General features: G+C 36.2%; 4 protein-coding genes across 5 annotated transcripts; 1 reads left to right on the top strand and 3 right to left on the bottom strand.

The window, feature by feature from the left end:
• Positions 1 to 10495: 10495 nt before the first annotated feature.
• LOC104221806 (uncharacterized) lies at positions 10496 to 10831 on the bottom strand. The gene has a single exon (XM_009772943.2). The coding sequence runs from the start codon at positions 10829 to 10831 to the stop codon at positions 10496 to 10498; it is 336 nt and encodes a 111-aa protein (XP_009771245.2).
• A 15824-nt stretch (positions 10832 to 26655) lies between these two features.
• LOC104221746 (annexin D4-like) lies at positions 26656 to 28904 on the bottom strand. The gene is made up of 6 exons (XM_009772874.2): positions 28781 to 28904; positions 28477 to 28649; positions 28163 to 28381; positions 27507 to 27728; positions 27140 to 27211; positions 26656 to 27033 (listed from the first exon to the last, which is right to left on the bottom strand). The coding sequence occupies exons 1-6, from the start codon at positions 28824 to 28826 to the stop codon at positions 26824 to 26826; spliced, it is 942 nt and encodes a 313-aa protein (XP_009771176.1). The 5' UTR covers positions 28827 to 28904; the 3' UTR covers positions 26656 to 26823.
• An 11467-nt stretch (positions 28905 to 40371) lies between these two features.
• On the top strand, positions 40372 to 43833 carry LOC104221754 (annexin D3-like). 2 transcript variants are annotated; one of them, XM_009772885.2, is made up of 6 exons: positions 40372 to 40485; positions 40773 to 40918; positions 41715 to 41942; positions 42215 to 42427; positions 42539 to 42628; positions 43485 to 43833. In XM_009772885.2, the coding sequence occupies exons 1-6, from the start codon at positions 40410 to 40412 to the stop codon at positions 43686 to 43688; spliced, it is 957 nt and encodes a 318-aa protein (XP_009771187.1). In that variant the 5' UTR covers positions 40372 to 40409; the 3' UTR covers positions 43689 to 43833. The 2 variants fall into 2 exon arrangements, with proteins under 2 accessions (XP_009771187.1, XP_070024838.1); XM_070168737.1 differs by having other exon boundaries at positions 42539 to 42583; positions 43485 to 43782.
• Positions 43834 to 47650: 3817 nt separating this feature from the next.
• On the bottom strand, positions 47651 to 50504 carry LOC104221761 (annexin D4-like). The gene is made up of 6 exons (XM_009772893.2): positions 50365 to 50504; positions 50059 to 50231; positions 49336 to 49554; positions 48461 to 48682; positions 48193 to 48264; positions 47651 to 48073 (listed from the first exon to the last, which is right to left on the bottom strand). Exons 1-6 carry the CDS (start codon positions 50408 to 50410, stop codon positions 47864 to 47866), a joined length of 942 nt encoding a protein of 313 aa, XP_009771195.1. The 5' UTR covers positions 50411 to 50504; the 3' UTR covers positions 47651 to 47863.
• Positions 50505 to 72089: the final 21585 nt, after the last annotated feature.

Raw genomic sequence — 72089 nt, forward strand, 5'->3', positions numbered from 1 at the left:
CCTATAATGATGTTATCTAGTGGAAAGGTCATGGGTAATGTGAATGTTACAGCAAAAGAGCAATGGAAGGAAGTGAAGGACAACAGAGTTAGAAATGTAGTAAATCAAAATACTAGTATCACTAATAATGGAATGGAGATGGCACCAGCTAAGCAGTTTGAAAACAATAAGAACAAGAAGAGTACAAGCACTGTAGGGAGACAAGTAGAAGCACATAGCAACAATGGTAAGGATTTGGTGGCAGCAGACAATGAAGATAATGATCATGTTCAAGTAGCTAACAAGTTTGCAATATTACAAGGGATGGATGAAGAGGAAGAACCTATTAATCAATTGGCACTGGTGGCAGCTAATGTAGCAACAAACAGTTCAGCACTTCATAACCAAACATCTACAAAGCAAAAAACAAAAAATATGGTCAATAATGAGGGAAAGTTAAATCCAGCAGCACAAGCTTTTATCTTAACTCATCGGGGATTAGTTCGACTAATGGTCTAGTCAATGGAAAGGAGGCATCAAAAGCAAAAAACAATACCGCACAATGGGTAGAAAGAAGCTTCAAGGATAAAACATGAGAAGGAATAGTGAAGATCAATAAACCATGCAAAAAAATCCCATCACAAGATACATTAGTGAACAAGGTACTTAATAAAAAGCCAAATTCTAAAGCAGAAGGGTCAAAATCGTCTACATTTAAAGAAAGAGTGCAAGAATATGGAGGCAGGCTATGGGAGGCACAAATGGAATACGATTCAGAGGAGAACGAAGTACCACTAGGAGCACAAGATGATGAGGAACCAAATGAGAATGACAAAGAAGAAGATGAGCAAAGTGTAAATGGAGAGATCCATGCCAATGACAACAATACAACTGGTAATTATTTAATAAAGGAAGGATCAGAAAATGTTGAGCACATCAATAATTTTCAGACGGCATAAGTCACAGAAATTAGTAACTATGAAGGAAGATGCCCAGAGGTAAATGATCCTGGAGGAACAGACGATGATCAACTTCAGAAATCACAAGAAAACCCACAAGGACACAACATAACAGAGAAGTTGAAACAACCAAAACAAAAAATATAAATAGTAAATATTACTGTTACATTAGAGAAAAACCAGTTGCAGCTGTTAAAAAGAGGAGAAGAGAAAGCCTTGGTCCCTAAAAAGAATGCATTTGGAGCTACATCAGGTTGGAAGGAAGACAATGAAGAAGGAGAAGAACCTGGTAAATCAGGATACGACATGGATCAAGAATCAACTACCCAACACCTTATGATTGCTGCAAGGAAAGGTGACTTATCACCTACGCAAGTGGAAAAGGCAAAATCAGCAGCAAAAGGTAAGAAGAAGCAACAAAAAGATAATTTTGCAGCACCAAAAGCTGGGGTGCACACAAGGAGAACGCTGACTAAATCCAGCAATCAGTGATAAATGATCTCATTTGGAATATAAGGTCAGTCAACACACAGCAGGCCTTTGAAAGGTTGACAAAAATGCATAGGCAAAATCACTTTTATTTTGTAGGATTAATGGAGCCAAAGCAACAAGCAAAAAAACTGGAAAGGTACAGAAACAAGATAGGACTTGCACAGGCAATTTCAAATGTTTCCAACAAGATCTGGGCTTTTATAGATGAGATATTTGAGGTAACTGTTATGTACAATATGGTGCAACAATTAACACTAAGATTGTTTCATACTGAATCGCATGTGGAGTTTGTCCTAACATTGATATACGCAAAATGTGATGCAATCGAGAGGATAGAATTATGGGATTCATTATATGCAATGGCAAGGGATATGGATGCACCATGGCTTGTAGGAGGTGATTTCAATGTAATATGGGATGAAGAAGAAAAATTTGGTGGGTTACCTGTGTCATTGAATGAAATTGATGATTTTCGACACTGCATCAACACTTGCAATCTATTCGACCTTGGATTTAAAGGCAGCATATTCACATGGTGGAATGGGAGAGAAGAGGAAGACTGTATATTCAAAAGACTAGACAGATGTTTGGCCAATGTTGAGTTCCAACAAAAATTTCCAAGAATAGAGGTGCAACATTTGTCAAAGACTGGATCTGATCATAGTCCAATATTTTTGAAGTGTGATATTGAGACTCCACCTATAAAAAACATTTTAAGTTCTTGAATTTTTGGGTGGAACATGCAACTTTTAAAGATGTGGTGAAAGAGAATTGGTCTGCTGATTTCAGTGCAAATCCTTTTATTCTTTTTAATCACAAGTTAAAAAAATTAAAGAAGGCCCTTTCATTGTGGAGTAAGGTTACATTTGGAGATATTTTCCAAAAGATAGCAAGTATGGAAGAGGTAGTGATGGTTCATGAAGTAGAATTTGAAGCAAATCCTACAGGAATGAACAGGGAAAGACTACAAAAGGTTCAGGCAGAATTGATCAAATGTCTTGCACTAGAGGAGAAATATTGGCAACAAAAGGCAGGCATGACTTGGTTCAAGGAAGGGGATAGGAACACTAAGTTCTTCCATGCACAAGTGAGAGGTAGAAGGAAGAGACTTCAGCTTAACAGAATTCAAAACAGTGGAGGAACCTGGATTGAAGAAGAACAACAAATTGCAGAAGAGGCTATCAAATTCTACGAGGAACAGTTCACAGAAGAAGCTACTCCTTCATCATTTGATATCGTAGAGCATGTTCCTAATCTGATTAACACTGAGCAGAATGCAGAATTGATTAAGCAACCAACAAAAGAGGAGGTTAAAGTGGCAGTACTTGGACTTAATGGTGATAGTGCTGGGGGGCCAGATGGTATGTCAGGAAAATTTTATCATTCTTGTTGGGACTTAATAGGGGATGACCTGTACGACATGGTGAGGGATTTTTTCAATGGCCATGAGCTACCCAAGTGTGTAACACACACAAACCTAGTTCTGCTACCAAAGAAAAAAGAAGTTACCACCTTTTCTGATTTAAGACCAATAAGCCTCAGTAATTTTTCTAATAAGGTTATATCAAGGGTGGTTCATGAAAGGCTAGTGAAATTTCTCTCAAGTCTGATATCGGAGGAACAAGCAGGTTTTGTTAAGGGAAGGAATATAGTAGAAAACATCCTTTTAACTCAGGAGATAGTGACTGACATTAGGCTTAGAACTAAGGTTGGACCTAATGTCATCCTGAAGCTAGATATGACCAAAGCTTATGATAGAATATCTTGGCTATTCCTAACCAAGGTACTGAGAAAGATGAGATTCACAGAAAGGTTGATAAGGGTTATCTTTGGATTAGTTTCAAACAATTGGTATTCTATTCTAATAAATGGTCAAGCTCATGGGTTCTTTAAGTCCTCAAGGGGAATAAAATAAGGTGATCCTGTATCTCCAACTTTGTTTATATTGGCAGCAGAAGCATTATCTAGGGGTCTCAATGCACTACACACTAACCTATATTTTTGTGGATTTGGGATGCCAAAGTGGAGTCCAAAGATCAATCATTTGTCATATGCAGATGACATGATTATCTTCTCATCCTCAGATGAAACATCTCTGATGCTGATTATGCAAGTGCTGAAGGCATATGAAAATGCATCTGGGCAGCTTGTTAACAAGACCAAATCAGTTGTGTACCTGCATCATTTAACAGACATGGAAGTGGTCAGCAAGGTAGAAAGGATCACAAGCATTCATAGGAATGATTTCCCTATCATATATCTAGGTTGTCCGATATTTTATGCAAGGAGAAAGCTGGAATTCTATCAGCCCCTAATTACTAAGGTAATGGACAAACTGCAATCATGGAAGGACAAGTTATTATCAGTAGGAGCAGGGCAATTCTCATATCCCATGTGTTGCAAAGCATGCCTATGCATCTACTATCAGCTGTAAACCCTCAAAAGTATGTGATAAATAGGTTGCACAAATTGTTTGCTCAGTTTTTTTGGAGCAGCACTGTAGGAGGAACTAGTAGGCATTGGGCTTCATGGAATACCTTATGCATGCCAATTGAGGAAGGAGGAATAGGTTTCAGGTCACTGCATGATGTAGCAAAGGCATTATTCAGCAAGTTGTGGTGGAATTTCAGAACAAAACCGAGCCTATGGAGCTCTTTCGTATGTCAGAAATACTGTAAAAAATTAAATCTTGTAATTGTTCCATGGAAAAGGGGGTCCCACATCTGGAGAAAAATGTTGGAATGCAGAGATCTGATTGAACATCAAATCCTTTGGCAAACAAAAATGGGATCCTCACTATTTTGGTATGAAAACTGGACAGGTCTTGAGGCACTATATTTTTTAGTTCCTCAGGACTTTGGCATTGATAAAAATGTACATAATGTAAATGATGTTACCTTAGATGGTGAGTGGGATGTGGACAGGCTATATGAAATACTTCCTGAAGACTTAGCAGTACACATTATGGAGAAAATCAAACCACCTTCACCGACGCAGGTTCTTGACAGGCCTTGTTGGATGCTGGAAACAAGAGGATATTTCAGTGTTAAGTCAACATGGGAGTATACGAGAAGAAGAGACGAACCAAGAACAGCTTATAGAATGATTTGGGTAAAGGGACTGCCTTTTAAAATATCATTTTTCATGTGGAAAGTGTGGAAAGCAAAGCTACCTTTAGATGATTTCTTGAAAAGGATAAGCTACTGCATGCCATCAAAATGTTGGTGTTGTGTACAGCCTGATGAGGAATCTCTTCAGCACTTGTTTTTTAGATCAGAAACGGCAAAGACAACTTGGAAGTATTTTCTATCGAGGGCAGGAATAGATGTGGAGGGACTTACAATGCACCAAGCAATCACAAAATGTTGGACTGCAAATGTGTGCTTAAGGCTAAAACCAATAATGCAAGCACTCCCCTCATGCATAGTCTGAGAACTTTGGAAAAGAATAAATAGTATGAAGTATGGTGATGGAGTGACAACAAGCAGGGTGATTTATCAAGTTTCATCAAATCTTCAGGCTTTGGTGAAAGTGAGAAAGCCTGGGATGATTATGGTACCTCACAAATGGCAAGATCTATTAGCTGTGATGGAAAATTTCACTCCTAAACTTAAGGTTACAAAAGTCATGTGGGAATTTCCAAGTGCAGGATGGCTAAAAGTTAATACGGATGGTGCATCGAGGTGAAATCCAGGCAGGAGCTCAATAGGTTTTTGTATAAGAAATGAAAATGGTGACATAGTCAAGTCAGTAGGGAAAGAGATTGAGGAGACAACAAATACAGTAGCTGAAGCGAAGGCCATGGTAGAAGCACTAAGGTTCTGCAGATTTAAACAATACTCTCATGTATGGCTTCAAACTGACTCAATGTTATTAAAAAAGATAATGGATGGGATCTGGAAACCACCATGGATCATATATGAGCAAGTAGAGGAAATGATGCAACTAATGAATGGGGGCAATTACACAGTTACTCATATTCATAGGGAGGGCAACAAGCTGGCAGATCACTTGGCTAATTATGCTTTAGATCATGGAGAAATAGAATGCCAACAATTCTGGCATCTAGATGCACAAGGAAGGAGGTTGGTTAATGAAGATAAGCTGCAATGTACAAATCTAAGGGTGAAGGTGAACAGGAGATAGGAAGCAAAGAGAAAAGGAAGAGCAGGAGGCATATCAACTTAACCGACCAATATATTCAAATCCTAAGGGAGGAGGATATAATGGTTGGTATTTCTAACTATATTTTCTCTACTGCAGGTGACACTAAGATGCTTAAGGCACTCCATGAGGCAACTTTCGAGATAATTGATGCTAAGGAACAAAAACAGATAAATAAGCGAGCACAACAACAGAGACAAATGGCATTGGCAACCCAACCAGCATGGGGTGAAAGCGTGCTTTCAGTTCATTGGATATACAACCAGCATGGGGCAGAAGTGTTTAATATCACACGCATGGTTCGGTTACAAGCAGGATATTGGAATATAAAAATGATTCCTACTCATTTCGAGCACAACATGAAGCAAATGGCATTGAAAACACAACTAGCATGTGCAACAAATATTTTTTCGAGTAAAGCAGGCAACAAAGGCCAATGTGTTTTATTTAGCATGCTTCAATCCACTTTCGGATTAAATAATCTTTTAATATGCACACAAGGTTTAATGGGGAAGGCCTGGCAGACAACACATGCTGCTGTAGGTGGAGCTCACGTGCTTTCCAACACAAAGCTGTCTCCTTTAAGACGAAGAAATAGGAACGCAGCAAGGGGAAAGAAGGTGCAGCTGCCATGCACGATAACGTTTGTCAAACTTCACGAGATCAATATATGGGAGAGATTCAAATATTATGCTGAATTTGTGCGAGAGACGTACACTTTTTGGAGTGGAATTTACAGCAAGAACAACAAGCATATGGCGACAGAAGATCGACATTAACAACATTAATGCACGCGCGAAAGTAATTAAACACAACAACTGAAAATGCCAAGGGACAAAGAGCACGCAATTCTGAATATTTTAATGTGCACACATGGTTTAATGTGAAAGGCATGGCAGACAACACATGTTGTTGAGCAAAGGGATCTTCACTCTTCGGCTTCAGCGCTGTCATGCAACAAGAACGAAGCAGATGTCTGCTACTTCAAGAACAGACGTCGAGCACAAAACAGATGGCGTGCAAGATTAATGCTGTGCACTGGTTTCTCAACAGCATGTGGAACCTCAAGAACGTATGCTGGAAACGTATTAAAACATGGAGGAACGCAAATGACATACAAAAGTACATCGGAGGATACAAAATGACAGTTGCAAATGGATTGCACGCAATTAATAGAAGGAACGTTGCATTATGCTTTTCAAATGCACATTCGGGGATGCTGAATTATAGTACAAAGTTTAATAGCATTAATGTGATATCAATGTTGAGTGCATTACTCAATTTTGATAATAGGATATTTGTTAAGTTCAAACTCTATTTCAATCAGTTCGTAGGATATCATGACATTGTATTTCGTATTTTTAATGATTATATATAAAACTAACCCTAGGCAATTGCCTAGCGGAATAAAAAAAATAAATTAATGAGAATATAACTCAAATGAAGTAAGTAATGAAGAGTCACACCTGGGGTAAAACTTGACCTACCCACTTTTCCTTAAGTACATTGTTCTAACTCATTCACTAAATTTAAAACTAATTTTATTTTTATGAAAGTTTAATCGATTTAAGTTTAATATTGTAGAAAGCTATATCAATATATTGTAAGTTGCTTTGAGAAATCAAGAAAGTATTAGTTAGTTTTTTCAAATCTATCCTTGATCCAGTAAATAATATGAAAAAAAATGAGGATATATAAAGAGTAATTTGAGAAAATATAAAGGATAAATCGATTAAAATTCTTATATTAATGCTATTAAATGATTTTCTTAATAGATCTGCTTAAACCTTAAATTTGAATGGGAGAGGAAAATAATGTAACCTGAGAACCTATTTATAATTATTTATTTTTGATAAATCTACTAAGCAGAGTTCTTAGGGCTAATTTTTATATGTTTTAAATAACTTGATATTGTATGTAAAAAATTATACATATAAATTAGACAAAAAAATTAATCATGAAATAAGCTCCTTTCAAAATTTATATGCTCCATTGTTTAGCAGTGTTATTGGGCCCGTGCTCAACAGCCTGTCCGTACTAGTCATGTGAATATCACATGATATTCATGCTTTATTCTAGTTTTTAAACAACAAAACGATATGTATGAGTTTAGAAAGTATTTTATGTGATAAATATTTATACTAATAAATAGACAGAAAACGACTAGTAAAATGTAAACTTATTTTTAATAGGTAAACTACATAGTTTACCCATCGACCTTATACCCAAATTCCTCTTACACACCTGTTCATTACAGGGATAATATTACACACTCAAACATTTTAAAAGTGTGTTAATAACACATCACTTTAACTACGTGGCACCTGCGTGTTCTTCACATAGCATAGGCACGTAATGCTAAGAATTTCATGTCAGAAGATTTATAAAGAATCCACGTGTCTAATTTTTAAGTTTTTTTCTTTTTACGCCAATTAACAAATTTTAAAAAATAAAAAATAACCCCTCCCATTCTTGTCTTCTTCCCCGCCCCAACCCCCCACCCCGCGTCTTCTTCCTAGTTCCCCACCCCCAAATTTCGTTTCCCCTCCTCCTATTTCGTCTTCTTCCTCGATTCAACCTTCTCTTATTCTATTTTCTTTTGGTTGCTCGAGATTCGGAATTTCTTCGAAAATTTCTTGGTGGTAGTTATGTCACTGAGAAGGGCAGAATTGTTGAAGAAATTAAGTTTTCAATTTCTTGTTTTGGAATTTTGTTGACAAAGTGGTCGTATTGCCAAATAAAGAACTGAAAATTTTCCTTTTCGTTATTTTCTTCTGGCTCACCATTATTGAGGTTTGTGAAAAGAAGAGATAATATCAAAATGAAGGGTTGGTCGGAGATGGAGTTTCAGGCGAAATTCCGGCCAGTGAAGTTTTTTTGGATATGTTATTTGTGTGTATCTGTTTGGGTGTTACAACTAATATTTTTGTGGTAACTATGGCAGAATATTTTTTTTTACAAAGAAGAAGGGTTTGCAACCTTTGGAAACAGCCTCCCTACCCCAGGGTAGGGGTAAGGTCTGCGTACACACTACCCTCCCCAGACCCCACTAAGTGGGATTATACTGGATTGTTGTTGTTGTTGTTGTAAAGAAGAAGGGTTTGCAATGGTGGAGAAGGTGGTGCAGTGGTGGGGAAGGTGGTGCACTGATTGTTGAGTTTTTTATTTGAGTGGGTCGGATCTTTAAACGGGTTGGGTGATTAAAAGAGTCCTTTTAATTTAGAGACGCGCGTATGATGCACAACATAGACTATTACTTGGACCGATCAAAAGTGGTGTGTTATTGACACACTTTTAAAAGATTGAGTGTGTAATATTATCCCCGTAATGAACAGGTGTGTAAGAGAAATTTGGGTATAAGGTCAATGGGTAAACTATATATTTTGCCTTTTTAATAGGTGTTCCTAACATATTTGAAGTGGGAAGTGAAAGAATGTAAAAAGAACAATATTTTCTGAAAAATAAAGGTATTTGAAAAGTCATATTGTAATTACACTATATAATTATCACCACTTCTTATTTAATTATACCTAACTCCAATAGCTAGCAAATTAGAAATAACATTTGTGATAGGTTTACCTTTTTGAAGTATGTTTGAGGTGAACAAGGACATTAAACTACTTGTTTCAAGATCAAGTCAATCAAGATCCTGAGAAAACGATTGAGACTAATTAGTATCCAGTATATTTATCAGATTCATCCATCCAATATTTGAGGTGAGTCCTATTGATGTAGTACAAGGATCAAAGCTAGCTAATTATTTCTTCCTTTTTGTGCAAGTTGCATTTCATAAGTCTCTGCGGGACGTTTGGTACGAGGGATAAGAAGGGATAAGATGTGAGGTTAAAATTTATACTGTGTTTGGTTGACGGTATAAATTTATCCTAGAATAAATTTATACCACCAATCAAACAAGGTATAAATTTAATCCCAGACTTAATCCAGAATATCCCATTTTATTCCATCAAATGTTGGATTATTTTATTCCATCTCTTATGTGGTATAAATTAGTCCTGGAATTATAGATTATAACCCCAAGATAATTTAGTCCGACTCCTGAATGAGTTACCAATTCTGAGCTAGCTACAAAGAAAACCTTGGCTTTCAAGTGGTTAACTCTACTAAGTACCATGTAGGGCTGTCATGGCCTAAGCCCAAATAACCCGCCCCATCCTTCCAAGGTTGTTGATCCTCCAGTTTATTGAACTCAGTCCATTTTGATCTAACTCATCTTAACTTATTTAAAGTTGGGCCGAATGATCCATGAGTATTTTGCCAAAATATTTTAGAAATATATATATTTTTTAAATTTGATATGTTAAATATGACCATAATAAAAAAAGTCTTATTTAATAATTATACCATTTATAAGAAAATAACACATATTTATTAAAGCTTGGTAGAGTTGGGTGAGTTGGGCTATGACCCAAATTTTAGTCCATCTTGACCCAGCCCATCTCAGCTCATGTAACTTTTGGGAGGGTCGTTTGACTCACCCATTTATTGTCTCTAACCTATTTTGACCCACCCAGCTTTTATGGTGAGATTGTTTTCATTTTGTAATGGTTGCCACGATTTTACGTAGTACATGTTTTATAGGATTGAAATTCGTGCAGACACTCATAGAAATCATGATTCTTTATATCCACAAACTCAACTGGAATGTCTCTATACATTTTTTGAAGTTGCTCTATATTGTTTTGAGTTTTAATTAACTCTATGCACTGAAATTGTAAGAAATATTTACAATACTTATGTTACAAATAAATTTCCCTCTATCAATGTAATATAACAACAATTCATCTTTCCAATCGATCTCATGATACACTACAAGAGTACAAGTAGCCACAGCAGAAGCCAGACAAAGAAGACAATTTTAACTCTTTTTAATCTCTAGAGTCTCAACATCCACCACCACCGCCACCACAACCACCACCTCCACCGCCACAGCCACCACCTCCACCCCAACTGCTGCTGCTAATCCCTCCACCGCCACCACCACCACCATTACTACTGTAAGTACTAGTGATAACAACAGCTCCTGTTGTGTTCTTGCGTGTAATTCCACCCTTTTCAGCATCACGGTTCACTTGTAAATGAGGAGGAGGAGGAGGCGAAGAACCAGCAGTTATCTGGTGGCTTGTTATCTTTCTGAATAAGTTGCAAAGCCAAATCATAAGAAAAAATAAAGCTATATTAGAGCCAAAGAGTATGAGAGCAATAGCATATGGTTTCATGTTGTGACAACTAATTCTCAATTGGTACTCAGCTGAAAACTCTTTGTGATCATGCTTTTATAGCATCAGATTTCTATAGAGGTTTGTTGAATAAGTTTATTAGATTGTACTTACCAGATATGAGATTGGAAATAAGATGGAAATTCTCCACACTAGACATTTGGCACATTTAACAGTTCTAAAAGTATATAATTATATTTTCTTATTGCACTATATATACATATATAAAATTACATGAGTAAGCCATTTCATTTGCGGTAGACCAAGACTAGTCATCACAATCATGATATTGTAGTTGAGTGGGAGAGAAGAAATGTGGCAGTTTCTTTGAATCTTTCTCTTGCTTAATATATTCCATACTTAGTATACTTAATTATTCTAGGTAAAAAATTTTAATTGATGCGCAGAGATTTGACATATTGATTCTTCTAGCCTTTCATAAAAATGTTTATATATTTAGGTGTGGGCATGTAAAGAGGAGAGGCACTGACGCTCCGGTGAGGAGGTATGAAAGGCTGGCGTTGGAGGGCCAACGAAGAGGTAGAGGCAGACCGAAGAAGTATATATTGGGGTGAGGTGATTAGGCGAGATATGGCGTTGCTCCAGCTGACTGAGAACATGACCATAGATAGGAAGGTATGGAGGTTGAGAATAAAGGTAGAGGGTTAGGTAGCCGAGCGTTGTCCTTATTTGTCACAGTTGCTTTGATACATCTCTTAGTGTCCTTTGGGTACTTCTTTTTATTCCTAGATTGCTGTTACTGCCTTGTGTCGGTTTTCTGTTTGCATTACTTAGTTTTGTATTTTCGTTTTGATTGTCAGATTGATTTGCTTGTGATTGCCCATTCCTTTTTCCTCCCTGAGCCGAGGGTCTTATGGAAACAGTCTTTCTACCTTTTTTAATGTAGGGGTAAGGTCTACGTACACTCTACCCTCTCCATATCCCACTTGTAGGACTACACTGGGTTTGTTTTTGTCGTTGTTGTTGTTGTGGTTGATAGAGCATTTAAATCAATTGAAAACACTCTGCTTTTCTGAAAACAGACTTGAACGACGCTATTGTTGTTCGAATAATATATGTCAACTATTTTAAAACTGATCCATGTAAATATTTTAGATTGATTTAGAAAATCTAGCACGTTATGAGATCTGAGACTTTTTATTGAAACTACGTAGTAGTTAGAGTTCTGAAATTAGTCATCGTCCATAATTTACTAAGTATACCTTGCTATAATAATCTCAGCCTTAGTATTGTTTCTACGACGAAATGTATTAACTTTGTTGCATCTCAAAGGAGAAATATTGTAAGTTTAACCTCTCTTATCATAGAGCTCCATATTTTTATTCTACAAACCAATGCAACATTAAAAAATACAAAGATAAGTTGAATCCGGAAGCTGAAATATATAATATTGAAATTGTTCATTTGAACGGAAACATTGAAATCATACATAAATTAAGCAAAGGATTTCAAAAGAAAAGCAAAGTGGAAACAAGAATATATTTAGAAACATAGAACAACGTACTGATGGAAAATCTGGATATGCCGATTTCTGGCGCAAATTACTCAGATAAGCAAGAAATCCTTACAGTTTCTATTAGCAACTTCGTCAATCTTTGATTTGCAGGTAAGGTGGTTTCATATTTGTTGTGCAATTTGATTTGCTTCATATTGTCGTCTGCTCTTATAATTATCCACATTTAATTCCAAGGACACTATTAAAAACTAGTAAGGAATAAGAAATTAAAAAAGAGAAAGAAGTATTAAATGGATAACGAAAGTAGTTTAAACTAAGCTGGAGAGGTACAAGAATATATAACATATCTATTAGTTTTGTGATCGCTTTTTACCTTGGTGAAGTGTGTTACGTTTGATCTAGGTGAACAAATTAAGGCATTAAACTAGGTTTCATGAATTCTCAGGCATGGTAGTCTTTATACATTCCTTTTTGGTACAAGATGAGGGGCCAAGAAAGAGATGGGAGAATGAATGAGAATAAACCCTCGTACATAAATCTTGCATTCTCTCTAACTCAAGTGAAATTACAATGTCTCAATACATTTTTGAAGTTAGCCTTTGCATAATTGGTAAAATTATTGTTGTGTGACTAGAAGATTACGGATTCGAGCGGTAAAAATAGTCTCTTGCAAAAATACAGGCTAAAGTTGTGACCCTTCCCCAAACCCGGCACTGTCTATTGAGTTTTAACATTCACGGAAATTGTAAAAAATATTTACAATACTAATGGTACAAAATATTTTCACACATTACAATACTAATGATACAAAATATTTCACACAATTAATGTATATAACACAAATTTATTTACGACATATATATCCTTGTTATAGATTAAAAGTACGTAGCCAGAATAGACACAGAAGTCGACTTTAACTCGTTTTAATCTCCACGCCGCCTCAAAATCCACGGACACCTGCGCCGGCAGCGCAACCACCTCCACCCCAAAACATCCCGGCCCTCCACCAAGACAACGAATGCCCGCATCTACAGGGGCATGCATTGAAATTATAAAATATATTTACAACCCTGATGTTACAAAAAAAATTCACTGGTATATCACACAAATTCATTTTTCCAATCTCATGATACACTAAAAGTAGCCACAGCAGAAGACAGACAAAGAAGACATTAAACTATTTTTAATCTCTATAGTCTCAACATCCACCACCACCGCCACCGCCACATCCACCACCACCGCCACTGCCACCACAGCCACCACCTCCACCACCTCCACCCCAACTGCTGCTGCTAATCCCCCATCCACCACCACAACGAATACCCGCATCTACAGGGGCACCAGTGTAAGGATATAAAGCACTACTGGCAAAAGCAGTCGTGTTTTTCTTGGGTGTAATAATTTCACCCTTCTCAACATCACGTTTCTCTTGTAAAGGAGGAGCACCGCCAGAGATCGGGTGGCTCTTTTTCTTTCGGCCACCGCAATACAAAACCAAAACAACAGCTGCTACACAGCCACATGCTATGAGCGCAATAGCATATCCTTTCATCTTGTAATATAACTTCTTAATATTGGTACTCTGCTAAGAACTATTTATCATCCTTTTATAGCATCAGATTGCGTAACCAACGCAGTGCAACTTCAATTTTCTATTCAAGTTCGTTGAACAATTCTTTATAAGATTGTACTAGATATGAGTTTTGAAACTATATGCAAATTCCTTACAATAGACTTTTGCCAACCTTAAAATTTACAAAGTATATATTTATATTTTCTTATTGCAGCATAAATATAAAAAGAGGGATAAGCTATTTTATTGCGCAGACTAAGAATTTATATAAGTCGATAGTCACAATTGTGACGTTGCCGTTGAGTGGAAGAGAAGAAACGTGGACAGTTTCTTTGAATCTTTCTCTTGCTTAATTCCGTATATGGTTCGTACTCAGTAGATGCATTAAATTTTTATTTACTATAAACTACTAGCTAGTTAGATTGTTATAAGAGTTCTGAAATTAGTAGAGTCATCATAATTTACTAAGTATATACACCTTGCTTTAATCTCAACTTAAGTACTGTTTCTGCAACACAATATGTTAACTTTGTTGCATGTCAAAGGAAAAACGCTGTAAGTGATCGCAGTGCTCCATTAATGCAACACTAACTAAAAAGTATACTAAAAGATAAATTGAATCAGGAAGCTAAAATTATACTAGTATAAGATGAGCATACTAAAAAGGTATGCTCCTCTCTTGACACACTTTGTTTTATACTTTGAGCTTATAGGCTTTGGCGAATCTTTGACAGACTGTTGAAGAGATTTGCAGTCCCAAGGAAATTGATTCTCAGAATTGAATCTGTTGAGATTCATTCCAAGATTAGATACAGGGCTTCCATAGACGATCGTCAGTCATGAATCGTTTATGAAAGCCTTGTACAGATTCAATTCTGAGAATCTAATTCCCTTGGGTCTGCAAATAGTTGGCACGAGGCCCAAATATTGCATTCAGCCCAAAACATGATGATAGCAAATAATTTTCAATCAAATACGCGGTAAAACAGTCAGTCGGGATGGATTAAGTCACAATCCCCAACGGTGCACGGCCCCATGCTCGTCATCTAGCGTGTATGTTACCTCAATATAGCACAACGAAGTGAAATCCAGAGTTTTATACCCTCAGGACAACATTTACAATCATTACTCACCTCAATCCGGTCCAAACTCTAGCCCGCGACGCCTTTGTCCCTCGAATCGGCTCAACTCGCGTCAAATCTATCCAAAATCAGAATCACGACATCAAAATATGCCAAGGGAACGAAGCCCATGCAAAAATAATCAATTTACAACATAAATCCCGAAATTAACCAAAACTCGACCCCCGGGCCCACGTTTCGGAATTCGATAAAATTTATATCAATAGATTCCTTATCTCCCCGCGAGTTCATACATATCAAAAGTCCCAAAATCCGACCACAAATGGCCCCTCAAATCTTCAAGTCAAGGTCTCCAATACCAAGCCCTAGTTTCCCATTTTTTAACCCTTAATTTCCGTAATTACAACTCTAATCCGTAAAATAATACCATAGAAACAAGTTTTTGGTTCAACAATCTTACCTCCAGACGTTATCCCTTGAATCCATCTTCAAAATCTCCCAAAAAGCTCCAAAACCGACTTGAAATGGTAAAGAACAACTCAAAAATCGCAAAGGAATTCTTTTATACCTTCTGGCCCAGGCTTTTCGCACCTGTGGCCCTTTTACCGCTTCTGCGGTCTTGACCACCGCACCTGCGGTTTCCACTAAAATGCCCAAAGTCGCATCTGCGACCATATAACCGCACCTGCGCCATCGCAGGTGCGCTCAACACTCTGCATCTGCGGCTCCTGCCCTTCGCATCCTTGACCGCATCTGCGGTCCTCTCTTCGCATATGTGGTGTCGCACATGCGGTCTCCAAATCCGCAGGTGCTGAAACAACAGAAGCAGAAAATTTTGGAGCTTCACCAAAACTCCAAACTCTCCGTCAACCATCTGAAATCACCCCGAGGCCCCCAGGACCTCAACCAAAAACACCAACAAGCCACATACCACCATCCAAATTTATACCAATCTTCGAAACACCTCAAACAACATCGAATCAACCGAAACACATCGGATTCAAGCTTAAGATTCTCAAAATCTTCCGAATTACATTTTTGATCAAAAAGTCTACCAAACCACGTCCGAATTGACATGAAATTTTGCACGCACATCCCAAATGACACAACGGACCTACTGCAACTTCCGGAATTCTATTCCGACCCCTATATCAAAATCTAACCTATCAACCGGAAAACGTCAAAATTCCAATTTCGCCAATTCAAGCCTAAATCTACTCCGGACCTTCAAAACATATTCCGATCACGCTCCTAAGTCCCAAATCATCTTCCGAAGCTATCCGAACCATCAGAACTCACATCCGAGCCTTTTAACACATAAGTCAACATCTGATTGACTTTTCCGACTTAAGCTTACTCAAAAGAGACTAAGTGTCTCAAACCTTACCAAAACCTCTCCGAACCCAAGCCAACCAATCCGATCACACATAGAACCGATAAACAAGACAACAAGAAGCAGAAATGGAAGAAACGGAACGGTAACTCATGAAACAACCGGCCGGATCGTTATAGTATGATGCTAAGTACTTATTTATCTGAACAAAATACCACTACTGGTTGTCTCTATGTTATGGTGCCATCGAATATTTCATATCTTATTATGAGATTTATTTACTTTTATAATTAAGTGAACAAACACAATTTCTCAACTTTGTTTTCCCCATCGTTATAATTGACTTCAAAGTACGGGACTATTGAGATGACGATATGCCATTTTTGTTTCCAAAATGCCCTTCTAATACTACCAATTTTATCTTTTTATCGGTACTACCAATTACTCAGCTTTTTTTGAATTTTTATTGTTACCATGTTGTAATTATCAGCATTGCCACGATCTTAAATACATGTTTCATAGGATGGAGATAAATGCAGACATTTATTATAGAAATGTCGTTTATAACCGCAATATGACATGAATTTTCGGGCATGATAGTCTTTATACATTTCCTTTTGGTACAAGATGTAGTATTTGAGAGCAAAAATTTCAATAACACTGTTTCAATATTTTTTGTAAGCAGATACACGAATTATCTTGAGTCGTGCTTGCCACACCTCCTTTTTTCGCCCGCGCCACCTTAAAAGGGCGCGGAAGGGAGTTTTTTCTAATTAAAGGACAATCGAAACGAGATTTATTTATTTATTCAGAGTCGCCACTCGGAAGATTTAGGGTGTCCCAAGTCACCAATTTAATCCCGAATCGAGGAAAATATTCGACTTTCCAAATGAAGTCTGCGAACCAGAAATTCTAAGTAAGGAATTCTGTTGACTCGAGGGAAGGTGTTAGGCACCCCCGAATCCCGTGGTTCTAGCGCAGTCGCTTAAACTGTTGTAATGGCTAAAATATCTGATTTTTATACCTGTTCAAAAACTATAGTGCAATTTCAACTTTTAACCGCTTTATTGTTATTATTATTTTTATAGAGAATTGCAACATCGTGAAAATATATCTCGAACCACGTCACATCAATGTACCCATGGTTATCGACATATTTCGACTCTGTTGAGATTTGGATTTGGGTCACATAAATGTGCACCCGAGTTTTAAGAAAATTAAATTATTAAAGGCGCGCCTAAAGCGCCTAGCGTATCAATTACTTTGGGTAAGGCCGGGACAGTTTGCTAAACGGTCCATTCCGAAGTCTAAGCAATTTTTAAAGTAAATATTTACCGAGGGCCCCACAATTTTTATATTTTTACTCGGCGAGGCTCATCTCATTCTTTTTAAAAGAACGGTCCCAAAGCGACTACATTTCTATTTAGGTTGTTCTCTAAAATAAAAGAAAATGATCCTAGTTAATTACATGCTAAAAAAACGTGACATATTAATTGCTAGATTAAGACATATGTTATTGGAAGAGAAGATTACTAAAATTGAAATTATAAATAAAATGCAACATCGACAAATAACATATTCAAAAAAAAAACTAATTAACCTATAGCTAGATTAAACTCGCATGGTTAGACGAATTGATTCATTGGGACTAAATGCTTTTCAACTATTTGAAACTGAACCCACCTTAATTACTGATGCTTACAAAAGTTTGTTGAAGCTAACTCGTTAACTTGGATAACCTATTGGATTAAGGTTCTTATCCTTTCTACATTGAATCGCGCTTCAAATATGTCAAGCCTACAGATTCTATAAAATTAATGGCCTTTTTATTTCTGCCTAAAACTGACAGAACTAAACCTATTCAAACAATTATCCCTTTAAACCAAACAAATCCCCTTTTTAAACAAACGAGCTGCCTGAACCAAACATTAATACCTAATTCACACAATTAGTCCAAATTTATGCCTTAACTAGGTTTATCAGCAGGTTCACGATTAACTTGTTATTTCAGACTGATGCCGGCTCCAATTAGGATTTCCTAAACTTGTTTAATTCTAATAACTCAATATACTTAATTCGAAATGAAATAGAATTCTAACTAACATACACTGGAAAACTATTAATAGTTTACAAATTACAGTTTATAATCAAAAGAAAATAGTTCTAGCCAAATATGAATTCCATCGTCCATGTTCTTAATTTGAATTACAAAGATAGATTATACATCTGCCTACCATTTGACTATTAAACATGCAAATACAAATTAAATACTTGAATATTTCTTTTCACTATAACAGCCGCGTCACAATGATTTGAAAGTGTACCTGATAGTAAAAACAGAAGAAGAAAGTGAAGATCAGTAGACCAGTAGCTACAACAGCGACAATCAGCACCAAGCAGTACAACAACAACCAGTAAACCCAGCTCAAACGAAACTGAAAACCCCAACAATACCAAAATGAAATACAGACAGATGCAAGGAAACAATAGTTTCTGATTTTCAAATACTCAAGAAAAGCAGCCTGACAACTCTTAGTGCAAAAGTTCAAACTCAACACTCTAAATCTTAATGTAAAAGTTCTGATTTTTACTTTCTAAATTTTTCCCTCTCTTTTCCAGTATCTTTTTCCATATCTCTTCTTTCTTTTTTTTTTAGTCCAGTTTTTTTCTCTCTTATTCAGTCTGCTTTTTTTCTTCTAAAATCTGTTGTCGTTTTTTTTTTCTGTCCAGACACTCCCCTCTCTTTATACAAGTCTGTCCCCTCTCACTAAGTGCTGCCCGACCCCTCTTCTTTTCAACAAAATCAGAATTCCCACTAAAAATCTGCTCTTTTTACTTTAAATCCCACTAAGGAAGTCTTTTCCCTGATTTTCAGCTCCCCATTACCTTTTGTTCCCTATTAATGCATTAGTTAATACCCCCATTAACAAAGCACTAATACTAAAGTATGGACTTAACTGTTTCAATCCCAAATTGCCCCTGAAAACCCTTAAACTGCAGCTATAACCAATTCTCCTAAGTTCTGGACTGAATTTCAACTAAAATGCAACCTTCTAACTCAATACTATCCAATTAACACTTGTAAAACTGAATTCAAACCAATGTCATATCCACATCAGTCCCTAGTCTTCAACAAGAAACATTATGATTCAAATCATTAATCCTATCAAACAATTCTGACCTTACATTGGATCACACAACATTACAATATAGATGAAGGATTCAGGGAACAGACTGACTAAAACAAAACAAAGGAACAATTTCAATACACTGAACGAAACCAAACTGAATTTAAACCAAAACATCACATTAACACCATACAGAACTTGACAAAACAGTGAAGCTAAAGTTGAACCAACAATCACATTAATACTGCACATCAAACTTCAATGATAGTTCGTACTCACATCCCAAACCAAATGGAACAGTCATTGAAACCAAGATAAATGGCTGAAGTGAGATAGTACACAGGGAACTAGGCTGAAATGAAAGGCTAACTACACAGGGAACGCCTTAAGCTTCAATAAATTCAAAAATAGAAGAGGTGTGGCATTGAATTCGCATATGTAAAACTAACACATAATGTAGAGCAACCTTAGCAAAATGATCATTTTGAACAAAATAAAAGAAAAGAACAAAGGAAATAAATAATCGAAACAACACTGAATACACAAACTTAGACAGACAAAATAATAAAACAAAAACTCACCGGATGAACGGGAACTCAAAACCTGGTGCCCTTAACTTGCATTCAGACTCCCATTTTGGCTTTTGAGATCGAAATGAACCTTAATCGAATGTTCTCGGCTGAGAACATTCGACTAAGGTCGATTATGACCTTAATTTCTTCTAATTTTCCTTAACCCCAGAATTAGGGTTTCTTAGTCGATTTTTCTGATCGAAAGTCCGACCCATTTGGTACTGATTCGAGGAAAACTGTTAGGATAGTGGGAATGGGGTGGCTTAGGTGGTCAAATGGTGTTAGTTTGGGACCGGTTGGAATGGAGCCGCCACCAGGGAATCTCATGGCGGCGTTAGGGTTCTTGGCTTCGATTCGATATTCGAGAGGTTCCAGGTCGATTCGAAGGAAACCAATGAGGTTCTAGTGGTGAGAGGGGTCCATGGGTTAAAAGGTGTGAGTTTGGTGGTCGTCAGATGAACTAGGGTTTCTGGCTGCATCTTCGATCGAAAATTCGAAGACGTTGGCTGGTATTTGGAGGATAAGGTTCAGAGATTTAGGATAGAGAGGTTGAAGTAAGTTCAAGGTGTGAAAATGGAGAGGTTTGGCCACTGTCCGCCGCCGTGGGCGACTTCCGGTGGGCGCAGGGCGGTGGCTCGAGGTCTGGTCTCTGAAAACTTGGGGAAGAAGAGAGGAGAGGGGGGTCTGGCCTGGGGGTGTGGGGTGAAGCTTTAGGCTTATATGTTGGGGTAGAGAATGGATCCTGGCCGTTAGATCAAATGAGATCCACGGCTTGGATCGCTTACTTAAGTGAAACGACATCGTTTCATTTTCTTTAAGACCGGATCGGTCTCTTACGGGAACGGGTCGGGTAAAGGGGAATGTTTTTGGACCGTTGATCAATTCAAATCAATGGCCCTTATCAAAGCTTCCCCAAAACGACATCGTTTGGGGTGTCTTTGAGACGGACTGGACCTGGGGTCGTTTGGGCCTGTTTGAACGGGCAACAGTGGCAGGTTTAAGGTATATTTCGTTTGGGCCTTGAAGCTTTTGGCCCAAATCAGGATATTCTAATTTTGAACTCTTTTCCTTTTTCTTCTTTAATTCCTAATTTTACACAATTCCTAATTAAATTGTAAAATCAAAAATACAACTAACCAAATATTAATTAACACTTGACAATAAATATCACACAAGTTAAACATTTAATTAAAAATAAAATCACACAAAGGCATACTTAAATGACAAAATTACAACACTTACATATTTTTTGTGATTTTCCCTCTTTTAAAACCAACTATGGTTTATTTAATTCCTAAATATATTTTTATTTTATTTTATCCTTTTATATAAACCAATGATTAATTAATTATGAAAATGCAACATTAATTCCTAAATGCACATGTACCTATATTACTATTTTTCTGTATTTTTCTTTAAGTAGAATAAAATAAACATGTACAGATAAAATGCCACGAAAAATTCAAAATCATATACAAAGAAAAATTATTTATGATTTCTTTTGGAGTAATTCTTGTGAGGAAAAAATCACGTACTCACAGTGCTGGGCACTGTCCTTAGAAACTATTTCAGCAGTGTGAAATATTTTTCCAGGATTAAACAAGCTTACCTCTATTTTATTTAGAGGATACAAAAATCAGCAAAATTAAATATTACAAACTCAGTTAGCAAGTAGGAAAAGTAAATAAGAAAGGAAACACCTAATGTTTAATATTGGACAACAAAAGAAGAAAGAAGGCGTGAAAGCAAAGGAGATGAATGATGTTTTTGTTGATGGTCATTTTCTTGTCAAGTGAGAGCCTATTTATAGTTGTAATTACATGAACTTGGCTTTTGCATGGCAAAAATGTGGCTGAACATTTACCACTTTTTAGACTTCTTTTGCCACTAATCATAACCTTCTAGAAGGGCTAAAACACTTGTCCAAAGGGCATTAAAATATTGCCACAGTCCCCCACTATTTTAAAGACCTTTTGAAATAAACTTGCTAGATTTGTATGGTCTAAATGTAACAGGTTTGGTGTCTTCTGGACGATGAACCAAACTTAGATCAATAAAAATTTAACTCACAAAATTACTAGTGAAATATAATATTTCAATGAACCAATAACTTTCATTGTAAGTCAGAGATTTTATCAATCACACTTCGACCTCACAATTTTGATGTTCAACGCGGTTTTGCGCCACTAGGCCATGCACATGGTGATTCATGAGAGCTCTAGAGACGAGGACAAAATCTCATAGGAGCGGCCCACTCCACTCTCATATAGGTGAATTCATCAAGTGTATACTGCTTTTAAATACACCATTCATAAGGACTATAAAATTTATTAAGAGTTATAACTCAGCCTCTCAATTAGTAGCAGTCAAGCGTTCTCTTTTAGTGCTTCAGTGCCAATATCGACTTGTTATTACCCATATGAACCTACTTCATGGGATCTCCAATCACATAGGTTGGGTTATCATCTCTATTGACAACATGTCGGCCTTAACCCCATCTCTTTTGAGGTTTGAAGAATTAATTTTCTTCCCACGGGTTTAGTCAGAGGATCGGCCAAATTTATCTCCGAGTTCACAAAGTCATTGGAAATTATTCCATCTCTCAACAGCTGTTTTATGACATCATGTCTCAATTTCATGTGTCTACTTTTACAATTATAAGATTTATTCTTTGCAATAGCTATTGCCGCTTGACAATCACAATGCATAGTCACATGAGGCAATACGTCCTTTATTAAAGGGATATTAGCTAAGAAGTTTCTTAGCCACTCTGCCTCAGAACCAGCTAACTCCAGAGCTACAAACTCTGATTTCATAGTCGATCTAGCAATGATCGTTTGTTTAGCTGATTTCCATGATATTGTACCACCACCAAGGGTGAATACATAACCACTAGTGGATTTTATCTCATCTGAATCAGAGATCCAATTTGCATCACTGTATCCTTCTAAAGTAGAAGAAAATTCACTATATAGGATACCATAATTCATGGTTCCTCTCAAATATTTCATTAGTCTAGCTAATGCAGATCAATACTCTATGCTGGGATTATGAGTATTCTACTCAGTCTACACACTGCATAGGCTATATCAGGCCTTGTAAAATTCATTAAATGCATCAGACTACCAATAATCTGAGCATATTTAGACTGAGCAACTGAGTCACCATTATTCTTTTTCAACTTAGAGTTAGCATCAAAAGGAGTGCTCATAGATGCGACATTAAAATATTCAAACTTCTTAAGAAGTTTCTCAATATAATGTTCTTGTGACAACATTATTCCATCTTCGCTCCTTATAACTTTAACTCCCAATATTGTATATACTTCACTCAGATCTTTCATATCAAAATTAGCAGACAAAAATAATTTTGTACTTTGCACAATATTTAAATTTGTACCAAATATAAGCATGTCATCAACATACAGACATATTATCACATAATCATTGTCTACCACTTTAGTATAAACACATTTATCCGCCTCAACTGAAAAAAATCGTCTCTCAGTAAGACTTGTTCAAATTTCTCATACCACTGCTTAGGAGCTTGTTTAAGGCCATAAAGAGATTTAATTAATTTATAAACTTTATTTTCTTATCTAGGAATAACACAGCCTTCAGGTTGAACTATATAAATCTCGTCTTTTAAATCACCATTTAGAAAAACAGTTTTTACATTCATTTGGTGAATAAAAAGGTTATGGATTGAAGCTAAGGCAATTAAAATTCGAATAGAAGGAATTCTAGTCACTGGTACAAATGTATCAAAATAATCTATATTTTGTTTTTGAGAAAAACCTTTTGCTACTAACTGAGCTTTATATTTATCTAAAGATCCATCAGGATTAAATTTCTTTTTGAAAATTCATTTACAACCAATAGGTTTTGCACCAGGAGGTAAATCAGTTAAAATTCATGTATTATTTTTCTTAATAGAATCAATTTCAATTTTTATTGCCTCTTTCCAATATTTAGCATCTGAAGAAGATATAGCTTCAAAATAATTTGATGGTTCATTATCGACAAGAAAAGTTTGAAAATTATTTCCCTATGAAAAATATTTTTTTGTAGGCCTTTTACTCCTTCTCAATTCCTCATTAGAGGTAATTTCATTATTTGTTTTAACAGGCGTATGGGAAATTTTATAAGATAGTGGAAAAATATGTTCAAAGTATTCTACATTCTTTGTCTCAATTATAGTATTGCAATCAAGCACATCACTTTTTAAAACAAAAATCTATATGCAACACTATGTTCAGCATATCCAATAAGCATGTAATCGGCAGTTTTAGAACCTATTTTTCTCTTTTTAGGTTCAGGCAAAAGAACTTTAGCAAGGGACCCCCGCACTTTTAAATATTCCAAGTTAGTTTTATAGCCCCTCCACAATTCATACGGGGTTTTGTCATTTCTTCTATGTGGTATTCTATTTTGTAAGTGACATGCAGATAAAATAGCTTCACCCCACAAGTTATCAGGAGTATTAGAACTAACTAACATAGAGTTCATCATCTCTTTCAATGTTCTATTTTTTCTTTCAGCTACTCCATTTGACTCAGGTGAATAAGGTGGAGTTACTTCATGAATTATTCCATTCTTTTCACAAAAATCATTTAAATATAAATATTCTCCACCTCTATCTGATCTAATTCTTTTGATTTTTCTACTAAGTTGATTTTTAACCTCAGTTTTATAAGAAATAAAAGCATTAAATGCATTATCTATATTTCTAAGCAAGTACAACTTAGTGTATCTAAAAAAATCATCAATAAAAGTCACATAATATCTTTTACCACCTCTAGTCATAGTGTGCTTCAAGTCACCTAAATCAGTGTAAATTAAAGACAACAATTCAGTTTCTCTATTTACGGAAAAATAGGGTTTTCTAGTACTTTTGGCTTCAATACATATTTAACACTTGTCAATATTATTTGAGTCTAAATCAGATATTAATCCGAGTGACTACATTTTCTTTATATATGCGATATTAATATGTCCTAATCTAGCATGTCATAAAGAGATAGACTCAACCATATAAGCAGAAGCAGATACATTTCCATTGATAGCATTAGAAACATTAAGTACAAAGAGTCCTTGGTTACAATAGTCTTTTCCCCCAAACACATTATTTTTGGTCATTATGATCTTATCAGATTCAAATGACACTTTGACTCCGGCTCTTCCCAATAAGGATACAGAGATCAAGTTTGCCCTGTTTTTCCCGAAGTGAGTTTCAGGAGAACTTTACCCTTACCTAAGACTTTGGTGGTACTTGAGTCTCTAAGGCAGAGGCGGATCTAGGATTTGATGGTTACGGGTGCCACTCTGGGGCAAATGCACATTTATCGAAGCAGTGTCAGGCGATACCGCTTCATGAATTCTTTTGCTAAATATATGTATTAATACTGCGAGGAAGCTGATAAGTAGGAAAAAATGATATCACTTGACATAATTTGTCTATTGGTGTATTGATTATGTGCTTGATTTTGCTCTAAGAGGTCAAAGGTTCGAGCCTCAACTAGCACATCCTTTTTTTTTTTTGCAAATATTTGAGAGAATCTATGCGGTTAAAATTATGATGAAGTATAATTTGATTCAAGACTTTTTCGGACATAAGACTCAAAAAAAAACTAATAGATTAAAGTTATTTCTTGTCTAGAAGTATGATAATTAAAGTTATTATTCCCGTTCCTCTTAATGCAAACCGACCATAGTGAAGAGAATGAACTTTGGTGTACATTTAGTCGGTTTGATTCATTTTTGATTAATTTGGTTCGGTTCTGTCCATTTTAAATTAATTCAATTCAATTTAAAAGATTGTTTTATGCATAAATGAATATGTGATCACAAAATCGAATAAGTTCTGTCCAATTCGGTATGTTCTGTCTAATTCGATCTAATTCTCTGGGTTCAAATTCGATTAATATGATTAAAAAATATAAAGAAAATAAAATTTTAAATTAGAAAATACACCAGTTCAATTTATATATAGCTCGATTAATATTATGTCTTTGATGCATCACTCTAATTTCTAAAATTAATAAAATAACATGAGACGGATAAAAAGAAGAAATAATTAAAATTACATTCAAATAAAATGAAGATCTAGAAAAAGAAAAAGGAAGCAAATATACAATTTAAATAAATAATAAAAAGGAGATTGTGCAAAATAGAGTAAATAAGAGAGGTGAAGAAATTAAAAGAATGAGCACAAGAAAGAGGATAACAGCAAAACAGCTAGGACCACAGCAGAATCTCGATCTTGGGCATTTTATGTAGAGTTTCAGTTTTTTAACCATGGCACCTGCAGTCATTTTGTGACTTGGGGTGCCACTCATTATATATGTCAATATTTTGAGGAAAATACTAGTATATATATATATATGACTTTACTCGAGTGACCGGGTGGCGTCACCCCAAATCCCTACATAGATCCGCCCCTGATCTTTCTCCACGCTTAGAACGTACTTAGTATATGCATGAAATTGTTTATTGAAACAACTAGTTAGAGTTCTGAAATGAGTCATCGTCCATAATTTACTAAGTATACCTCATGACTTCAATCTCAACTTTAGTAGTGTTTCTGTGACGCAATTTATTATTCCATAAATAAAAGCAACATTGAAAAATATACTACAAAGATAAGTTGAATCAGGAAACTGAAAGTTTTGACATTGAAATTGTTTATTTGAAATGGAAATATTGAGATCATACATAAATAGAGCAAATTACTGCAAAACAAATTAAAGCAAAGGGGAAACAAGCATTTGAGAACATGCAACAATTGAGATGGAAAATTTGGATATGTCAAAATCTGGCCAAAATTAATTAGTCAGATTTAGAAATTATAGTAAGCAAGAAATCCTTGTAGCTTCCATTAGCAACTTCTTCAATCTTTGCAGGTAAGGTGGTTCCATATTTGCTGTGGAATTCTTCTTTGATTTGCTTCATATCAACGTCTGCTCTTGTAACTATGACTCGAGTCGCTGAGTCTTTAGCAGATTCATCCACATCCAATCTTAAGGACGCGATCAAAATCTATGGAATAAGAAGTTGAAAATGAGAAGAAAAATTCGAATGGAATACCAAAATAGTTCAAGCAAAAGGAGAGAAATACAAGATCAGTTTTGTGATAGCTACTTACGTTGCTGAAGTAGGATTGAGGTGAGCAAAGGCATTGAACTACTTGTTTCAAGGTCAATTCACCATTGAGATCCTGAAGAAAAAAATTGAGACTAGTCATACATCTAATCTTCACATTGATGGAAAAGTCACAAATTAATTCTTCTCCAAATGATTTATGTATTAGATATTACATCCTTTTAACACCTACATATATACGTCGTCATAGGTCAATACATTATATCTATATTGTATTATTTGTCCTTTTATAGCATATCAAATTAAGACAACTATAACATCTACCTATTATTATAGGTCATCTTAATTTGATAGTATAACATATGCTGTCAATGCATAGAAGTTAAGTTTCTTTAATTTTGTATTCTTACCTCGTCCAGGTAGTTGCCAGTCATTTCCTTGTAGTGATTATAGAGGGCCTTAAGATGAAGCTTGCTTCTGTGTGAAAGGATCCTCACAATCTCATCATCCTCAATGAGATTCTTCTTAGCATCTTTTAGTGCATTCACAAATATCTTAGTCTCAGATTTTGCAAGATCGTCGTTTACTCTTGGCCCTTCATAACGGTGAGAACTCACTAGAGCTACTAGAAGCTGTTTGTCATTAGAAAAAAGGTACATTATTAATGAAACATACATATGATAATAATAATAGTATTAACAATGACAATTGTTTAAAGACACGTAAGAACAATGAGAAGGAGAAGAATAGAAACTTTAGGCCAAAAAATAAATGGATCTAGATCTACTATAGCTGAAATATTATAGGTCCAACAATTTTAAATAGATGGAGTTATCACATAAAATTATTTTCTTGTCAAATAAGTATTACACCACTTTACTTATTTTTTTATGGACAATATGAAATCTTATTTTTAATGTAGGCTAAGGATCCACATCTCAAGCCCAATTAACAATATTATTGACTAGCTCTCATTCTCGAATTCAAAAGTAGACACGAAATCATGAACACATGTTATGAGAAAATGGGCAAATTCTTTTTGTACGTATTAAAGTTAAATTAAGACCTTTCTTTCAGGATTTTGGAGACGATGGGCAATGTCTTCCTCAATTGAGTGGTCAAAAAGGGAATGATAGGCTCTTCTTGCTCCCAAAAGCTCTTCAGAAGATCTAGTACAAGCAGTCTCAATTAGAACATTAAGTTGAGGTACTTTCAATAATAATGCCTCCTTAAACAAACGACCATCTCTTTCCCATGGGTGCATTGTATATATTACCACTGCATCCTACAAAATTGAAATTACAAATATTTCAGCATATCATGTTATTTTATTTTTACATAGGATTTCACAAGCTCATTAAAATAAAAATAAAAATGTACCTTAAGACGCAAAAATTCTTGGCGAAGCTGAAGGATATGGTGATCATCCCATCTCTGGAATTGACGTTCATCTTCTTTGAAGAATCCTGGAGTGCTTACCCTATAGATTTCCCTCTGATGCCGATTCCATTTTCCCAGTGTTGAGATGAATAAATTTTCATCCACACCAAGTCCTACAAATTTTGTGTAAACAAAATATTATATTGAAGGAAGGTAAAAATTAAATTTAGTGGTAAAAACTTCTACTATTTAACTCTTATAAACTGTAACAATCCCAGTTTTAGTAGAAGAAATGGAAAATAACCTGAGAAAGCCTTGGTGAGAGCTGCGTATGCATTAGCCTCTGACATTTTCTTGTGTAATTTGTCTTTCTGTTTTGAGTTTTTCTGTGTCTGTGTGAGAGAGAAATAGATAGAGAGAAGAGAGAGTTGAGTGGTGGGACTTATGATTCAATTCGAACAGCTTTTATACGGGTTATTAAGGGTACTTCAGTCATTTAAGCTATTGCAGCCGGTTATACAAGTTTGACCAAATTCGAAAAGACTGAAGTAGCCCTCCGTACAATAATTAATAAAGTAATGAATATAAAATTATAAAGACGTGGCCGTTCAATTCGTGCACCTTCCCCTGTTCATCAAACTACAGCTTGTAACGCCTCGTGCTATTAATCAAATAAAAGTCAAATGTCGTTAAGTACTTGTTTAATTAAATTAAATCTTTTTGATATCTTCTTAATTTAATGTTTAATAAATGCTCGACGATCTTTTAATTCTTTATGTACCATGAGCCTTGCACGTCCTAATTTATTTTTCCTAGTAATTAATGAAGATGTCTAACATAACTTGTCATTTGTGTAGTTAGGCATCTACTTACCAATGCCAGTGGTTTATATCTAATCAAAGCAATATCTAGGTTGTAACTTACTTTAGCGGGTATAATTTTTTTTGATAAAATAAGAAATGTTTCTTTTTTGTTATTTTCCCATTATAAAATATTATTTTTTGATCATGTTATATCAATTTTATTTCTTTCTCCGTTACGATGTATTTTGTGATCTCAATGAATTTATCAACAAAACGCACAAGCAAAATCTGCAGTAACATATAATTTAGAGCAATTGATCTAGAATATGTTGTTTTTTCTTAAAATCTACATACGCACACACGCTTTATGTCTCTAAAAAGATGAGAATACGGTAACGGTTTTTAATTTGTATGTTTGAGCTCAATGAATATTTAATTAGACAAAAAGTCTTTCTACTTTTTTAATTTGAAAATCTCATATCATATTTATTCACATCCACATTATGCCAACCGTTATCAAAATATCCATGTCTCAACGAAATCATGTACCTATTTAATATGGTTGTTTTTCCCTATATGCCATGTTTTAAAAATGGAAATTAAACCATGTCCAAGTCAGCTTCCGGAGATCTGTTGTAAAACTAAAGATAAAGGAAAAAAAATTGGGAAAATGACATTGTAGCATTAATAGAGTATTTTTTTTCCTCCGTGATAGTATAATACCAAGACCAGAAAGAGAGAATGTAGCCGCTCTCAAAATAACAACCGAAATATATATATATTTTTGTATATATACATTCTGTATGTTATACAAAAATTTTATAAATTTTATATACTTTTTCAACTACCAAATATAAATAGTTTCTGACACAGACTAAAAGTAAAAAAAAGTCCAAAAAGAATTAGTATGGCGTGAGATTTTGAGGAGGGACGGGGAGGGTCGGGGGAGGGTAGGCCACTAATTAATTGAATATTACAATTACAAATATGAACAGCAAGACAGTAATCGACACGTACGTCAAATCTTTGGATCACTCAAGTTAGAAAATTTACATTAAAAATGAAAGAGGAAATATTATAAAATGAGACAGGTGTGAAATAATCAGATTGAGCATATCTTGTGGTGCTCAATGCCATGTGAAAAGATTTAGTATGCAACAGCTAAGCTACGTTTTCATTTGTATGTATCTAAAAAAAAAAATTAACGCAAAGAGAGAAAAGAAACAAATATTTATTGTTGGTTTCCATTTTTATTTACGACCTACGTTTCCTCTTTGAATATTACAGTAAGTTTCCTATAATGATAAACTATTCCATGAGAAAAAGGTGTACCAACAATTAAATTTAGCTTTTTTTCGTTTATAAAAAACTATATATTGTTTTATACAACCAAGGTATGTAGTGGATAGACGAGATTCCTCCATTTTTAACCACAATGCGGGTATTTTGGTTTGTAGGTAATAAAACTTACTATTCCGCTATGAGGGAAATGAGTGAAAAGCTATGTGAAGTAAAAGAGGAAAGACTCTCCGACTCAAAAAAATAGTGTACATTATGATTTATTCTATCGTTTATAAAGCTAAAAGCAAGTTAGCAGTTTCGAATTTGGCAATTGAATTTCTTTTTTTTCAATTTTTCTTTTTTGATAGGAGCATTTTTCCCCATCTTGGATTAGTTGGGTCATGGCTGAGAAAACAAAACTAAATTGTCTTACTATTATCATGGTTTTTGTTATTCTCGGTTTATTGACCTATTTTCCCTTATTTAGTAGGTATATAATATAATAAGTCAAAGTTACATTTAACTATGTGGTTTCTGGTTGCTAGTAGCTTCATGTAATTCTTGAACTCAGAGATTTTTATTCATTAAAAACTTCTAAGAATTTTCCAAGGTTAGTCTAGAAATTATTCAATTAAAATTATAAGAGACTAACAGATCGAAAATATTAGGTATATATTTCCATGATTCTATACAGCTAAGCTTGATTTGCCCTCTCCCAACACTCAATTATCTATTTGTCTGCTCATGTGTACAAGTGATACGTAATCTATTCAATTGCTTGCTCCCTCGTTAAAAATTATTATTAATGTGTATGGTGCTTTGAAGTCAACTAGAGGGATTTTACTCAATGTGTTGTTAACTGTTAAGCACGTAAATGTGTTCAGATTAGTATTGTAATTATTGTCTATTCTAACATTAATCAAAGTCGTGTTAGGTGTAATCCACTGTGGCACAACAATGCATTTTATTATTCATTAATATTATATTTGTTGCTAGACACGTTCCTTTTAATTAGCAAAAAGAACGCGTTGGGCGAGATAATGTACATTTTTTTTCCCATTAATATTTGTCTACATCTTAGCTTTGACCCGATATTATGTGTAGTCTGTTTAAGTAAAACTTGGTATTGATTATTGATGATAGGCTATAATTGTGTATTTTAGTCGCTTATTACATTCTAATTAGGGTTGTTCACGGTTTGACGAAAAATCGATCCAAACCAAAAATCAAACCAAATCGATTAAGTAAATTGATTTATTTTTTGATTTGGATTGGTTTTGGTTTTAAATTTTAAAAACCGATAATATTTGGTTTGGTTTTGGTTCTATTATAAAAAACCGAAAATTAAACCGAACCAAACCGATTAATTATATACAAAATTTAATAATTATTTATATACAATATAATATCTTTTTTAAAATAATTTTAAATATTTTATGCAATTTAATTGTTATTTTAAATTTTGGTTTATCCTACTTATATCTTAAAAGATTGCCTAAGCCCAAAACAATAGGAATCGGCTAATTTTTTTTTCCTTAAGAGACTTTAATTCTCTAACCCTCCGCACATATTTTTGCCTAATAGAAGAGTTAAAAAAAATCCTACCATAAGAGTAAAGAAAGCAAACTCAAATTGCAGGACCGCAGTGGCTAAAGCTTGAGAAAGCAAACTTTTAGTTATTTTTTTGTTCATCCTTTTCATATAAAGAGGTAAATAAACTTTCAGTTCCGAAAGAAATATATAAAAAAGTATAAATTTAGCAAATTATTTTCAGATTATTGTCTAGTGTTGTTTCACTATTATCGACTTATTATTAGCTTACTACAAACCAAAAAACCGAACCAAACTGAACCAAACCAATGACAACCAAACTGATGGTTTGTATTTAATTTGGTTTGGTTTTTGTTTTAAAATTTTAAAAACCGATTAAATTGGTTTGGTTTTGGTTTTAATCAAAAACCGATCAAACCGAACCGTGAACACCCCTAACTCTAATTTACTGCACTTTAATTGAGTTTGAGCTTTAATCGCTAGTGTTTTGCACTAAATATGTGTTTTATGCCTTGTAGGAGTGATTCCGATCTATGTAGGCGCTATGGAATGAATTCAAGTGATTTGGAGCTTTGAAGTCTGAGTAAAAACCCAAGGAATTAACTGATGGTTTGTATTTAATTTGGTTTGGTTTTTGTTTTAAAATTTTAAAAACCGATTAAATTGGTTTGGTTTTGGTTTTAATCAAAAACCGATCAAACCGAACCGTGAACACCCCTAACTCTAATTTACTGCACTTTAATTGAGTTTGAGCTTTAATCGCTAGTGTTTTGCACTAAATATGTGTTTTATGCCTTGTAGGAGTGATTCCGATCTATGTAGGCGCTATGGAATGAATTCAAGTGATTTGGAGCTTTGAAGTCTGAGTAAAAACCCAAGGAATTAAGTCGAGATCGTGTTTGGGGATCAACGGATGCAAGTTAAGAACGAAACGAAGAATCGAGCGGGCATACGACACATTGTCTAGTAAAATGCACATAACTTTTCGCTCAGAATTACGTTTGGGCTCCACAATATATCGTTGGAAAGCTATTCGAAAGGGCTACAACTTTATATTTTACATTTTTGTAAATTCTCAATACCGCCCCGCATGGGACGCCACAGGGTGCAGCGCAGCAGTGTAAAAACTAGCCTGACAAGAAAAGTGAAGTCTGCTCATAAACTCCATTAGCGCGTTGCATGGTACGGCGCAAGGTGCGGCGCGGCTGTACAAAATTTACAGAGCCAGAGTCCTATTTCGCGCGGGAGAAGGTGTTTTCGTCTAGGTCCAACCCTACTTGATATAAATACGTATAAAAACGCTATTTTGAGGACTTATGACACATCTTAGACCTAGGGAGAGCACAGAGCCGCCGTGGAGGCCGGGTTTCATCTTTTCTTCTATCAAACTTAGTATTTTTTTTTATATTTCTTTGTATGATTGTCTATGTGGAGCTATAACTTCATGTTCTAGGGTTGTGGTTCTTTCATGACTATTGTTATTCGAATATTGATTTTGCCTTCTTGATTTATCATATTGGTTTATTTATTCAACCTTGCGCTTAATTATTTAATTGCTTGATCACCAATTGAATACTATCTACGAATCTAGAATTGAACTCGAAAGTGGGAATTCTAGATTGCATATAGGATTGAGTAGAGCAAGTTCTTGAACCTGGACATCGGAAAACGGATTCGTGGTTAGGATAGACATATACCTAATTGCCTTACTTGGTTGATTTATAGAAATTATAAATGTGTTCTTGTTAGTTCTAATTTCATAGACATATAGGCGTTAGGCAGGCTTGAATAGGCGAGTAAGAACTCGACAGATTTTTATGAGCAATATTAACCCTGTCAACCAATAAACTAGATAAATTAATTAGTCAATTCAATAGAAGAATACAATATGATTGTTAGATAGCCCATAACCCTAGATCGATTTCATAATATTGATAACATAAAAACCTACTCTTCCGTTGTTCAAAGTTCATTATTTGTTTTTATTTATTTTAATTAGTTTAGGATCAAATACTTCTAGGTTTAATTATTGTTTAGATAATTAGGATAGTCTAATTTAGTTAATAGTTAATCACAAGTCCTCGTGGGATCGACATCCGACTTTTAGTCACTTTATTACTTGACGATCGCGTATACTTGCGTATGCGTTTGGGAGCAACAAGTTTTTGGCGTCGTTGCCGGGGACTTGAAAATTAGCTATTTTTCTAGATTAGACATTTAATTTTTTTTATCTATTCATATTTTTGTGTTTTAGTTTAATTAGTTTTTTTTAATTTATTTTAACATAACATCTTGGAATGAAAGTTATTCGAATGATGGTTATTCTTATTTTGATGATCCTTGTCCATATTGTGGAGGACCGCACTAGTGGAAAAATTGTCAGAATGTTCCCGGGAGCGAGTTGTGTGCATAATCTCAATCCTTTGAGTGGAATATTTGTAATATGTGTGGTGATCAAGATGACCACTAGGATGGTTGTCCTAATTCTTTTCATCCTTTTCTGAGCACTTATTATGATCTTTCTAATGATGTTTGTGAGTTTGATAGAGGCAATGAAGTACAGGATGTGGAACCTGATGCATATATTAGGGATATTTTAAGGCAAGTAGCAGAGCAATAGGATGAACTCAAAAAAGATATGAAAAGAATGAGGGCAACAATCACAAGAATGAAGGCTAATATAGAAGAATTGAATGAAGAGAGTGAGTACCAACAAAAGGAAAAGTTTGAAAAAGAGGAGATTTTGAGTCAAACTTGGTTGGTGGAACAAGCTGAAAGATTGAAAATATATGAGGCTCAATGTGAGAAAATTACATATGGGATACAAGACCTAATAGAAGGAAGATCTAAACTAGGACAAGAGAACGAAAAATTTGGCACTTCTATTCACGGCTTGGGAGCTCAATTGATTGCAAAGGTTGATACGTCTAACGCCCAACAACATAGTTCTAAGTTGTGTGAAACTGAAAAGGAGCTTATACGCCAAATCGAGGAGCTAAAATTGGAGAGTCAATCATTCGAGCGCACTTTTATTAATGATGTCCATGTTGAGGAAAGCACTCTAGAGTCATGTGAGGAAGTAGATAATGTTATATTTGAAGACTCTAGTGTGTGCACATATGAGGATGTAACTAGTGATACAATTCTAGAGTTAGGGCGTACTGGTCCTCATTCCATACATTTTTCAACATTGTGTTTGGATGATGACATAAAAATCGAGTCATCTGAGCCTTTGGAGGAGCCAATGTACGAGGACTTGGGTGCGTATATTTTGGAATTTATCATGCCAGAGAGACATAATTACATACCTCATTTGCAAGCCAAAAAGTGTAGAACGCGATATTGGTTGCTTGACCCTGTTAAATTTGTCTCACCACCCCGAGAGCATAGCAAAAAGCTTGAAGCCAAATTGGGGGCTCAATTCATAAGTTCGAGGTGGAAACAGAAAGTGGTTCACGTCGTGCCGCGATGTTAAATCAGGCGCTTGTTGGGAGGCAACCTAGCTTTACTGTTTTTTTATTTATATTTTTTTAATTATATTATTTTTGTAATGGTTGTTTTGATTTTGTAGGATTATAAGAATAGGAAGCACAACCAATAGGTGAGTGCAAAAGCGAGCAGGTGGTTGAGACTGAGTGTGAGGTACCCACACAAAGGATCATACCTGGGAGAAGTCTTAGTATCCCGTGAGCTGCTAATTCTACGGCATTTGGCCTATCAGAGAGTCTCTTTTACCCTCTTATTATTTATAGTGTGCATTGAGGACATTGCACAATTTTAAGTGTGGGGGGAGAAGATTGTCTGAGTGACTTTCTATGCTATTTTAGTTGTGTTAGTTTAATTGAATAATTTTTTTTAGAAAAACGAAAACAAAAATTGGACTTTTCCCGACGATGGATCTCCTAGACAGTTTTCTTGAGGGATGTAAGTCTAAAGAAAAAGGACAAAAAGATTTTCTTTGTAGGTAGTGTAGCAATTCCCCATTGGTTTTTCTTTGAGCCGCGGTTCTTTTCCAAGGGTTTTGTTTGAACCGGGTATAGTTAGTTTTTTTTTAGAACTAGAAAAACTTGTGTTATGTTTGAAATTGAAGCAATAACTTTTAACTTTGTCATACCTTGAGAATAGTGAGTACTTTTGTTATGATGCTTAAGTTCAATTTTTGACTCTTGTATAAGTACCTTAAATTGTATGATCTTAACTTTTCTTAACTTCTTTGACTAGAATGTCTTGATGAGTCCAATCCTGAGTGAGTTATGTGCCATGTGTGTGTAAGGTTTTGTATTATTCTGTGCATTGCATTTGATGTCTAGAACTTGCCCCATGTGTTTGCAAAGCGAAATAGTAGTCTTGTTCAGTCTTGGAAGTGATATACGTGATTCTTTGTTGAGCCATATATATATTTTACCCGCATAATTGTTATGTATCATAGTTAACCCTTTTGACCCTATAATCCTGTTTCTTTGGCAACCACATTACAAGCCTTACCCATTTATTTGAATTAACCATCTATTTGAACTTTTTCACCTCTCATGAGCACTTGAATTGTTATGAACTTTGTAAAAGTTAAAGTGTGAGATGGTTGGTTTGGCTTTTGAGTGGAACTAATGAAATAAGGAGAAATGTGCAGTGTTTTGAAAAAAGTAAGAGCCACTTGAATTGAAAAAGAAAAAAAAGATAGTTGTATTGCTGTGAAAATATGTGATAGTGGTGACTCTTGATATAATTGTGCTTAAAGAAGTGGGGAGCTAATATATATTGATGTGAAGGTGGAGTTATGGTTTGACATAAGTGTGGGGTTTTCAATACTAAAATGTATATAGTAAAGTGCTTAGAGAGGTGTAATTACTCTTATATCTAAATGTATCCTACCCGACCCGCAGCCTACATTACAACCAAATAAAGTCCTACTTGATCCTAGACTGAATGAGCTTGATTAGTAGAGTAATACACTACGGGTAAGGGTTTTCATGGTTCGGTTTGGATCGGTTTTTCCCTTAAAAGAAACCAAACCAAGTAAGTCAGTTTTTCAAATATTAGAACCAAACCAAACCAATTAAGTCAATTTTTTCTCGATTCGGTTTATGTCGGATTTTTGGGTTTTTCGGTTGGTTTTTCTTAAATATAAGACATATACTACCAAACACATATTCTGGCGACCAAATTTTCAACATAACACTATCAAATCAATTGCCCTTTAAGAAATCTATTATTTACCAATATATAATGATGATAATTGAATCAAATAATGATGAATAATTTAAGGACTCAATTAAAAATATATTATTTTTAACACGAAATGGATTCTTACACTTAACAAAAGAAAATTACCAATCAAACTAGAATATAAAGGTAAAGAACTATACTAAAAGTGCAAACTATTAACATTTACCATTAAATTTTTGAAACTTTGTATAAAAATATACATATATATAGATGTAATAATAAATTTGAAATAACTACTCCTATAGTCGGTTTGGTTCGGTTTTTTCTGATTGAAACCAAAACCAAACCAAATTTGATCGGTTTTTTAAATTCAAAACCAAAACCAAACCAAACAAAAAAATATCGATTTTTTTGGTCGGTTTGGTTTGGTTTTCGGTTTGGTTCGATTTTTCGGGTTTTTATGAACACCCCTAACTACGGGCAAGCCTATGGTGCACCTCTTGTGGCATATGAATGTTATTTCTGAGAGTGAGTGAATTCTTGCTACCTTGAGTTCGTAAGTATTCTTAAATTTTAGTATGTGGAACTACTCTCTTTTGTTGTGTGAGGGAACTTGATTCATGAAGGAAAGGTAATGTCAGTGACTTCTATGTTAGAGTAAGTGGGTGAGTTGCGAATAATGCATGGTACTTGTGAGTCAAATCTTGAGGTGAAGATGTTACACTCTTGTGCTTAATCTATTTTAAATATTCTTGGTGTGATGAGTTAGGAGAATTGCTTAAAAAGGTTGTGTCTATATAAAGTGTAGTTTGATTGCTCGAGGACGAGCAATGGTTTAAGTGTGGGGTGTTGATGATAGGCTATATAGTCGCTTATTAGACTCTAATTTACTGCACTTTAATTGAGTTTGAGCTTTAATCGCTAGTGTTTTGCACTAAATATGTGTTTTATGCCTTGTAGGAGTGATTCCGATCTATGTAGGCGTTATGGAATGAATTCAAGTGATTTGGAGCTTTGAAATCTGAGTAAAAGCCCAAGTAATTAGGCCGGGATCGTGTTCGGGGATCAACGGATGCAAGTTAAGAACGAAACGAAGAATTGAGCGGGCATACGGCGCATTGTCTAGTAAAATGCACATAACCTTTAGCTCAGAACTCCGTTTGGGCTCCACAATATAGGATTGAGTAGAGCAAGTTCTTGAATCTAGGCATCAGGGAACAGATTCGCGGTTAAGATAGACATATACTTAATTGTCTTACTTGGTTGATTTACAGAAATTATAAATGTGTTCTTGTTAGTTCTAATATCATTGACATATAGGCGTTAGGCTAGCTTGAATAGGCAAGTAAGAACTCGACAGATTCTTATGAGCAATATTAACCCTGTCAACCAATAAACCAGATAAATTAATTAGTCAATTCAATGGAAGAATATAATATGATTGTTAGATAGCCCATAACCCTAGATCGTTTTCATAATTTTGATAATATAAAAATCTGCTCTTCCTTTGTTCAAAGTTAATCATTTGTTTTTATTTATTTAATTAGCTTAGAATCAAATACTTCTAGGTTTAATTATTGTTTAGATAATTAGGATAGTCTAATTTAGTTAATAGTTAATCACAAGTCCTCGTGGGATCGACATCCGACTTTTAGTCACTTTATTACTTGACGACCGCGTATACTTGCGTGTGCGTTTAGGAGTAACAATTATAAATTTCTAGTGTAACTTATTTATCGAACTGATTTAAGAGTAAACCTTATGAGGTTCGACTATCGAACAGTTTATGAAGTATTTGGTCGATTCAAAATAAATTAGGTACCTTAATTAGGCGAAATAGAGGGAATAAATACATTCGTAAGAACGAGAAAATCAGCATATGATTGTTGATAAGGGCCTAATACGGAATAAGTAGGAATGGAACTTGCGAATGAAACAAGAGAATATTATCGCCAAAGGATGTGGTGGGATGGATGAGATCCCTCCGCTCTTAATGAATGATTTTAGGTTCGAGTTCAAGAAATAGAATTTTTTTTAGAAGGGAGCGCTTCTCCCATTGAATGACTTTACACTGCACGAATTCGAATTATTAGTCCAACAATAAGTATCAGTTAATAAATAATCATTATTAAACAATATAAAGAAATCGGAGAATAGCTTATCTCTTCATCATGATATCGCACTCCATGCTACAGTTGTTTATGTAATACAATAATTTTTTTTTTTCCTTTTCAAGTGTAATGTTCAAATTCACACTATTTCAGGTGAAATATGCTCTTACCAACAAAGTATTAAAGAACATTTTACGTCAAGCATCCAACGAATGAACTCCAAACTTTTGGCTGATAGGAAAACGAAATGTTCACCCGGTGATATCTAGGCAAAATGGAAATAATACTAGAAGATAGCTGAAATAACATCGAGCTAAGACGCATGAGATCTCTTCACTCTTAACTAAATGTCTCGAATCGAGCCCTTAAAATAAAATAAAAACTCCCGTTAGGGAGCCTTTCTCCTTTAATGGATTATACATAACGCAAATTAGAATTAGTCAGGCTAGTGAATTCTAATGAACCAAAAAAAATATGGAGCTGGCAAAAATTAGGTTATCCCTTAAACATTCGAAAATGTCATTCTATATTACTATGATTATAATGCGTAACCGGACTTAGTCTATTTTTAATGTATTTTTGGGAATTATTCATCTCTTTGAATGAATCAATTAACTTGCAAGATATACTTTGTGGTAAAATAGTAGAAAAAAGAGATATGAACGAGCATGGAGTTTTTAGAATGCTCTTCAGCTCAGATCGAATAGTCACTATATTTTGGAAAAATATTTTTTTGATTTCATTCTTGCAATTGATCGAATTCCAAAAAAAAAAAAAAAAAAAAAAAGAGGCCACGCGTACAAAGGAGAAGAGCAGAAGTTTGGAGTAAGGGAAAATTCAATGTGGGGGTATTACAGTCCAAACAAAAGATAAGGGCATTAAGGGCAGAGAGCTACAAAGTCTGTATTTCCAATTTTGCCCCCTCCTCTTTCATGAAGGAGAGGGAAAATAACTGAAGAAACAAAAATAGGAACTGAAAGCGTTAGAAACAGAAAGCAAAACTTGCAACTGAGGAAGAGAAGAAATGGGTACAGTGAGAATACCAGATGTTGTTCCTTCTCCTACTGAAGACTGTGAAACTCTCCTGAAAGCCTTCAAAGGTTTCTCCTTTTTCTTTTCCCTTTCTCTGTGGGAACGTGTATATTTGTTATTTTTTTACTTTTGCTTTGATTAATGCAAATATAATCTGCTAGTTGCAATTTTGATTCTGTGCTGATAGGCAGAAAGAGATTAGCTACTCGTTGTTACATGTACAAAAATTACTGCTCCTAGTAGCTATTTGATTGGGGAAAACAAAAGGAAGTTTTTTTTTTTTAACTGGAACAGAAAGTTTTATCTTTTTGTTCATTGATATTAAGATAGGGATTTGTTATGTGGTTTTGCTTAGGACTGGGAACGAATGAGAAGTCAGTAATATCGGTGTTGGGCCATAGAAATGTAAGCCAGAGGAAGAAGATTAGAGAAACCTATGAGCAACTTTACAACAGGTCCCTTGTTGATGACATTTTTGCTGAATTATCTGGTGATTTCAGGGTACAATCTCTTCTTTTACAATTTTTTGGACCTAATTATTTGCTCACTTCCATAATTGGCTTTCAATTTCATAGCATTGGTCCATTAGGGTGTTACTCCCTATAGGTCATTTAGTTTCCATATTTAGCTTTTATTTTCTTTTAATTCTCAGAATTTATTGTTTTCAGGTTAAATTTGGAACGTTGTGAAACTGCAAAGTTATGCAAATTTTCATTACTTCTAATTTATAAAGTTGAATAGTGTTTTCTTTCCTTGATTTTCTAGAATTGACCTGGTTCAAAGTGTGTGCGCATAATTATAATAGAATGAACATCCATTTGTTCCAGAATGTTCATTACTATTGATCTTAGGCCTTAAATCTGGTGCTAGTAAAATTGCCAGTTGTGGAACTTTAGATTGACTTTTTACACAAATTGGTATTTTACTGAAACTTGTAGTCCTTATATGGGTATAAATTGTTAATGACTGTTTTTGCTTCTCCTACTCATTTAAGTTATTTCTTATAAGTTAGTCCTAAGTAGAGGCATCAATATATGCATGAGACTGAGAGATTCTTAGTTTATTGAGAATATTTCTTAAATTGATTTCTAAATATCGTCAGCACTGACCTGATTGAGTGCTCGAAATAAAGTTGTGTGTCATACCTTTTAGACTGGTCGATTTTTTTGCAGGTAGATGTGCCACTTATATACACAATACTTTTGATAGAACTAAAATATATGCTCAGTCTCTATTTAAGCTTGGTTATATACCCAAGTTTTCAACTGCTAATTTTAGCTTTTCATGTGTGTGACAGAAAGCTGTAATCCTGTGGACATATGACCCTTCTGAAAGAGATGCACGACTAGCAAATGAAGCCTTGAAGTCAAGAAAGAAAACCATCACTCAGTTACAAGTGATAGTAGAGATAGCCTGTGCATCATCTCCTGATCATCTGGTCGCTGTGAGACAAGCATATTGTGGCCTTTTCAACTGTTCATTTGAAGAAGATATCACAGCAAATGTCCCTATGCCTGTACGAAAGGTACGTATGGTCACTTCTAGTCACATCTAGTCCAAAGGATACAACCTTTTTAACCAACCTCGTTCGAAATATCTAAAGATACTAAGAAATCATAATTGTCTTACAGTAGATCTGGTAGGATGCATGTAGAGTACTGAAGATATCTTACCTAGCTGATGATTCATTATCAGTTTACATAGCACGCTTTATGATGATTTCTTGTGATGATGCATTACTGTGTTACTAACCTCTATAGAAGTTACTGAAATGATGTGTTGTGTGGATGTCGCCAGATTCTTATTGATCTAGTCAGGTCCTATAGATATGATAAAGAATTGGTGGATCCTAGTATTGCAAATGCAGAAGCTGCTATCCTTCGTGAAGCCATAAGGACAAAACAGTTGGATTCTGATAATTTTCTGATGATACTCAGCACAAGGAATTTTCATCAGCTTAGAGCAACTTTTGAGTGCTATAAGCAAAATTATGGATTCTCCATTGACCAGGTTACTTTTCTTACAAGCTGCCTGCACAGCCTTCTTCTTATTAGTTCTGCTTGCTCATTTTGTCTCTTGTACATGCATTTTATTCTATCTATTTTAATGATTCTTTTACAGGACATTAAGAGCTGTGGAAAAGGTCTGCTGGAATCTATACTGAAGGTGGTTATCTGGTGCATTGATTCACCAGAGAAACATTTTGCTGGGGTACTAAATAAAGAAACATTTTTCTTTTATATTTTGGTTTAAGTATTTTTCTCGCTTTGACACCCTTTTACCTGTCAAATCATCTGTCAAAATCAGCACAGCCCTACCTTAATATAATAACGTTAAAGCAAACACATTCTCCTGTTTTCTACCTCCACAGAATTGCATTTTTTAGACCATATGTTTGATTTAAGTATGCCAGTGCTATTAAATTGCATATCAATCTTTTGGTTAGACTAGACTTAAAGAATCATCGGCACCATAGAATACAAAATCTCCTCCTTATTTTTATTCTTCCCTGTTGTTATTAGCTATGTTAAACGGCCAAATAGGGTCAAAGCTGTGGAACCTGTAAAAGGCCTTATGAGGGTGAAGGATTCCTTCCTTTTTATTACGTTCATGCTTGTTACTTTATTGTGGCTATTAACAGGTTAATTTTGTGCATAATTAGTGTAAAAAAATGTACCAGCTCCTATGTTAGTTCACTCATACATTGCTACTATATTTTTTGGTCAAACGAAAAAGATTTATTCAACCATGTATACACCGCCTGCTCATTGGACTCTAGAGACATGACATGACCAAACAAAAATGACCAAAACTGTTGCTTTCAAAGTCCTTCTATGCCAATCTATCCACCACTGAACTTAGCACCTTCTAGGAAGAGTTTCACCTCATAGACTCCTGCTAGCAAGGAAAACAATTTAATCTGTCCAGTATATGCTTCCATTTACAATATCTCAGGCCTACAATGTGTTGTTGTAAAGCTATTTCCCTAATTCTGTAAGAATTCTCTCTCTTCTTGTTTGTTGAAATCTTCTGTAAGTTATATTCTCTTTTACGTTGGAATGATCAGGTTGTCAGAGCCTCTATTGTTGGGATAGGAACTGATGAGGATTCTCTAACTAGAGCCATTGTAACTCGAGCTGAAGTTGATATGATGAAAGTAAGGGGAGAGTATTTCATCGCGAACAAGACTAGCCTTGATAATGCAGTTATTGGTGACACATCAGGTGATTACATGAAGTTCCTGATGACACTGCTTGGTGCCAAAGTCTAGCTCTTTGGTTTTGAACATTGTGTTGTTGTGTTTCAATATTCTACTTTATGTGCTTTGAAAAATGTTATATCAAAAATTGATGAGTGGATTTGTTGTGAAAAACCTAAGTGTTGGAGAGTGATTTATTATATAAGTTTGTGGTTCGTCACTTGCTTGTGAGCTGAGTAAATAGCAGCTTTTATTTCCTGAGACACGGAACATGCCCAAGGAATTGAAACCTAAAAGAAAGAAATAACTGTTATAAATAGGATCCAGCTAAAAAGAAGAAGCTACTTTTAGGATAAAGACAATTATTCATATGAAAACTATTTCACTTCAATAGGAAGAAAAAAGAGGTACTTGCATGATACTAAAGTTCTGTTATCGACCTTAATTTAAGTGGCAAATCTTGATAAAAAGACTCAAAAAGATAATTTAGTTTTGCATTAGAAAGATGCCAAAAAACAATTCATATTCTGATTGCACTATTTTGATTGGCACTATAAACCTTTAATTTTAGCGGCATTGTGCTTGTCATTGATTACTGCTAAGTTACTTTGTAGAAGTGAAACTAAATTTTCATGAATAGTGTTAGTAAAATATTTAAAATCTACTACTATGGGGGATTTTACTAAAATTGTTCAGTGATTTGGGGGGTGGGTAATGGGATAGTTATGGAGAAACCGATTCGTTGGTTGGATGGAGAAAAAAAAATTGAAGAAGAACTACAAAATTCCATGAAAAACTCACAGTTGAGTTTTGGTTTGAAATTCGATATTCCAAAAATTATAAAAATGAGTTGAAGTATATATTTTGTTTTGAAGCTGGAAATCCATAGGTTAAACTGATGATATTCCTTTGTTGATGTTTGTGACTTGAATCTGAGAGGGAGAAATCAGGACTAGGGGTGTCAAAACAGGTCCAAACCCATGTAACCCGCCCAAGTATTAATGAGTTTGGGCTAGAGTGATTTTATTGATGGGCAGATTTGGGCTAGCCTAAAGTAACCCATGAAAATTCACTAGCCCAAACTAACCCATGTTAGTGCCCAACTATGACCCATGTGAGCCCAAAATTCTCTCTTGAAGCTGGACATTAGGACATATGTGAACCTCCACTGATGCTCAGCCAAATAAAAATAGGAGTAATTCCTTGTCCAAAAAGGTAGATTTTAATTTATAATCTCATGATGACATAGATTATTTTATATGGTCAAAATATTTATTTTTTTATAAATCACATTTGTAGATCAATCATAATCTTTAGAATATTACAAAAATAAAATAAGAATTAATTTAATCTTAACGGTAAAGAATAGATCTCATATAATTATTATCTTTGAAATGTTTCATTTTTAGAAAACAAAATATTAGTTTAACGTGAAATCAAAATGAAAAATGAAAATGAAAATTTAGATAGTTGAAATAGTACTATTCACAAGAATTTACCTGGCAAGTTAAATGATTCTCTAAATTTTTCATTTATTTTTATCAATTACAATAATTAACAAGGTCAATACTACCAGATCTAAGAAATCGAATAAGTAGTGATCTTAGACACAAAAAGAGTTGTTGATGGTGTCTTGCAAAAAGAAAATTCAAAATAAAAGAGAACAAATACCAAAAAAATAAAAATAAAGATTTCTCATGACATTGGTTGTCTTACAAGAAAAAATAAAAGGATATTAAATTATAAAAATAATGGGTCAAGTTGGGCGGGTTGGGTTATAACCCATTGTTAGCCCATATTGTCCCAACTCATTTTAACCCAAGTAATATTTGGGCAGGATTGGACAATGACTCATTTATTAGTTCAGTCCATTTTAACCCGCCCAATTGCAGCCCAACCTGTCCATTGCTCATCCCTAATCAGCACCACCATTATCGATAGTTTAAAAGCGTGGTTCAGAAAGTTGAATTCGAAATTGATTGAACAATCCAGTAGACTTTAATTAACAACTTAACAGATAGGTAGAGTAATAATAACATCAACTCTTACTCTATCGGATTGGTAGAGAAATCCTAAAGAGCAAAGGTATGACAATCCGATAGACTTCGATGAACAAATTTAATCTGGTAGAGAATCCCCTGAAAAGCTTGTGCAGGTACGGGTTATTTTATAAATACCTCAAATTTTAGGGACATTCCGCTAAGACCACCCCAAAAAGCCCTATTTAGGTCAATCACTTGTTCCCTTTGAAATAAGAAAAGTAGCCCGATAACACATCCAACCCCACCTACGCGTGAAAAAGGCATGGACTAGCTAGTTTTTGGACTGATAATTGAAAAATAGCCAGTATTTGTAAAGTCATTGAAAATAGCCATTATTTTGCTTAAACACAGAACGTTTTAACATAATATGCTGGATTATGAAGCTCTTGCGTACAAATTTCCAGTATATTATGTTGGACTCCAGCATACAGAAAGTTTCAGCATAATATGTTGGATTACGGAGATCCTACGTGTAAACTTCCGACATATTATGTTGGAACTCCAACACATAATGAAATTCCAGCACATTATGCTGGAATCTCATATGTAAAAGATTCAAACTCCAGCATATTATGCTGGAATTTTTTTCGAATTTTTAAGGGTTTTTTGCTTAGATTTTATTTTTACATGAAAAAGTGACTAAATTTCGATTACTTTTGAAACTATGGCTATTTTTCAATTACCAGTTGTAAATCTGACTATTTCCGGTTTTTTTTTTCACGAACGCAGCTAAGACTGGTCCAATATAGGCCCAACAACATAAATCTGCTTTTTGTAAATAAAAGGAAAATGAGGAAGTATTTAAAGGGCGGAGTGCAACAATAGCCACTTTTAAACCCGCTCTTTAAAATATATCCACAGTTTATAATGTATTTAAAGATTGGTCAATTCACCCAAACTTCAGGACTAAGTATCCTGAATTTGGAAATTCAGGACTTAGTGTCCTTAATTATTGAGTTGCTAATTTGAAATTCAGGACAAAGTGTCCTGAATTTCTGAACTGCTTATTTAAAATTAAGGACATAAGATTCTAACTTTTGGACACAATTTTCAAACTTTAGGACACGATGTCCTGAAGTTTGAACTTTGAGGTTTACACTCTAGGACGTCGTGTCCTGAAGTTTGAGCGAAATTGGCTAATCTTTAAATACATTGTAAACTGTGAATATATTTTAAACAAAATGTTTAAAAGTGGCTACCTGATGTCATTTCCACATATTTAAATATGTATATAGACACGGATTTCAAACTAGCATGGTTTTTTTTTTTTTTTTTAATTCTTCTATTTCATTTCTTTAGGTTTATCATTTCCTTCCGTCCTTCGTGCCAATTCAATTAAATGGGTGAAGACCTTGGTTTGGATCCAACTGTCCAAGTACCCCCAGATTTGTAAAAATAGCTTTGTTTTGGCAACAGAAGGAAAATACTATCTTGGTATGCTTCATTACAAAAGGAGGTGCTTGGGAAAGCATTGTAGGCTGTAGCAACAATATTACTACAGGTTAGTGCGTCTAAAAATAATATTACTAAAATAATAATAATATTATAATGACTCAGCCTTAAAATAAGTTGGGGTCAATTATATAAATTTATTTGGGATGCCATGTTTCGTTAGTTTGTAGGATTATTATTTTTTTTTGCCACATCACCACATAGTTCAGCTTATTTTTGCAGGTATATTTTGCAGACATTCCTTGACTAATAGGTTGTGACTTTAATTGAGGTGTCCGAATAAAAATTTAAAAAGTTCACCCAATATTTCCTAAAAAAGGGGGAAGAATCTAAGGAAAAATTAATATCCTTGGAAACTACAAGTTAGAGTTCTTAAGTTAGTCATCGCACGTTCCATTCGCTTTAATCTCGTGCTTCTGGGATGCAATATGCATCTATTAAATTCGTCGAATCTCAAAAGAGAAATATTGTAAGTTAAACTTAAAACTCATACAAGAGAACGCTGATGTTTATTCTACGAATTAATGCACCTTTCAAAAATTAGACTAAAGATAAGTTGAATAATCAGGAAGCTGACAAGTGACAACTATTATGTTGAAATTATCCATTTTACATGGAAACATTGAAATCATACATATATTGAGCAAAGGACTTCAAAAGAAATTATAGCAAAAGGGAAACAACTCAACAAGTATTTGAGAACATGGAACCATGCACTATAGAGAATCTGGATATGCCAAAATCTGGCCCAAATTACTCAGACTTTGCAACTATAGTAAGCAAGAAATTCTTGTAACTTCCATTGGCAACTTCTTCAATCTTTGCAGGCAAGGTAGTTCCATATTTGCTGTGGAATTCTTCTTTGATTTGTTTCATATCATCGTCTGCTCTTGTAACGATGACTCGGGTGACTGAGTCTTTAACAGATTCATCCACATCCAATCTTAAGGACTCGATCAAGATCTACGCAATAGGAAATTGAAAATGAGAAAAAAGTCAGATAGATAACGAAAAATTCAAACAAATGGGGGAGAAATACAAGACAATATAGTATATTTATCAATTTTGTGATTGCTATTTACCTTGCTGAAGTATGTTTGAGGTGAACATAGGCATTGAACTACTTGTTTCAAGATCAAGTAACCATCAAGATCCTGGAAAAAAATTGAGATTAGTATCGAATAGACCATTGTTCCATGACATTTTGAACGTCGTCTTTTTGCTCTTAATTCCTTTTAACTCCTACATTGTTGTGGTCATAGATCATGTTAATCTGATGATGTTAGAAAGTATACGCTCTTTATCCGTACATAGAAGTGAAAGCCCTTTTATTTTTTTAAATTTCGTTACCTCGTCCAGGTATTTGCCAGTCATTTCCTTATAGTGGCTATAGAGGGCCTTAAGATGGAGCTTGCTTCTGTGTGAAAGGATCCACACGATTTCTTCATTCTCAATGAGATTCTTCTTAATATCTTTTAGTGCATTCACAAACACCTTAGCCTCAGATTTTGCAAGATCGTCATTTACTCTTGGCCCTTCATAACGGTAGGAACTCGCTAGAGCAACTAGAAGCTGTTTGTCATAACAAAATAGAAAATTACTAATCGAACACTTACACTGCTAAATATTAATCAAACATATAGATGACAATAAAACAGTAATAATTTTCAAAGACAATGATAACAATGAGAATGAAGCGAATTGAAACTTTCAGCAAAAATAAATATATCTTAATATATTATAACTCAAAAAAAAGGACAATATGACTATATGAGAACTTAGATGGAAATATATAGTATAGCCCAAATATTCACATCTCAAGCCCATACCAGATGCTTGTGCACTTATCCATTAAAGGAAATGACTTCAATTTGGATAGCAAAATCATTTAGCCAATCTAATATTATCTCCAAACGCCTAATTACCAAGATCAGTGGCAAGTTTTCATTCTCGATTTTAAAAGTAAACCCGAATGATCATGAACGCATGTTTATAAGAAAATGAACATGATATATGTCCTTGTGAGATAACCGAACCTATTAAAACATTGGATTAATTTAACTTATAAACATCGGACAGTATAAAGAACTGTCCATTTTATGGACGATCAATTATAATCATCTTTTAATCGGCCTAAAAGTGTATAAATTCTTTTACACAATCAACGTACAAAAGTAAACTAAAAAAGAACAGGTATTTTAAAGATCAAGAGAAAGAAGAAAGACCTTTCTTTCAGGAGTATGGATATGGAAGGCAATGTCTTCCTCTATTGAATGTTCAAAGAGGGAATGGTAGGCTCTTCTTGCACCCAAAAGCTCTTCAGAAGATCTAGTGCAAGCAGTCTCAGTTAGAACATTAAGTTGAGGTATTTTCAATAACAATGCTTCCTTAAATAAGCGAGCATCTCTTTCCCATGGGTGCATTGTGTACAACACCACTGCATCCTACAAAATTTTGGCCATGACAAGGAACTGATCATAAGAAAACAAAATCGCAAATATTACAACTAATTTATGAGAGAACTTTTTAAAAAAAAAAAAAATCAGAATTGGGGTTTTAAAAATTGTAATAAATGTAAAAGGGCGGCCCAGTGCACGAATCATTTCGCATTTACCTAGGGTCTGGGGAAGGGCCACTCCCCACGTAGGCAAGATGCTTAGCATCAGTGGCTGATTCCACGGCCCACATGCCAAACCCGTGAGGTCAAATGAACACAACTTTACCGTTTCTCCCGGGCTCCCCTTCAAAATTTGTAATAAAGGTATTGTTTTCAAAAGAAAGAGATGCTAATTTAATTATTCTAAACACCGAATTTATGTATAGTCACAACCAATTCCTTCACTCTCTAACAGTAAGCAATTGGATTAATTATATTTCACTATGGTATTAGTACATAGCTGACAAAAATCAAAATTCTATAACATAATTAATATTAAAAATTAAAATACCTTAAGACGCAAAAATTCTTGGCGAAGCTGAAGAATATGTTGATCATCCCATCTCTGGAATTGGCGTTCATCTTCTTTGAAAAATCCTGGGGTACTTACTCTATAGGATTCCCTCTGATGCCTATTCCAATTCCCCAATGTTGAGATGAATAAATTCTCGTCCACACCAAGTCCTACAAATTTAATTTTTGTAAGAAAAATATTATATTAATTGAAGGAAAGTAAAAATTTAGTGGTAAAAACTTCTAGTATTAACTCTTATAAACTGTAAAAAATCAAGTTTTAGAAGAAGAAATGGTTAAGAACCTGAGAAAGCTTTGGTGAGAGCTGCATATGCATTAGCTTCTGCCATTTCTTTTGTGTAATTTATCTGTGTTTGAGTTTTTGTCTCTGTTTTTTTGTGTGTGATCGAGAGAGAAGTGCGTTGAGAGGTAGGACTTTTGGATTCGATTCGATGTACATTTATATGGGCTATTAGGGGTACCTCTGTCATTTTACATGTTACGACCGGTGATCCAAAGTCTGAACTAACCAGGAAAAGACCGAAGTAGCCCTCGCTGTACAATAAATAGTATTCGTGTGCCTTAATTAGTAGAGTAATGAATATAAAAATTATAAAGACGTGGCCCATCAATTCGTGTACGTGTACTTTCCCTTGTTCATCAAAGTACAGCTTGTAACGCCTTAAACAAAATAAAAGTCTAAGTCTTTAAGTACATTAGTTTAATTAAACTTAATCTCTATTAATACTTTATGTTAATAGATGCTCATAGATCTGCTTTTGATACTTTATGTACCATGAGCCTCACACGTCCTAGTTTAATAATAGTAGTAATTACTAGTAAAGATATCTAACATGTATCGTTTGTGTAGTTTAGGTTACTGATATTACAAGTGGTTATGTCTTTTCAAAGCAAATTCTACTTTGTAACTTACTTTAGCTCTTATAACTTATTCTGGTGGAAAATAATAATCGATAATATACTTATTTATACACTTTTTGATCATTTGTATTTTGCCCAATGAAAAAATCGTTATCGGTCATGTTACATCACTTCTATTTCTTTCTTCGTTAAGAATTAAGATGCTTCTTCCAATCTCAAAAAATTCAATAATAAAACAGTACTATTATATCTTTGGAAATTTAATTTCATGTTAATTAGCAAGTCTTTCTTTTCCTTTTTGTTGAACTTTTCTGAAAGATACTTGTACAAGCATAAAGACAAGCTGAAAGTAGATCCAACCATGAAAAGCAAGGAAAAAGATAATCTATTGAAAAATACACATGCATTAATCGTAACGGATCTATATTTTAATTAAAGTCAATTGATTCAAGATAAACTATTTTTAATTTTTCTTATAAGTGAAATTGATTAGTGCCTAGTGTGTTTGATTGAAGCTCTAGTGGATAATTATTTCTTCTCAAAGAATCGCACTATGAATGTATTTTATATATAATAATTATTTCGTTTGTAACAATATTCACTTAAATTTTACATTTATTAAAATGTATTTTATATATAATGATAGTGATCTGACATTCGAAAAAGGGGCTGAATAGAAGTTAAAACTTTTCAACACTATAGTCCCACGAAATTGGAGAGCATTTACAACCTGTTTCTCCTTAACGAAACAAGAAGACAACGTCCAAAGTATTGATTAGCGATATGTCAACTTTGAAAAGTCTCTTTACTATTGTAACCCCTCTTTGACTCAAAAGATATTAAAATCTTTTTGAACAAATCAATCAATGATGAAGGGGTAAATCGTAGCTGAAGATAATAAACTTTAGGATGATAGCAATAGAGAAGAGACTTATAAATATTCTTTTTCATTCAAGGTTGGTGAATTTTCCAGAAACCCCCCTTTACAAGGCTCACATTCCTCTTATATATTAAGGAATCCCCCTAGAAATGACATACAAAAGATCTTTTTTTAGGAATATTCTCAATGTCCCCTAACGTGCTTATTCTACCACCGAGGTCGTATTATTCTCTCTCTTACTACAAGGTCGTACCCTTCTGGGCATCGACTCGCAGGTGCTCGGCCGTCTGTCGTGCTCACTGCAGGTCGTGGTCGGTCAAATTCAGACCCATACAGTTAGTCCCTCTGCTCGTCGGGGTTGCGATCGAGTGCATCCTCGATGAGTGGACTCTGCCTTCTTTGGGAGAAATTTGACCCGTAGGAACGTTGCGACGCGGCCAACGCGAGATGGCTATCACATTCAGTGAAGCACTGTAGAGTACACGCTACCTGGGGGTGATGTCAGCTTTACGTGCGTCATCATTGCACAGATTTTCGAGGTAAGGACTGACAGTTTGGCGTTTTGATTCTTGCGCTGATTTGAGGCCTGCCGCCTCGATTCTGGCGCCACCCAAACCTATAAATAGATGAAGGGTTTGATTTTTTCAAAAACTTTAGCTACTCACCTCTTGATAGCCTCTCAGCCTTCTTCATTTGTTCTTACACCTTCTTGCTCCTGTTTCCATTATTCGCCAGAAGTTTCTTCTTTATCACTCCATTTGTGTAGCTACTCCTTTAAACGAAACTATGCCGAGGTCCCGTCGTGATAGCAAAGAGGTTCCTGAAGCCACCCCGTCACCCATAGTGCCTCTTTCTGGCAGCGGAGAAGTGGTGGCAGAAGAAGGTAACAACCCTCTTACGGTGGAGGAGCTACTACCGAGGGATCCCTTGTCCCGGAATGATTTCCTCAAAGATCCACCTCCTACCTCGAACCCCGTGTTTTCTGAGACGAAGCAGGTTCATCTTGATGCCCTCCGTATAAAGTACGTATCCCTACCCATGTAGAGATGATTCCGGTGGGGGAGGATTACATTGACGTCCGTAGACCTGGATACTGTGCTTTCTACGAGTATCCTTTCGTGATCGGCTACACCTTTCCTCTCTTCCTCTTGGAAGAAGAATTCTGTAGATTTTACAAGGTTTGCCCAGCACAGCTTTCGCCGTATACGCTTAAGGTGCTTCTGCTATTGACTAAGTACGCAGAGTTGGCGGAGTATAGCGTCTTGGTTCATCATCTTTTGCACCTATTCGCGCCAGGCTTCCTCAGGGGTACCATGGTGCATTTGAGACTTCGTGGTATGAAAGGGCTGGTGGTCGGAACGGATGACCGGGCGAGTCGTAAGTTCTGGCACAAGTATTTCTTCATCAAAATCGAACACGTCATTTCTGACTCCGCCAGATTTTCGAAACGATGGAACAGAAATCGTAAGTGTCGTCTTTCATTAAGTTCCCCTATCTTCCGTAATTATTGTAACTTTTACTTACTCGTCGTTTTGCAGCTATGGGTCGCCCGCCTCGCCCTATTGCGGATATCAAGGATTGGGTGGCCTGCTTGTTGCCTCATGCAACGGAAACTCAGACTTGGACCGCCTTCGTGCAACGTTATGGCCCTAAGGTTTCCTCAGGTAAATATTTGCTTTTACTGCCTCGTTGGCCATGCGATCCTGCTTAATAGTATGACCCTTTGTGACGACAGGTCGGGGAGCTTCTAGACGGAGAACGCCCGTTCCCGCTTTTAGACAAGCCGCTGCTACTACGGGTATGCGATTTATTTTGTACGAGTCTGTTCGGGAGGGTCGTCCTCAACTTATTCAACTAGGAGATTCGTCTCGAACTGTGGCCACGAGGGAAGAAGCCTTGTCGGTACCGACCTCACATCTTATTGATGAATCTTCGACAAGCCGTCAGAGAGGAAAAGGAGGAGGTTGGAGCTGGGAAAGGGAGTGGCTATAGATGCCGATAGCAGCGGGGCGTCCCAGACGGCCCTGATGCCCGTATTTATGGCCGATGCCATTTTGTCGAGGAGGTCTCCCCAAGTGGAGGGAATTGGCCTCGGAGCCGGTTCAGTGTGCTCTGTTGAGGGTGGCGCATCATCTAATGTTGGAGGACCTCGTATCGAGGGTGATGGCTCGGGTTTGGATATCGACCCGGAAGACGTCAATGAATTTTTGGGTCGACATACCCATGTGGAGGTTAGGATGGACGGGTCCGACCGTCATGTGGTAGTCCTAGAAAACTACAACTTGCTGCTGAACAGTGAGCAGGTTGTGTCGGCCCTTGCTCCTCTATGTTCCACTCCTGAAAGTGAGATGCTTGGAGCGATAAGCGACGTGGAGTTATCTCAGAAGGTCGCTGGTATGGCTTTGCATGTAGGTTCCCTTTCTTTCTCTTTTGGTCGTGAGGTTGGTGCAACAGTCGGCATTGTGCATTTTGTTTTCTAACTTCTGCCTTTCTCTTTTGTCAGACCCTCGTCCTGGAGGTGGAGAGGGAGCGTCGTGAAAGGAAAAGGACGGGCCTTTATAAGAAGATGTCGTCGAAGTATCAGCAGTACCGTGCTAAACATCGGGCGATGTCTGACATCTATTATCAAGATCCCGAGTTTCAGGTGTTTCACAAGGGGCTTAAGCAGCGGCCGGACCAATTGGAGCGTAGGATAGAGGAGATGAGGGAGAGAGACGAGGAGTTTGTGAGGGCTATCGCCCGTAATAGCGAACTGGAGGCTTTTCTTTAGGCGAAGGAGGACGAGCTCGAGTTGAGCAGGGGGTAAAGACTAAGAATGCCGATTTACAGATAAATATGGCCGACTTGACCGCTGGGTTGAACGCTAAGGTAGCGGAGATTGACGTGCTCAAGGGCGAGCTGAGCGCCAGCGCTGATAAGATGGCAGCCACTATTTCTGAGTTGGTATCCTTGGTTGATGCTCTCCGCATTTCCAGGTTGGAACTTACTAGGGAGAGGGAAGCCTCTGGTCGTCAAGTCGTAGGGCTCGAAGGGCGTGTTAGGGAGCTAGAGGCGGAGTTTGCTGCATTGCAGGGACAAATGGCTTCGCTGAGGGTGGAGGAGGCCAATCGACGTTCTCAGTCTTCTACGTCTCGTGCCTCAGCTGACCAGGGCTCACTCCGTCGCTTGTATGAGTTGTGGGTCCATACGGAGGCTCGGCTTGATGTTTATAAGGCTTTTCACACCGAGGATAGGGCTACAGAGGCGGAGGTTCAGGCGGTGCAGCTCGTGAGTCATGTGGGTACGACCCCCTCACTCCTGATGGGGAAGGTATCAATTCTGATAACGTGAATCGCCTCGCTTCGGATTTGTGGTATGAAGATGCTTACCCCGCTGGGGATGATGCATAGTCTTGGTTTGTATTTTTCTTTTGCTTAGGAATTTTTGGCACGGGCCATACTAGGGCCTATTTGTAGGAGCAAATGTAAATGATATTTTGCTGTAATGTAAACTTTACTTTCGTCGGTTTATTTGTTTGTCATTTTTTCCTTTGTTTATTGCATATGATGTTGATGCCCTTGGCTATTGGGATGTTGCTTCGACTGTCGTCGAAGTGGAATCCCGTCGTGGTTCGACCGAGGTTAAACCGATATTTTCGTCGATGGCCTTGACCATTGGGATACTTCGAACTGTCGTCAAAGTAGTATACTGTCGTAGTTCGAACGAGGTCGAACTCGTGTTTTGTCGATTGCCTTGGCCATTAGGATGTTGCTTCGAACTTTCGTCGAAGTAGTATCCCATCGTAGTTCGAATGAGGTCGAACTCATGTTTTGTCGATGGCCTTGGCCATTGGGATGTTGCTTCGAATTGTCGTCGAAGTAGTATCTCCTCGTAGTTCGAACGAGGTCGAACTCATGTTTTGTCGATGGCCTTGTCCATTGGGATGTTTCTTCGAACTTTCGTCGAAGTAGTATCCCGTCGTAGTTTGAATGAGGTCGAACTCGTGTTTTGTCGATGGCCTTAGCCATTGGGATGTTGCTTCGAACTGTCGTCGAAATAGTATCTCGTCGTAGTTCGAATGAGGTCAAACTCGTGTTTTATCGATGGCCTTGGCCATTGCGATGTTGTTTCGAACTGTCGTCGAAGTAGTATCCCGTCGTAGTTCGAACGAGGTCAAACTCATGTTTTGTCGATGGCTTTGGCCATTGGGATGTTGCTTCGAATTGTCGCCGAAGTAGTATCCCATCGTAGTTCAAATAAGGTCGAACGCATGTTTTGTCGTTGGCCTTGGCCATTGGGATGTTGTTAGAACTGTCGTCGAAGTAGTATCCCATCGTAGTTTGAACGAGGTCGAACTCATGTTTTGTCGATGGCCTTGGCCATTGGAATGTTGCTTCGAACTGTCATCGAAGTAGTATTCCGTCGTAGTTCAAACGAGGTCAAACTCATGTTTTGTCGATGGCCTTGGCCATTGCGATGTTGCTTCGAACTGTCATCGAAGTAGTATCCCGTCATAGTTCGAACGAGGTCGAACTCATGTTTTGTCGATGGCCTTGTCCATTGGGATATTTCTTCTAACTGTCGTCGAAGTAGTATCCCATCGTAGTTCGAACGAGGTCAAACTCGTGTTTTGTCGATGGCCTTGGGCATTGGGATGTTGCTTCGAACTGTCGTTGAAGTAGTATCTCGTCGTAGTTCGAATGAGGTCGAACTCATGTTTTGTTGATGGCCTTGGCCATTGGGATGTTGCTTCGAACTGTCGTCGAAGTAGTATCCCGTCGTAGTTCGAACGAGGCCGAGCTCATGTTTGGAGATTTGACCGTGTTCCCGTAGGAAGACATCATTTGTCGATTAGTGGAGATCTAGTTCTGCACATGTTATGGAGATTGAATTCCGTGCCTACAATGGAGATCAGATTCCGTTCATACAATGGAGATTATGTTTCGTTCATACAATGGAGATTAGATTCTGTTCATACAATGGAGATTAGATACCGTTCATACAATGGAGATTAGATTATCTATATGTAGTCCCTTCATTACTTCGATCCAGAGATCATATCGACGAGTGGAGGTAATGAACGGCGTGTCAAACCGTAAGGCATCTCTCATGCCTCCTTGTTAAAAACCTCCCCGGAAAAACCCGATTGGGACAAAACCCGGGTGAGAGAAAAAGAGTACGACTTGAGTGACACCTTTTAGAAGTGGAAATACTTGAAGTGGGCGATGTTCCAGTTGTTTTGGAGCAGTTTTACCTCCATTGTTTCTAGTTGGAAAGCTCCTTTGTTTGCTGCTGCTACAATTTTATACGGTCCGTCCCAGTTTGTTCCTAACTTTCCTTCATTTGGATCCTTCGATGCCTGTGTTTTGGCCTTGAGGACGTAGTCGCCCACTTTGAGTGATCGCACCTTGGCTCTCTTGTTGTAGTATCTTTCTACTTGCTGCTTCTGGCTACCATTCTTAGGTGGGTCATGTCTCTTCGTTCTTCAATTTCATCCAAATTTTGTAGCCTACTTTCGTTGTTATCTGCTCCGTTCTCATTGGAGTATCTCAAGCTGGGCTCCCCGACCTCGACGGGTATAACTGCGTCGCTCCCGTAGACTAGTGAGTATGGCGTTTCTCCCATGCTGGATTTTGGCATGGTGCGGTATGCCCATAATACTTCGGGTAGTAGTTCAGGCCATAGCCCTTTAGCTTTTTCGAGCTTCTTTTTCAATATGTTCAGTATTACTTTGTTGGAGGACTCGGCTTGGCCATTGGCGACAGGGTGATATGGCGTGGAGAGTATCCGTTTGATGTGCCACTTTTCGAAGAACTCAGTTGTTCTTTTTCCGATGAATTGAGGTCCGTTGTCGCAGCTGATTTCCTTAGGGATGCCAAAATGGCATATAATATTTTTTCCATATAAAGGCGATGACCTCCTGCTCACGTATCTGAGTGTATGCACCTGCTTCCACCCATTTAGAGAAGTAGTCAGTTAAACCAAAAGGAAGCGTACCTTACCTCGCCCTGCTGGGAGGGGGCCGACTATGTCCATTCCCCATTTTATGAATGGCCATGGCGAAGTAACGGAATGGAGGAGTTCTCCTGCCTGATGTATCATAGGGGCATACTTTTGACACGAGTCGCACCTTCGGACATAGTCCGCGACTTCTTTTTTCATGGTAGGCCAGTAGTAACCAGTGTGAATGAGACATCGAACGAGGGCACGATTTCCCGTGTGAGCATCGCAGTGCCCTTCGTGTACTTCTTCCAGTACTCACCTTGTTTGATGTGGTCCAATACATTTGGCTACGGGGCTGCCGAACGTTCTCTTGTAGAGATCATGGTTTACTAGGCTGTATCGGGATGCCTATACCCGGAGTTTTTTGGCTTTTTTTTGTCTTGCGTGAGCGACCCATCCTGTAAATAGGCTATAAAATGGTTACACCAGTCCCAAGTTAGTTTTATAGAATGTACCTCAACGTGGTCTATTGCGGAATGACTGGTGGCCGCAGCTAATTTGGCGAGGCCATCTGCTTCAATATTCTACGCCCTAGGTATCTGGTCGAGGCTGCATTCATCGAACTCTGGCAGCAGTTTGTGGATTTCCGACTGGTACCTTTGTAGTCTCTACTCTTAGATTTGGAAAGTCCCAATAACTTGATTCACAACGAGTTGAGAGTCACAGTGGAGGACGAGTTGTCGGGCGCCGTATTTGAGGGCTAACTTCAAACCTGCAATCACAACCTCGTACTCGGCCTCGTTGTTAGTCATCTCGGGGCATCGTATGGACTAGCGAATTATGTCGCCCGTAGGGACCTCAAGGACGAGTCCCAGTCCCGATCCCGAGGCATTCGAGGCTCCATCGGTGTAGAGGACCCAAAGGTCGTTACGTGAGGGAGCTCGAAGTGCTTCTTGTTCTGCCTCGAGCAATATCTTCGCGCTGAAATCAGCGACGAAGTCGGCGAGCACCTATGACTTAATAGCAGTTCGCGATTGGTATGTTATGTCGTGCTCGCTTAATTATATGGCCCATTTGGCAAGTCTACCTGATAGTTCGTGTTTGTGCAGGATACCTCTCAGGGGGAAGGTCGTTACTACTTTTATGGGGTGACATTGAAAATATGGTCTAAGCTTGCGTGAAGCTACGACCAGTACCAGAGCTAGCTTTTCAAGGTGAGGGTACCTTGTCTCGGCATGTATTAAAGTATTGCTGATATAGTAAATGGGAGACTGCGAACCTTTATTTTCGTGGAGTAAGATTGCACTTATTGCGACTTCAGAAACTGCCAAATACACAAGCAGACACTCACCCGGGTCCGCTTTGACGAGTAGTGGCGGCAAAGACAGATACGCTTTTAGCTTTCTCAGGGCGTCGACACATTCCTCGTTCCATTGTAACATGTGGTCTTTTCTCATCACATTGAAGAATTTATGGCATCTGTCCGAGGATCGTGAAATGAACCTCGACAATACGGCTATTCGCCCTGTTAGCTTATGTACCTGTTTTTTGCTGGTCAGTACCTCTAGTATTGTATCGATGGCTTTGATTTGATTCAAGTTGACTTTGATTCCCCTTTGTGATACGAGGAAGCCGAGGAATTTTCCTGAGGCTACACCGAAGGCGTACTTCTCGGGATTTAACTTCATCCCATACTGCCTTAATATTTTGAAGGCTTCTTTCAGATGGCTAATGTGATCCTCCTTCTTTGCCGACTTTACCAGCATGTCATCGATATAGACCTCCATGGTCTTGTCGAGCTACTCTTTGAACATCTTGGCGACTAGCCTCTATTACGTGGCCGCTGCATTCTTGAGTCCGTACGACATCACTTTATAGCAATACGTTCTTTGGTGAGTGATGAAAGTCGTCTTTTCTTGATCTTCTTCAGCCATTAGGATTTGATTGTGACCGGAGTAGGCGTCTAAGAAGCTCAACAATTCATGCCCGCTGTCGCATCGATCAGTTGGTCGATATGGGGTAACGGGAAGGAATCCTTTGGGCCTGCTTTGTTTAAATCGGTGAAGTCCACACACATTCGCCATTTCCCGTTCTTCTTTTTGACCATGACCACGTTGGCGACCCATTGGGGGTACTTTGATTCTCTGATGGAACCGTTAGTGAGTAATTTATCCACCTCTTCACTGACTGCTTCATGATTGCAGTAGTGAACTTTCTCCTCATTTGCCGTAACGGCGAATAGAGTGGGTCGACATTCAGTTTATGAGTGGCGATGTCCTTTGGGATTCCTGACATATCTGAGTGAGAGAAGGCAAATAAATCGGCGTTGTTAGTTAAATATTCACGATACTTACCTGGATCTGAGAGGTTGTGCCCTATGTAAGCCTTTTTTGTGTTGTCAGCGTCATCTAATTGGACGGGGTCAAGATCCTCTACAGTTGCCTTGTAGGCTTCTACGATATCTGGGTCTTTGATGGCCTCTGCTTGTGGGTCGGGTCTAGTTCCCGACATGGCTGATTGTTATACCTCTGCACTTGATCCTTTTAGTTATTTGGTGTGCATGCAATCTTGGGCGATTCGATAGCATTCTTGGGTGGTACGTGGCTCGCCTCGGATGCTGAATATTCCCCACGGGGTAGGAACTTTGATCACTTGATAGAAGCTTGAGGGGACGGCTCGCATGGCGTGTATCCATGGTCGCCCTATGATGGCGTTATAGGCTGTTTCCTGGTTCATGATATGGAATGTTGTTTCCAGTGTGACTTCTCCTGCTAGGACAGACAGCACTATTTCTCCGAATGTCCGCTCTACTGCATTGTTAAAACCCATTAGTGTTATGCAATGCGGTATTATTTTATCCTCAAGCCTCATTTGCATGAGGACTCGCGGGTGAACAATACACGCACTGCTTCCGTCATCTACCATGATTCTTTTTACATCTGTATAAGCGATGCGTAAAGTTATAACTAAAGCATCATAGTGAGGGAAAGACAAATCGTCGGCATCTGAATTATCGGAGATGATACTGTCTTCGAGGTCATCATATCTTTCGTGGGCGACCGTCCGTTTGAGTTTATGTGTGGTGGTGAATTTCACATGGTTGATTACCGTGTTGTCGCCACCGCTAATGATCATTTGTATGGTGCGTGTTGGCGATGGTGGCTTTGGAGGTCTTTGAGATGGATCGCATCCTCTGGCGAAGTTGGCCCTCCCTTTATCGGTGAGCAGTTCTTTTAGGTACCCCTGGTTTAACATCCTAACTACTTCCTGCCGCAGACCTATACAATCTTCGGTCTTGTGTCCTCTTTCTTGATGGAATTCACAGAGGATGTTTGACCTCCTGGTGTTTGGGTCCAATTTCATTTTTGTGGCAACTGCACCTTCGTGCCTAGCTTCTCCAATGCGTACACTATCTTTGAAGGGGAGACACAAAAGTTATGAGCGGATAACAGTGGAGGCATACCTCTTTCGTTTTGAAGGGGTACGGTGTGGCGTAGCATGGCATCCGGATGTCTTGGATGGGGCAGGTTAGATGTTCGGACATAGGGCTGATGCCTTTCTCGATTGAAACGTAGGGGTTGATCCCTTCACCCATCATTACGTCGATCTCTCCTTGCCTATCTGAACTAACGTTAATCGTTGAATCGGGTCGTTCAGATCGTCCTCATCTGCCTTTACCTCGGCGCAATAGGTGTTGTGGATCTCTTCCCATGTGGTGGGGGGTACTTCATGAGTCTGTTAAGCAGTTTTTGGTTGCCTTTGATTCGTTCCTGTTTAACCCGTTTAGAAGGTTACTACTGCCATCCCTTCTGACACGTTTGGCAGGCTCATCCTTACTCTGTTGAATTGGGCCAGGAAGTCCCGAAGTCCCTCGCCCGCTGTTTTCCTGATAGTGAAGATATCATTGACCCTAGCTTCAACCTTCTTCGCCCCTGCATGAGCGGTGGTGAATTTATCCGCCTTTTCTTCAAATGTTGATATTGATCGTGCTGGTAGCTGGGAGTACCACGTCAATGCTCCCCTTGTCAAAGTCTCACCAAACCTTTTTAGCAGCATAGATGGTACCTGTTCCTTTGACAGATCATTGCCTTTTACTGCAGTAACATAATGGATTAGATGATCCTCCGGGTTCATGGTCCCGTCGTATATTTTCAAATATGGCGGCATCTTGAAGATTTTTGGAATAGGATGAGGAGCAGCCCCGTCACTGTATGGTTATTCAATGAATCGGCCCACATCGCGCTTTGGTAATAGCTTGGGGGCGCTTGGTATTTTGTCAACCCTTTCCTGATGCTCCTTCATTTGATCATGGAGTATTTTGTTCTCATTTTCCATCTCTTCCATTTTCTTTAAGATGGCCATGAGTGCATCATCGTTTGTATCAGTGACAGGGCGGGTGTTACCCGTTCGTGTTGTGCTTGGCTCGCTGGTGGTAGCTGCGATTTCTGTAGGTGGTAAGTCTTCGACATTTCCTTGAGGGGGTTTTTCAAGCATGTTGCTCAGAGCACTTGTCTAACCATTCCTCTAGCAGATTTTTGACTGCTGGTGGTGCTTCCCCACCGTGGACGTTGAGGCTCCCCTTTCGCGCAAGACCGTTAGATCCCCGTATAGAGAAGGTGAGATCTCCTCCTCCGGTGTAACTCTTGGTGTTGTATTCTCGATGTCTTCTCTACGGGCTTCGTTGAGGGAGTTCAAGAGATTGTTTGAGACATCTGTTATCATCTTCAGCCTCGTTTATTTTTCCGCCATTGTTGGTTTTTATGAGGTTTGAAGAACAGTAATCGTCACTTTCAAGAACCTAGATGAGAACTATGATTTCAGCTATGGAAATCCCCACTGACGGCGCCAAATTATTTCACTCAAAATATATTAAAACCTTTTTGAACAAATCAATCAATGATGAATGGGTAAATCGTAGCTGAAGATAATAAACTCTAGGATGATAGCAATAGAGAGAAGAGAATTGTAAATATTCTTTTTTATTCAAGGTTGGTGAATTTTCCAGAGACCCCCCTTTACAAGGCTCTCATTCCTCTTATATATTGAGGAATCCCCCCCCTCGTAGAAACGACATACAAAAGATCCCTTTTTATGAATATTCTCAATGTCCCCTAATATGCTTACTCTACCACCGAGGTCATATTATTCTCTCTCTTACTACAAGGTCGTACCCTTCTGGGCATCAACTCGCAGCTGCTCGGCCGTCTGTCATGCTCACTACAGGTCGTGGTCGGTCAAATTCAGACCCATACACCCCTTCCCCAATTTGACATACCTCTAATAGGGGTGTACATAGGTCGGGTTGGTTCGGATTTTACGATTACCAAATTAAACTAATTGTGTCGGATTATTAAATCTAAAGACCAAACCAAACCAATAAAACTCGAATTTTTCAATCTCGATTTTTCTCGGGTTTTTGGGGGGGGTTTTTTGCCGGTAAAATCTTCGTAAAACAAAACATATAACTTGTGCTCAAAATTTTTCTTTAATCCTAGTAAGATACAACTATATAAAGTATTTTTCAAGAAAATAATACAAAATATTAGATGTGTCATGACATTATCCTAAAATATTCAACAATAATCATAATAAAAATATTGCTAATTAAAAAACCATAATAAAAATAAACATAATCTAAAAGTACTAAGTCATGCTAAAGTAAGTAGACTAATAAGGGAGTATTGATTACATGACTAAACGCTAAAGAAAAGATAAAAATAGGTTATGCATTTTTATCTAAATTATTGCAAAACAAAAAATAGATATTCAATACATTCCAGTTCGTAGTATTGACTATTGAATTGAATGTCTTTTGTTAGCATTAGTATTGATTTGATTTTGGTTTGGGCTTTGTTAGTATTATTTAATTTACTAATATTAATGGCTACAAAACTTATTGGAACAGTCAAAAGTTCTAAGTCCAACCATAAAATAATACTTTAAAAGATAAAAGTATGAAAATTTTTAAGAAATATTTATAAATTACATCACAATAAATATATTTATATATTAAATATATCTAAAATTTCTATATATATAATATCGGGTTGGTTTATATATATATATAATAATGTCGGGTTGGTTTGGTTTCGGTTTGACTTTCTTTAGTTAAACCCAAACCAAACCAGTTATGGTCGGATTTTTTTTTCCAACATCAAACCATAATCGGGTTTTTTCTCTCGATTTGACTAGAATTATCGGGTTGATGCGGTTTGTCGGTTTCCTCTGTACACCCCTACCTCTAAGAGAAAGAAAATTAAATTAAATGGAAAGTAGTTGCATGAGAATCACAAGCAAATATATATCTATACTATGCATCTAATTAATTAGGTGATCAATTATGGGGACAATGCTAATAATTGAGGCCAAGTCTTCGTAGTTTCCTTTTTGTTTATATCTCCGTCATATTTATTCACGTCCATATTATGTCAGTCGTTATCAAGATATCTATGACAGGTTGTTTTTCTCTATGCCATGTTTTAAAAATGAAATCCACATGCTAGGCAGCTTCTGGATAAAGTGTCTATTGTAATTTAAGACGAACAAAAAAATACTCTAGCTAGTTTGGCGTTTGGGGTTGGTCATTTCACATTTGTGGAATGAGAGGTCGCTCATAGAATAAGTTTTTTAATCGTGGTGTACTGGTTAACCTATGCACACCACTACTAAACTATATTTATCGAGATTTAGGCAGCTGGTCGAAAAACTTATCTATGTTACGAATAGTTTGTACATTGGATGCTACATTAGATGTCCATGTTGTGAATAACTTAAAGATTAAATCTCCTATTTTATGTCCATCATCTTTTCTCTTTATGCCTATAAAAGGCTATGTAATTGCAATGAAAATATACACACAATTGAAGAAGAAAATCTCTTCCTTCTCTCTATCTATATTTCTTGTTCATGTTTTACTAAATTGCTTTTATTTCATAACACGTTATCAACACGAAGCTCTAATTTTTATTTCAGTCATCATCTTAAAGTACGAAGATAACCAAGTTCATCGTTGAACTACAAAATATTGAATACCTAAAATCAGAAAATAAGCGGGTTGAATCAAGAAGAAACATATGTAAGTTTACAGTTTACTAATTTTCATTTATTGAACTTGAAAATTTTCCAAAACTTTCAAGGATGTGATTCTTCTCTGTAAAATATGTGAGATATGTTTCCTTCACTTAATCTTCTTAGCCTAACAAGTATATGCGGTCCGCTTTGGAACTCTTATATCATCATTTATTAATAATATTCTTAGTTACATTGATTTTTAATAATAGCTAAGCTTTTCATATGTAAGCTTTCAAAACAGAACTTGCTTACTATGGTTTGAATATTCAGTTTTTTTAAGTACTTTAATTTTTGTTTGAATTTTTCATCAATTTGGATTTCTTTTGAACCTCTCTGATCACTTTAAACTATTTTAGTCTTTGTGTAATTGAAATAGCTTGATCAAGAGTGTTGACTTATTCAATAAATACTAAACATGCATACATTTTTAATTTGGCTACTAATATATCATGTAAACACTTAATGATTTTTTTATGTGTTCTATAATATTTATCAAACACTATCATGATTTATTACAAGTTATTGGATGTAAATTTGCAGCCTATAAATATATTGATAATTTTGAAGATGTCTCTCTCTCTCTCTCTCTCTCTTTTAGAAAAGAGGATTTTAAGATTCATTTTATTTGGAAAGTGGTAACTGACAGATGTTAATGCTTAATTATGAGATTTAATTGTCAATGAATCACAATAATTTCTTAATCGATTTCTATATGGTTGTTACTACTTTGCTGATGGTTTATCACTACCTAAAATTTATTATATAATAGTTATTTAAAATTGAAAATCTTGCATTAGTAAATAACAATTGAATTATAGTAAAGTTTCATGATATACATGACTTATAGAAGTGATTATATACTTATAACTAATCCCGCTTCTACTGATGACCACAAGATGGATAATTGATATTTTTCATAAAGGCTCAAGAGTGAGTCATACTGCACTTTGGCATATTATGACAATGATTTTATGATCCATTTAAACTCTAATAGAATTTAGAAGAAATGTTCTGACTACAAACAATTGTATTTCATACAGATGCTACAAATAATTAATAAAGTTTTACGCTGATTTGAGATTTGTACACTTATCTAAGAAAGCAAATTTGATTTGCTAAGTTGCAAATTAGTTGTGTACAACTTTCTTGACATGTTATTAAAATTAAGGCTTGAGAGTGAATCTCAATATTGTTTAGCCTATTATACCATTGATTGAGGGTAAGACATCGGGATCAAGTCCTGATGCTCTATAATAATAAGAGTTGAGTTTGGATCCCAATTTATTATGGCCTAACATGCCTTTATAGAGGTAAGACATTGGGTTTTGTATCCCATTGTACCATACTGATGATATAATGATGAATAAAGAGAATAAATATTATTGTGTGGTTACATGAATATGTCATTGGTCGCGTACATATGATACGCCAAATATTATTTTGTCATGCCTTATAAAAGTTATTAAAGGCAAAATTAAAGCAAGAAATGATTTTGCTTATGATGATTTTAACCATGATAATTTATTATGATATAAGTTTCTCCGTGAAGGATACATTTACCATATGAATGATATAATAAAATATCTTGTAGTACAAAAGTTATTAAGAGCTCCAGAAAAACTAATTTGTTACTACCCGGATGAATAAAATTATTCATGATATTGATATTGTAAAATCTCAAAAGAAAGTTTTTTGAGTTTCAAGTATAAGTCAAAGTGGTTGACATATTGAGACTACAAATGAAAGGAAGATTGAATATCTTCATATTTCTATAATAATACCGGGTAAATATGAAAGGTTACCCGATTTTCTTTCTATTTGTACTACACAAATAAAAGCATGATGATGGAAATATGCCACAAGTAAACTAGAGGTTTACTAAAACAAATATTAGTTGGCATAACCGGTTGACCATCCTGGTTCAATTATGATGCGAAAAATTAATTGAGAATTACATCGGCATATATTAAAGAATAGAAAGATTCTTCAAGAATTATCTTGTGCTGCTTATTCTCATGATATACCAGTTAAGGTTGGGATTGAATCCTTTGATTTCTAGAACAATTAAAAGGTGATAAATATATGGGCCCAGTCACCTGCCATATGGACTGTTTACTATTATATGATTTTAATAGATGCATCTATTTTCTGGTCACATGTGCATTTGTTATCAACTTGCAGTTTGGCTTTTGCAAGATTGCTTGCTCAAGTTGTTAGAGCACAGTTCCAGAATATAAATTATAACGATTTATCTTAATAATATTGGTTTAAATCCAAGTTGATTTAGCAGAAATTGTATGCCTCCAATTATAGCTAAATCATTGGTTATGAGAACAAAACTCCCAAAAACGAAATTTGGTATGAGATGAATTATTTAATATACAATAGCACTTGTACGCATCTAGCCAAGTTATAAAAAAAAATTCTCCCTATCACAATCGGTTCAGGGTCAGGAACCAAATAATTTCTATATAGAAATATAGATGTGCTATATGATTTAATTATGCCACAAAATGCACAAAGATGAGTTCCCAAAGAAGGTTGGGAAATGTGTTGGTGATCCCAACATTAGGGGGAGAAAATGGGCACCTGAGAAAGTGATACGTGAAATGAATTATTATGAATACATATAGATCCTCGTACAAGAAAATATGAACTTGAAGTTCAAGTGATAATTCATTTACAAATTATTGCCATACGCATTTGCTGACCCAAAGATAAATGTCATATTTCAGCTGTTAATGCTCCAAATAGAATAAAGTCCATGAGGGACAGAGTCTATGGTACGCATGAAGCGTAACAGACCAATCTGTTCCAAAGATAAAACTCCTTGAAGAAGGAGAAGGACAAATATTTAAAATGGTCATAATAAGGAGGCAAGTGCTCTAGAAGAGTACCACGATATAACACTTTGTAAAACCTCATGTGAGAGGCTCATGTACCTGAAAAATAATGAGATAAAGAGATCATAATAAGTTATGTCCTTATTGTGTAATAATTGAACCGATATAAAATGATCGGCGACGATATTGTTAACATAATGTAGCGCTCAATATTATTAATATTGACGAGGATCTTGGGCTCAAATCTGTCATGAAATTTGGACAGATAAATGATTGGCCAAATGAAAAATACTCAATGAAATTGACTTCACTTGAAAAATATAAAGTTGGACGGAGTCCCAACACCTGAAAGTATAAATCCAGTGGAGGTAAATGTGTTCTTGTGCGAAAAAGGTCAAGTCGATAGACATAAAGACGACTTGTGTCACAAGAATATTTGTAAATCTCCTGGCATTGATTATATAGAGACATGTTCTCGTGTGGTGGATGTAGTCATTTAAGATTTTAATCTGGCAATACATGAAAAACTTGATACGCGTATAATGGAAATTATTGAAGGATTTAAATTGTTCAGAAGCATATAAAAGTTTTCGAGAAACTTGTTCAATAAAGCTTCAGAAATCTTATACGGATTGAAACAATCAGGTCGTATGTGGTACAATCGCCTGAGTGAATACCCGTTGAAAGAAGGGTACAAGAATGATCCAATTTGTCTATGTGTCTTTATAACAAGGTTTGGATCTGAATTTGTTATAATCGCCGTGTATGTTGATGATTTAAATATTATTGGAACTCCTGGGGAGCTTCCAAAAACAGTAGACTGTTTGAAGAAAGAATTTGAAAAGACAAACTTTTGTCTTGGTCTACAAATTGAGTATATGAAAGATGGAATATTTGTCCATCAATCAACATATACCGAAAAGTTTTTAAAGCGATTCTATATGGATAAAACATATCCATTGAGTACTCCGATGGTTGTGAGATCACTTGATATAAAGAAAGATTCATTCCGACCTCATGAAAATGATGAAGAGCTTCTTGGTGTCGAAGTACCATATCTTGGTGCAATTGGGGCATTAATGTATCTTGCCAATAATTCCCTATCAGATATAGCTTTCTCAGTAAGCTTATTGACAAGATTTAGTTCTTCGCCAACACAAAGACACTGGAATGGTATTAAACATATATTCAGATACCTCCAAGGGACCATTGATATGAGTTTATTTTATTTAAATGAATCCAAGCCATCATTGATTGGTTATGCAGATGTAGGATATTTGTCTGATCCACACAAAGATCGATCTTAGACAGGCTATTTATTTACAAGTGGAGGTACAGCCATATCACGGCGTTCAACAAAACAAACTATGGTTGCTACTTCTTCAAATCATGTAGAGATAATAACCATTCACGAAGGAAGTCGAGAATGTGTTTGGTTGAGATCGATAACTCAACACATTCAGCAAACATGTGGTCTTTCTTCGAAAGAGAATATTCCAACAATATTGTATGAAGACAATGCTGCATGCATAGCTCAATTGAAAGGAGGATATATCAAAGGAGATAGAACAAAATACATTTCACCGAATTTTTTTTTCCACTCATGTTCTTCAGAAGAATGGTGAAATAGATGTACAACAAGTTCGTTCAAGTGATAATTTGGCTGATCTGTTCACTAAGGCATTACTAACCTCAATATTTGAAAAGCTGATATATAAGATTGAAATGCGTCGTCTTCAAGACATTAAGTAATTTTTCATCAGAGGGAATAACTACACGCTGCACTCTTCCTTAACCAAAATTTTGTCCCACTGGGTTTTCCTAGTAAGGTTTTTAATGATGCAACAAGCAATGCATATTATAAATAACTATGTACATCCCAATATTTTTTTTAAGTTCTTAATGAGACACATTATCTTACATGGACATCTAAGGGGGAGTGTTATGAATAGTTTATACATTGGATGCTACATTGGATGTCCATGTTGTGAATAACTTAAAGATTAAATCTCCTACTTTATGTCCATCATCTTTTCTCTTTATGCCTATAAAAGGCTATGTAATTGCAATGGAAATATACACACAATTGAAGAAGAAAATTTCTTCCTTCTCTCTATCTATATTTCTTGTTCATGTTTTACTAAATTGCTTTTATTTCATAACAACCTAATATTTTTATCTATATTAAAATTTAAACGACAGGATTCCAGGAGGGAATTAGAGTGATTTCTGAAAGAAAAAAAAAAGATATTCCTCATAATTTTTACGCACTCTGTAAAATGTTAAGCCACAGCCGATGCGGTTCTCTAGAATAAAATTTAAAAAAAAAAACAGATATAAACATCAATACTTACAACAACAAACAACAACATAACCAGTATCGCCGGATCTGGAGAGAGCAGTGTGTACGCAGACCTTACCTCTACCTTGTGAGGATGGAGAGGTTATTTCCAATAGACCCTCGGCTCAGGAAAGGATAAGCACCACATTGATGAAAATATAGATAAGAAAAGACATCACCAAAAAGCCTTATAAAAACAGAATAAAAACAACAAGATAGTAAGGTGATCAACAATGAAAGAAAACAACGCGCATAAAATCCTACCACCAATAGAAAGCGAGATTGCGTGTCAATACTACTGTTATGAACATTCTAGACTATATACCCTACTACCCTAATCATCGACCTCCATACATTCCTATCAAAGGTCATGTCCTCGGTCAGCTGAAGCCGCGCCATGTCTTGCCTAATCATCTCTCCCCACGTTCTTTGGTCTACCTCTACCTTTTCGTAGGCCCTCCAATGTTAACCTCTTGCACCTTCTCACCGGACGTCTGTGTTCCTTCTCCTCATATGACCAAACCACCTAAATCGTGCTTTCCGTATCTTGTCCTTTGGACCACACCCACCTTGTCACCAATAAAAATCAATACTTAACGTTATCATATTATTTTTCTGAGCAACAAGTAATCGACACGTCAAGATATTGGATCAGTTAACAAAGTTGGAAGAATCTCATTAAATAAAAACAATAAAAGAGGGAAATATTAGAAGAATGAGACAGGTGCGAAATTATCAGATTGAGCATATCTTGTTTGCTCACTGCTGCCATGTGAAAAGAGATATATCCTACAGCTAAGATACCTCATCATTTGTATTTATCTTAACTTTTTATATCTATAGAAAGACAGAAAAATAATATTTATTTATGACCTATATTTCCTCTTTGAAGTAGAGTCTCTAGTAAGCTTCCTATAATGAATTAAACTATTCCATGAGAAAACGGATCACCAACAATTAGCTTGTCTTCATTTATAAATTACTCCTACTATAATTTAGTGATGCGCAATATTTTTTAAATAATGTCCAATATTATCTAGAAATTATTTAATTTATATTAAACTTTCTGGGACAGAAAATATTAGGATCGTATCTATTTTCATATTGCGATACAGCTAAGCTTGATTCGCCCTCTCCCAGCATTCAATTATTTATTTTCTACATCATGTTCACGTGACATTTAATCTTTTAGATGGAGTGCTTCCTATTTAATTTAATTGTATTATTGTTTGATGTGTTTTGCTCTTCCAGGGTAATGGTGCTTTGAAGTCAACTAGTTCGCTTGCTTTTAATCAAAGAACAGAAAAATGATAGCTACTTTTCATTACAAGACTTTGACATGTGATTTATATTAATTAATGAGATTCAAGAAATTTGCTAATTACTTTTCAAAAAATAACTTATATGTTAATTACTTGACAAAAGAATTCAGCGGTCACGCCTTAATTGTAGAAAATAATTGTTTGAAATCATACCGAAGTAAAAGCAGGAAAAAAAGAAGCGTGATTAATCGTTTATTCTTTAGCAGAGCATCACACAAAATTTTATTTCCCGATCCATGCTTGTATACAGTTCAAAATAATGTATATGTCACTTAACCTCGTGCCTTTAACCAATGACCAATACTAATAAGGTAAAAAAAAATGGAAAGTGGAATGGGATAGTTATAAATACTTCTAATCCATCTAACCTTAACCAGATGCCTTGAAAATAGAATACCTATGGTAGTGAGCGTTTTTACAACCTTAATAGGTTTATTTTCTGCATCGAAATTAATGAAAAGACAAACTCAAAAAATATTGTAATCTTGACTTTTCCCCCTTTTTTCAATCTTAATCTTGACTTGGGAAGAAAGAGAAGTGACCATAGTCAATACTCTACGTTTGTTAAGCATGTTGTGTTCAGAACTTCAGATGAATATTGTTTAAATTAAAATTATTGTCTATTTTATCGTTAATCAAAGTCGTGCCAGGAGCAATCCCTTCCAATCCAAAAAAAAAAAAAAAAATACTTGTGATGACCCAAAAGGTCATAACTTGTTTTAGAAATAAATTATGTATTCCGAGACCTTAAAAACTTCTTTCAGTATC

This window comes from Nicotiana sylvestris, chromosome 1, assembly GCF_000393655.2.
Source record: "Nicotiana sylvestris chromosome 1, ASM39365v2, whole genome shotgun sequence".
NCBI classification, from domain to species: Eukaryota; Viridiplantae; Streptophyta; class Magnoliopsida; order Solanales; family Solanaceae; genus Nicotiana; species Nicotiana sylvestris.

Bases quoted from the DNA above. Each gene is read 5' to 3' on its own strand.
- LOC104221806 (XM_009772943.2), bottom strand. From the start codon at position 10,831: ATGAAACCATATGCTATTGCTCTCATACTCTTTGGCTCTAATATAGCT.
- LOC104221746 (XM_009772874.2), bottom strand. From the start codon at position 28,826: ATGTCAGAGGCTAATGCATACGCAGCTCTCACCAAGGCTTTCTCAG. The intron at 28,650-28,780 runs GTTATTTTCCAT...CAAAATTTGTAG, and splicing joins TCTCACCAAGGCTTTCTCAG to GACTTGGTGTGGATGAAAAT. The intron at 27,729-28,162 runs GTCTTAATTTAA...AATGACAAACAG, and splicing joins TCCAAAATCCTGAAAGAAAG to CTTCTAGTAGCTCTAGTGAG.
- LOC104221754 (XM_009772885.2), top strand. From the start codon at position 40,410: ATGGGTACAGTGAGAATACCAGATGTTGTTCCTTCTCCTACTGAAGAC. The intron at 40,486-40,772 runs GTTTCTCCTTTT...GGTTTTGCTTAG, and splicing joins TCTCCTGAAAGCCTTCAAAG to GACTGGGAACGAATGAGAAG. The intron at 41,943-42,214 runs GTACGTATGGTC...GGATGTCGCCAG, and splicing joins TCCCTATGCCTGTACGAAAG to ATTCTTATTGATCTAGTCAG.
- LOC104221761 (XM_009772893.2), bottom strand. From the start codon at position 50,410: ATGGCAGAAGCTAATGCATATGCAGCTCTCACCAAAGCTTTCTCAG. The intron at 48,265-48,460 runs GTAACGAAATTT...ATTTTTTTCCAG, and splicing joins CTGGCAAATACCTGGACGAG to GATCTTGATGGTTACTTGAT. The intron at 48,074-48,192 runs GTAAATAGCAAT...CCTATTGCGTAG, and splicing joins CTCAAACATACTTCAGCAAG to ATCTTGATCGAGTCCTTAAG.